The following is a 72,089-nucleotide window of genomic DNA, read 5'->3' on the forward strand; positions in this document are numbered from 1 at the left end:
CAGGCTGTTGAGCAATGCTGAGACTGCTTCAAGTACTCCTTTGATTATTTAAAATTAAATTTAAAAAATTAAAATTAAAAAATTAAGTATTTTTTTTAAATGAAGACAATTAGGGCTTTCTTCATAGATACTGACTTGCTGGCTCGTCTGTGCTAATTACTGTGAGGAGCAGTATTGTCCTCTACATTAAGTCTCCATCATGCCCCAGGCTTTATTTACATATTTTTTTGCATGCTGACTAGCTTATTCTTTATGGTCTCTTCCTCTTTTGCCTTGTAGATAATTGTCCAAGTTGCATTACACACAATCCTTTCTTGGTACCTTAGTGAGTGATACCTCACTCTCTCACTTGGTGCTGAGTGATACTACACTCTCTGAATCAAATATATCCTCTCTTGACTTTGCCATGCCCAGGTCCTCAAGATCTGAATATGTCGTGCTCCACAGCAGAGGTCTTTTACTTAGGTGGATTGTCTGGACTCAACACAGATGATTTTGCCCTCTGTTCATTCAGACTCAAATGCCTAAGGATATAACCAGCTCATTGGTTAAATAACCTCCTACATCATAGCGGTACATGGCTCAAACCACTTCAAGGGATGACAGGGGTACTTATTTGAATGATTTTGCACAGTGATGGAAATATCACAGGATTTGTTATGAATGATATCAAGTGTTTTCCAGTTGGCAAGACAGCTGATAGCACAATTGAGTTTTGTAATACTTCATAGCTCTTTTGTAAAGACTTGTAACAGACTTAATCCAACTAAAAAACAGCCAACTCAAAATGGTCTGGATCCTATAACATCTTCTCAGTAGCTGTCAGTATCTGGCCAATGCTTGGAGATCTAACCTTATAGTTTCTATATAAGTTTCCAGGGAGTCAGATCTGGTTTACAGCAGCAGGTTTAAGAGATGAAGAGCATTTCTTCCCCGGCTGTACAGATAACTCCACAAGATAAAGGAAGACCCTCAAGCAGCTATTACAGCTGTCCAGTTCAGTAACTGAATTCTGAATCACATCACTCATCTGCTTCTGATCCCAGACATGGTACTACCCAGAAATAAATGTAGCCTGCCATTTTATTTATTATAGATTCTGCAGGCTTAACAGAAAATAAAAGGTTTCTTCTCCAACAGGTACATCTGCTCTGTGTTTTATCTTCATTTGCCACTCTCTTTAAAGACACAGTAAACAGAAAAGCAGTTGACAGAAGTTGAAAATTACTTTGCTGGTATTCATGGCCCCGTGTTAAACTATTATAGTTAAAAATCTGTCCCTTTTTCCCCAATTCCACTGTTTAGAGGTGAAGGCCAACCATAATAATTTCACTGACTTTGAAGACCACAATTTGGCTTCATGTATCTGATCATCAGTTATTAGCTTCTGCATAAACTCTTTTCTGATGCATTATATTGCACTAGAGATGAACCAGAGGTCACAGTAGTAGTTTTGTGAAGATAAACAGTCAATTTAGGTGTGGCAGAAAGTGTTGCTAATGGTTAGAAGACAGCTGTGCAAATTGCAAAATCCAGCTTGATTTTTGTGGACCGACTGTCCTCTCAAGTCTTATGATGGTCTTTTACTGTGATTCTCATGATCTGTGTTAAGGAGACAGCAGAGTTATACCTACAAGTCTTCCTTTAGAGGAGACAACCATTCACTAGCATACGCAGAAAGACAGGATGACTTAATTCTCAGGGATTTTCTTTTTTTTACTCCCTTGAACTTTTTAGCTCTTAGAACCACAGAAAGACCACAGAAAGAATTATGGCATTAGAAACTAAGGAAAGAGCAAGCAAGATAAACATAAGGAGCACATGGGACTGATCTGTAGGCTAGACATGGTCAAAAGAAGAAACTGCCTACAGAAGACAAAGGAGAGGAGGGAGAAAGAAGGAGAGAAGCAGGGGGAAGGGGGAGAGAGAGATGCTGTAGTTTGAGAAGAAGCTCTGAGATGCAAAAAGAGGATTCTGGTTGCTCTGGAGGACTCGTTAAAATGTTATAAACTGATGAGGAAGCTGAGAAATATATGCAGGACATTATTATTTTTTCCAGTTCTATAAATCTTTTATGCTTGCTACACTGAAAAATAATTGGATTTAGAACCCCTTGCAATTCTGATTGCTTGTCTGCTTTCTCCATAACACATCTGAAGATACAAATGTAACCTCCAAGCACCCAAATGGATTAGAGAGATGGGAAAAAGTGAGAAATGAGAAAAATGGTAATTTTATCTTGAAGATCTAAGAAATCTTAGTCTATAAAATGCCAGTTCCATGCAAAAGTGATAGCCAGAGAGGAGTTGTACCAGAATGACCCAAGTAAGAGATTGCATGGTTGCCTTTTCCAAACACAAGAAGTTCAAGCATGCATGTCCAGCATGATGGCACTCAAGCACAGTTATTTGTCACTGTCAGCTGGAGAGATCTCTCCCAGGACTGTATGACAGAATCCTCTGCATTAGGAACAATGTTGTCAGCAGGACAAGGAAGGTGATCCTTCCTCTCTGCTTAGCACTGGTGAGGCCACATCTGGACTATTGCATCCAGCTCTGGGCTTCCCAGTACAAAAAAGATACACACTTACTGTAGCAAGTCCAGAAAAAGGTAGCAAAGATGATTATGGGACTGGAGGAAAAGCTGAGAGAGCTGGGACTGTTTAGCCTAAAGAAGAGAAGCCTCAGGGGAGATCTTATCAAATGTATAAATACCTGATCAGAGGGATGAAGAGAGAGCCAGACTGTTCTCAGTATTGCCCAGGGACAGGACAAGAGGCAATGGGCACATATTGAAACACATAAAATTCCATCTGAACACCAGGAAACACTTTTTTATTGTGAGGGTAACCAAGCACTGGCACAGGTTGCCTAGAAAGGTTGTAGAGTCTTCATCCATGAGATATTCAAAATCCAGCTGGACTTGGTCCTGGGCAATTTGTTCCAGCTAGTCCACTTCAGCATGAGGACAGTACAAGAAGATCTCAAGAAGTCCCTCCCAACCCCACTGACTCTGTGGTTCTGTGACCTTGTGGCCTGTACATATTATTTGCTACAGACGAGGTATAAAACTTAATTCCCAGCCGTGTGAAGACTCTGTAGGACAACGGCATTTGCCCAAAGCATCCTTGCAGCACTGACTGCCTAGAAGCATTCAGGTATGCAAACCTAGCATGATCAGCTGGGAGGACCAATGCATCCAGTGCTTGCCAGAATAGAAAGGTACATCTTGGGATGCTTGTTCTCAGCCGTGCTGTCCTTCAGTGCTTGGGGCTCAATCTAAGTGATTTACTGCCCAGTGATAACTATTGTCCAGAAGTCAGACACGCAAAAATTAATAAATGCTTTACAAGAATTTACGATTTTATTTATTCCCTGTCATGAATACCTAGCCTTACTACCCAAAACAATCAATTCCACAAGATGAGTATGTTGCTAAATTAGAGCTGTCTCACACATAAAAAATTTGATTCAGAGCCTTCAATATTGAAGACATGAAATGAGTAGGACAGCAGTGTTAATTGTTGTTGTTAATTATGAATTAATTATGAGTGGATAATTAGAACTGAACCCAGCATTGTTTGTATTGGTTTTGTACCGAGCAGTATGACTAAGCTAAGGCCATTGGGATGCCTCTGCTGTCTTACAAACACATTTTGACATCACAGATGTGGAACAACGTGCTTCCCTCAGCCGCTGTATATACGCTGCTCCCACTGGAAAGGATGATGATTCTGTCTATGCCTCGCCGAATGGCAAGAGCCCACCCCTGTACGGAGGCCAGTGCAGGGATAATGGAAAAAGAAAGAAGTGTGATAACATGTCATGGTACAGTCCTCATCACCAGAGGGAAAGAAAGAGAGCACACAACACTGGATACTTTTCTCAAAAAGAAAATACTGTGGCAACGATTTCCCTCACACCTGTGCATGGATTTCCCAGACCAGAGTTACTCCTCCTTTGGACTATTCCAAATCTGTAGCTATTCAACAGAGTAATAATGACAGTGACTTGCTGCTAAAACGCTAATGTAGTTTATGAGGCAGATCAGCACCATTCTCCTCATTTAACAAGGTGGAAATATGGGCAGAGGAACTTCCCCAAGGTTCTCCAATACGCCGAGTGGGAGAGACAGAAATTGAAGGTGCTCTGTCTGAATCCCAGCATCGTGCTCTCTCTACTGCACCTCAAGCAGGATCCCCCCACATTTAAGAGAGATGTGCAAGTAGGAAACTCAAGAAACTGAAAATAGTTATTAAAAAAAAAATAGTAGTAGCAGCAGGAGAAGAAACTCATCTCTTCTACAAAGTCGATAACCAAACTATTATTTCAGGTAAGGGAGACAGTAGATGGCAGTGTCCCCCAATACTTCCTAGGGAGACACAGCTCTTAGACTCAACATCGCTGCTACAGAACACAGATCCACACCCCAGCCGGTGACAGATGCTAGACAGGACAGACTTCACTCCCCACTGCAATTTAAAAACAGGGAGTGTCTGGAAGAGTAGTGCTATGCAGCCTCCTAGCTCATTTCTCCTTAGGACAGCCCTGTAGCTCACTTTTCCTGTCTTGCAAGTTAACCTACTACAAATGACATCTGACAGATGACAGTAGAAGATGATGACCATTTCTGGACTGAAGGAAACAGTGGTCAGTCAGCTCATCAAATATGTTCAAACAAATAACAAATTATGACAGCTTCCATTTTCTAAAACCCTGACATCTGGCCTTCAGACACAAGGTATTAAAAAGCCAGGAAAAAAGGTCCTAAGGCAGAACAGAGATCTGGCTTCAAATTATGTGCTTCTACCGGCTTCCTGTGTCACAGTGAACAAGTCACTATGTCTCTCTGCGTTCTGGTTCCTGCTGCAATGCGGAAATCTCTGCTTTGGGATATATACTAACATAAAAAGGATTCTGCTTTCCCAATCAATGAAAGAATTCAGAATAACTCCAGTGACTCAAAGAATCAGATTTCTGTGGCAGGTATCTAAATATCCGCTGGAGTCTTCTCACAGGAAATTGTCAAGATTATTCCATTAACATTTGTAAGACCACTGCCATATAAAAGCCCTCAGAGAAACCTAGAAGAGAGATAAAGAAAATAAATACAGAAAGAAGCAGAATTTTGTAATGGTTTTCTCAACAACAGATCAAAACTGGGATTTGTTGTGGGGCAGATACCTTTCAGATTTCTCTGAAAGAAGAGCATAACAAATGGACTCAATGGAAAGGTCAAGAATTAAAACGTCTACTCTTCCAGGATATTCTATTCCTTTGTAAAAATCAACATATCTCTGTCAACCACAACATTGGGATATACAAGCTGGTCATCTGACCTCTTCTCTGAGCTTTGATATTATCTTGGACTCTGGAGACCATTATTAGAGTACTTTGCAGCTAAAAAACTGCTGCAGAGCACAGTGATGTGAACTTTTAACACCTACAATGAGACTACAGCAGGGAATAGACCTTGCAACTGGCCTTGGGTGCAGGGATAAATAATGGCAAACTAAGCCAACCTGACAGGACATGTCACCAGCATTTAAAATTAGTCTTAATGAGTCATCCAGACATGTGCTAGAAGAGGACACCCCAAACCATCCATATTCTTAGCCTTCTTCCTCTAAAGCTCCAGAGTGATACAAAACCTTTAATTACAACACACCAGTGATCTGGTTTTCATATACAAAAAGAGGTACAAAATGATAATTTTCAATATACTCAGAACATATTGTGATGCATCCCATGATAGTGAAGGACAGTACATACAAGTCTGAACCGGGATAAGGGGAGGCAGGAACGGATTTATAGATCAATTTTGATCACTAGGTAGTTGTAAAGCTCTTTCTGTTTCCAGCATGTTGAGGGAAAATTGCCCTGCAGAGTCACAACAGCAGGAGGTGAGGAATTTTAAGACTTCCCCAGGTAGGGTGGGGAAAGATCCTCTGCAGAAACTGCCAAACTGCCGCATTTGCAGCTAAAGCAGGTTGGAGGGCCACCTCACAAGCTGCATCTTGCAGTTTCGTTTTCAACGGCCCAGTCAGTGGTGCTATCGTCCTTGCGGGGAGAGGGGAGAGAAAAGAAAGTAAGGGCCAGGCAGCTGCACCTGAAGCTCCCTCGCAAGCTGATTTTAGAGTTCCTGCATGGTCTGAATTGATTCTTCAGCTCTTTCAAAGAGCCAGGAAGACAGACTTCCCTTTGTGCTCACAAACATTGGTCTCTATGATCCTCGCCAAATGTATTCACTCGGTCATATATGGGCATCTCACATTTTGTGGAATGAAAGGTTTGCCTGGTTTGTGTGTCCAGAGCTAGAAGTTTCGTGGACTAAGCAACCACTTAGTAAGAATTACTGAAGGACATAAAAAGAAGAGATTGTTCAACTATTCAGGAAGAAAAAGAAGTATACTTGTACATTAAACCTTAATTTTAGGAGTCTGCATGGTACACAGGTACACTTTGCCACAGACTGAAAAAGGTCTGAATGGCAGAAGGAAGCTGTGACATCAGAGAAACTTGAAAAAGGTGCTTATTTACTAAATTACCTTTGCTTAATGCTTCTACATCTTTAAAGGCATCATATTATAGCTATCTTACCTCTCAAGACACTCTTCTTTCTTACAATCCCAGTACTATCTACGAAGCCAAGAAGGCCTTTACATGCTTTGTTTAGTAAAAAGCTCTCCAGGCCGCTACTGTTTCTTTGCACCACCCAGGCACACTGCAGTACACTGCTCTTCCTGGACCCTGATACCTAGATCCTGAAATGTCCTGAATATAAACTCTGCTGTTGTGGTTTTAGCACCAACTTGTGAAAGAATAAGCTTTTCTCAATGGCATCACCATAAGTATCCCAGGAATGTGCTGGCAGGTGTTCAGTATCGCAGATCTTGCTTAACTCATCAGGGTGAATTGCCAAGTAATGGCTTGTGCTGAGGTTCAAAAGTTGTTTCTGTTGGCATTTTCAGCTATGCCACTGGTGACACTAAAGACAGGAAAATGATTCAAAGTGAGATACCTGACAGGTTTTGGCCAGGAATTTGAATAGAGTCCTCAGTTTTCTTCAAAAAAGCAAGCCTCAAGGTTCATCTTGATGTTAGAGAAGCCAAACAGTGACTTTGAAGACTTTGTGAAATTGATAGGCAGTCTCCTTGAACACAAGACATAGGGTGAAGCTTTGAATCAACCACTGCTACAAATCCTTGCCTTCTAGATCTGTCCATGTTTTCTTTTTCTCTCTGAGCTATCAGAAGAACACCTTGTCACCGTCCACTCTTCTAACCAGTCTGTCCTTCCAAGTCACCCTTCAGCCAGTGTCAAGCCCTGGCAGAGTAAGAGCAGCACATACAATGTGACCACACAAGGCTCGACCGTGCCCTCAAGCTTTGGTGTTTGCCGCCAGCATACCTTGCCATCAGACTCAGTGTCACATTTTGTCCTAGTCTGTGTGCAGGCATGCTTGTGTTTCATGTCACATATAATAAAGAATATTTTTAAGAAGGTTTGTCCTATTCTGTCACAGTTGGCATATACATACAGGTAATAGAAGCTCTTACCACCTGCTTTCACAAAAGTCTGTATTGAACAGGGCTATGCCAATAATTGATTTTTTTAGTTCAGCAATCTAAGGAAAAACAAACAGAAAGAAAGAAGTTATACTCATATTAACCAGGATATACATTTTTTCTTCCTCTTTCCCCTGCCTCCTTCAACAACAATAAAAAATATCTACCACACTTCTTTCCCAAAAATGACAATGCCCTAAAAGAACAGACCTCTACAGGTTTTGTATTTTTCAGCCATCCTTTGAGGAACCACTACATTTTTTGTTTTTCTACATGATGTTCCAGAAGTTCCTGAAAGTGCAAACCACAATTTCAAAGCAACATTTCTCAAAATCCGTGAACAAAAAAATTAATGAATTAGATGATCTAATACTATGGCATCTTTCAGCTCATCTTTTGGTTCTAATGGCATCCAATGTTTGTTCAGCTCTTTTACCAGTCTTTTAAGAATCTAGTTCAAATACATGTTGAGAAAAATAGCTTGGACTTTTTTCCATCCTTTTTTTCTATTTTCCAAACAAAACTTCAGGATTTACCTTAATTGTTTTGCTTTACACATTCAGCCCTAATTAGCAAAAACTGAGCTGTTTTAATAAGGAAACAGTGGTTATTATCTGTAGCATGTAAGGTTCCAAAGGCACTCCCAAAAAAACAGTTTCACTTTCTATATGTTATGGTAAAGCTACTGGAAAAGGCTGCCATCCTACCTGAGGAGTACACAGCCTTCACAGGCAGGAGAGAATAGGACTAGAGAAGGAGAACAGAATGAGAGGGATAGTTAGAAGATTTTCTGCTAGCTGCTATTATGAGTGTATTCCACTAAGAGCGAAATGCATATGAACACATTTCTAATGTATTTTTACCGGACAACCCCCTGCCTGCAGTAGCAGCGTCCATTACTTCAACAACAGCTGTGGCACTGTGTGATGCAAAAGGACTTAGAGACCTCACTGTCATCCCTAGCTGACCCCTGAGTAGCAACACTTTACAGACTACCCCTTGCAAAAGCATGTACCCCACTACACAAGCCACAGCAGTACAAACCCTGACAGGAGTAGTCTCCTGCAAGATTTTGCTAGCCATTTAGAAATCTCAAGAAATGTAAGTGTTCTATTCCAGGGAACCTATTAAAACCATGTTAAGATAAAGTTACAGAGAGGATCGTCATGGTATAAAATACCCACCCCATTCCCATCTTTAAGATGACCAGCTTCTTTCAATCCTGCTAATGCCCAGGCTCTGGGTGTTTCAGATCATTAATTTTAACTTGATGGTTAGCCTATTAATCTATGTTAAATGAAATAAAAGCTAAAGCTCAAAAAAAAAAAAATTTGCGATGAAGTTAATCTTTTCATTTTTTCCTTTTTGTTTGATAACCAGTATATTCTGTTGAATAACCGGTGTATTTCCTAATATAGCTGCAAGGAGTTTCACAATAGCATTCATTCATTTAAAAAAAAGAGAGTCAAAGCTCTTCTGTCTTACATCATTTTCAATGAATACTTTAGAGCGAAATGGCAATCATGAGACCTCCAGCCTACACAAGGAGGAAGTGGTTTTGCAGGCTTGCCAGATTAAAGAGTGACATCACATTATCTTCGTCAATGCTGATTCCAGTTCTTCGATAATCAGGCAAACATGGAAAGTGCTGTTCTCGTATCACATGGTCAGACATCACTTTCCATTCATTACTGGAGTTAGCAGTGCTTACCTCAGCAGAAGCCCTGCATCCTCTACTGTAGGAAACTTGCAAAATCTGACAAAATGTGACAGAAAGAGCAACCATATCTATTCTCGGGCTGATCTATATTCAAGATGCACATTCCAAAGCCACTTGCTCTTTGTTTATGTCACAAATCAGAGAAAACCGAAACCCTGTCCTTGCACAGAAGAGTGTTATGTGCCATCACTTTCAATCCTAAACCGACCAGCAACAACTTTTGCAATTTTGCAACCAAGAATTCAAGCAGTGCACCATGAATTCTTTGGTGACTTGTTTATTCAGCAGAGTGCCAGTAACTCCCAGACTCTTGCTCTCCTTTAAGGTTCCCGCACTGAAACTTTGCTGAAATGAGAGATAGCTTGGGTCCATAGCAGACATTTCAGAGAGCTTTCCAAGGTGACAAATTACACAATGTATCATTTCTGTTAACAGAAATTTGGTCTTAACCTGCAGCCTTTTGAAGTGAAGAGACAAGAATGTCTTTCTATATACAGCTATATATAGGTCTACACAGAACAGCTGATATGTGCTCCCAATCTGCCTGGACAGGAAATTTTCTGACTGTCTCATATAGTCTCAAAATTAAGTTCATTGCTGTCCCTTAGCTGAGACTTTATGCTTCTTCTCCGCATAGGACACTGCGTAGAGATGCATAATGTTTATTAAACACCTCTCAGTGCATTTTCCACATAACTCCAAAAACCGTGCCAGATCTTTTACAGAATAGTTGTGGTCCGTGCCCTAGGGATACTGTGCAGTCCAAGGCACCCCTATCTCAGACTTCTTCCACCTCTCACATCAGTAAGTGTTCCACAGCAGAAACACACAGAGCACCAGCACCACTGATGCTGGCACAAGGCTTTCTACAGAAACCCAGGGTATTCATGCAGAACACAGTACTAGATGGCAGCCAAGGTGAAGACGAGGCAGCAGGCTTCTCTTTCCAGTTCCCTTGTGGACTTTTTCTTTGCTTCCACACTTCGATCTGGAAGGCTGGAAACAGAATTCCTCCACTGTGCATCTGGACTGAGAGAAGAGGACAGGACTGGAGATAGTTAAGGGAAGGTCTTCAGCTGAAACCGGGCCTTCAGAGAGCATTAGGCTATGATGCCATTCCATCAACCCAGAACTAAGGACTCACATTTTCTGCAGATTTGTGTTTGCCTGATTTTGGCATCCAATTAGGTATAAGATTCAGATGAAGCTTTTCATATGGTCAAGGCTTTTATAAGGTTCCTCTCTTTGACTTTTTGGTGTCCAGAAGGAGATCAGCTCACCAAAGTCAGCCCCTCAGTAAGGGCACAGGTAAGCTTGTTCTGTTTTAGGCAGCTTCATGGCTTCTGTACGAAGCACATCTCTTTAAGACCTCAACCTTTCGGTTGCACAAGAAGCTACTGGCAGAGGAAAGGGGATGGAGAAAGGGGGCAAGCACACTGTACAACTGCATAACCAGAATTTCCTTAGGAAACTAAACTAAAGCACCAGTAAAGTAGAAGCCCTGCAGAGCTTCATATAGAGGGTATGAACGTGCCTACACTGAGCGCAGAGCATACACACAGCTTTATATAAGCAGCACCACCACATGTTGCAGTGCTGTCCAACTAACACCTCAGCAGAGCATGACTCCCAGCTATGACCCACTGGCTATAGGACACATGAGAAATGACAGGACTCCGGGATGGTTAATCTTCTCAACCTCCTGAGTGTCATACCAAAATCTTTAAGTGACCAAGTCGTTCAAAATATACAATGAAAAGCCATGGGAATGGGGGGGCTATATGATCAGTCAGAGGTGGCAACTGATCCCCAGAGGTCTCAGTCATATTCTGTTATGGGCTGAGGCTGGCCTGGGTAAGCAGCTATATCTCAAGCAACTCACCCAATGCCATCTCAGCAGCATCTGCTGTTCTGCTTCCTCCTACAGCAGTGCACTCATGTGAGCACATCCCATGCCAACACCAGGTTGCTGTTGGCCTGATGAGAGCCCACCATGCTCGCTCATTTGAATTGGTCAAAAGACACCTGCAATTGCTCATCCATGCACTGGTTCCAGGCCTGAAACATTGCCACTTTGTATCAAAAGTTTCCCTGATTACTAGAAGACTGGCAAAACAAGCAAACAAACCCTAAAGTGTTCAGTATTACTTTTAAAATGGAAGGATTAAAAACCTCATTTGGCTCAGCTAATCTGAACTCAGTTTATCCTCACTGTTTAATCTTTGGCAACTCTGGGTAAGCTTAGAGGTGAAAGACACCAAATCTTATCAGAGTAGAAGCAAGTTGTTCCCTGAAGTAAACCAAGTTCCCTTTTTCATTTGCACAGCTACGTCATAGGTGGTAGAGAAGGAAATCTCCCAAGCCTGTCAGGCCCAAAAGTGGTATCACACGACAACGCCCACAAGGTTAAATAAGCACTACTCTGATAAACCCCAGTGAAACAAAGGAAAGAATTACTGCTCCCTTTTTGAACTGGAAGTCCCAATCAAGATTATAATCCCCAGACACTATGCCCCAAAAATAAAAATGAAAAAAAAAAAAAGACCCACAAGTATACATTGAAAAAAATCAGCCAAAGAAGTCTGTCATCAATATTATTATGCACACACTCATATAGTTCATCTGAACTGAAGCACTCTACAAATGAGTGCATTCCCCAGGAGTTTTCATCATAAGAATGAAATTTCTCAGCTCTCAAGAGGCAACAAACAGTAAATCATTTAGATCATGAAACCTGGAGAGCAAGCAGCAAGTTCAGAAGAGTGTGTCTTGTAGCAGAAATTCACTTCCTCAAAATAGTGGCATTTGCACTGAATTTATAAAAATCCATTTTAGCCACTTCTCTTAATCTAAAGTCTTGGGTTCATGATAGATGAAAATGCTCTGACCACAGACATTTCCTAACTGAAAAGGAATCGGGAAGTGATGCCAGCTTCTTCTGTCATTCAAAGGTTTTGGCTAATAAGCGTCATTTTAGATCCATCTGAAAAAATTTCACTTGTAATCATGGGATGTTTACTTATTGCTGTTGTTAATATTACTAATTTGGAATCTAAAGGTCCAACAGGAGCACTAGGCCATCGTACTACACACTATGCATACTACTGTATTAGGTAGATTCTTTTCTAGAAAATTCAGATTTAACCAGCTATTCAGGAAGGTTATTGGTTGGGGAAAGAATGGGCTGTGGACTTGAAGGAGAGGTGATAAGATTATGCACTTATATTAGCCAGTTTTGCACAGCCTAGGCCTGAGAGCAAGTCACCGTGTGAGAGAATGATCCGTAGTCTATGCCCTGTGATGGCACATTATGGGCAGGGTAGATGCCAGGTATATGCTCTTTCTGTATTACCGATCTTATAGATGAAAAGTGTGTCGTCTCTATCTGGTCTCTCCTAAAATCCCAAAGTCTAAAAGGCATGTAAATTGCCAGGCAGCTTTATTTAAGCATGAAGAGAAAAAACACATCGCAAAGTAAAACAAAAATACCACAGAGGAAAAGTCTATCTTATTTTCTTACAGGTGCGTGAGTGTTACTCTAGATAGGCACCTTTTGGAATAGTTACAGCACACAATGGCAAATGGTTTCTTGAGGGTGCCTTTTCTTTGTCCCAGCTCATCTCCTTCTCCCTGACCCTGCCAGTGTCAGAGCCTTTAGGTAGCAGGCATTGTTTATCATCCCCCTGCCTTGCCTCTCTAATGCCATTCAGTTATATTTTTCAGGTTGCTTTGATCTTCTCCCATGTGACTTTTCCCTCCAGGGTATTTCCACTGTGCTTTCTCAGAGGAGGAGATGACAGTCTCATGAAGCATAAGCTGCATGTTCCCCAAAGCCAGGAAACTCTTCACCGTTTCGCATGAATGGACCTGGGCCTTCTTTCTCCTTTATTGTTTGGAGAGAATTAGAGGGTTCCTTTGAAGGTGTAGCCACACAATAGCTGTCTTCCGAGCCTTTGCATGATCTTATTTCCAAATAAAACTCTTTTCACTCACCCACATCTCTGAGCACCAGCTGTTCTTCCATTTAGAACAAAACTCTGCAACTGCATGTTAATTATCCTAGCCAGGGGACAGAAGGGTCAGGTGGATCTGCCTTTGCACTTACCAGCTTCGTATATTTCCTATACATCCATCACATTTTTATTCTGGTCCTCCTCGATGTCTTGCTATGGATGAGAGTTGAATGAAACCTAGTGCATTTTTAGAAATTACTCTGGACCCTTATTCTGAAGGCTTATTTCTGAAGGCTGAAAGATCTGGGGTTGTTCAGCCTGGAGAAGAGAAGGCTGCAGGGAGACCTGATTGCAGCCTTTCAATACTTAAAGGGGGCTTATAAGAAAGATGGGGACAGACATTTTAGCAGGGCCAGTAGCAATAGGACAAGGAGCAATGGTTTTAAACTAAAAGAGGGTAGATTCAGACTAGATATAAGGAGGAAATTTTTTACAATGAGGGTGGTGAAACACTGGAACAGGTTGCCCAGAGAGGTGGTGGATGCTCCATCCTTGGAAACATTCAAGGTCAGGTTGAACGGCACTCTGAGGAACCTGATCTAGTTGAAGATGTCCCTGCCAATTGCAGGGGGGATGGACTAGATGACTTTTAAAGGTCCCTTCCATCCCAAAGCATCCCATGATTCTATGATTCTGCTGTCCTTGCTATAGGAGTAATTCCTTGGTATGCTCAAGGACTGTTACCCTGTTCAGTACAAGTGAAGTTAAAGTTATCAAGTGTTTTAAGGATGTAATCTTGCACCACAAGGCACAGGAGAGGCATTAACTACACTGATCCAGTGCAGTTCTTCTAAGTACTGACTTCACAGAAATCCAGTTAACTCTGTGGACACTTGACCATTCCAACCACAAACACACTTTGCATCAGTTTAGTTTAGCTAAAAGTAGTTTTCCAGGGTAGAGCCAAAATACCTATTGCTCCCCACAGTAGCACATTTTGTTCAAGTTTAGGATGGCTACTGTTGAGCAATGAGACAGCACTTGACTCCTAGTTGTGTTCTCTTACAGAGATACCCAGATTAAATCACAATGAGAGTGGTCTGAAAAATTGTTTACACTTCCCCCTTCCCTCAAAAGTCAACAAATACCCTTTGTCAAAAACAAAAGTAGGCGTCATAGAAACTGATGTGTTTCAGGTCTGGGATGGAACTTTAGAGGGAGAAAAACTCTTCGGGCTACTTCCAGTAACAGAAGAAAACAGTTTCCATGTAATCCAAGAAAAGAAACAAAGGGGTGGGGAGGGGAGGGAGCTAACAATAAACTGCTTCCAAATGGATACAAAATAAAATACCAGCACATATTAGAGATGACTGCTCATGATCAGAGTTATTTTGCAACAAGGCTCTTCTCAAATCATCAAAATGTTCATCCTTCAGCCTCTCTTACTATTCTCTTGTGTCATAAGAAAAGCCTCCACAGCATCACAACTGAAAAAAATACACCTCATTCCATCTGAAAACAGCCTGACCTTAGTGGGGAAACAGATAGAAATTGCTGGACCAACAAATGTGAACTCTGATTTGCGCATCAGTCATTTTTCCTGTGGTGATCCAAGAACATCTGGGTACACAAAGTTTCTCTTTAGAAAGACATGTTGCCTTTACTTTGTACTTTACTCACAGCCCTTTCTGTTGTAGAAAAGTAGGTTTCAGCATATGCCAAATAGCTGATGCAGTTTTAGAAACAGAGCTTGAAGAAAGTAATGTATGTATAAGTCATTCGAGGAACATCTTAATCAGCTTGCAAAGGCTTCCAATATTTCCAAACAGTAAGGCTGATTACAAAAAAACTGAGTCACCTCAATGTTCTAATTACCTAATGAAATGATGTTACAGATTTTTTCCACGATCTCTAAATTGTTCCATAGTCTGTCATTCTCTACCACCTTACCTAAAACTGAACTTCAGAAATACCAGGCTATAGTTAAAACTCAGTAGCCTCTTCCTCTGGCTCCAATATGCTCGTAGTGATTTTGTCAAACAGCAGTATCCAGTTCATAGATCAAAAAAATCATAACCATGGTTTTAAGACCTAAAGAGATGGTAAACTGTATTAGGGGATGAATTCTAAGAGGAGAGAAAAGATTACTATTCTTTGTAAGGTTTCTCTGAAAAACAGACTAATTCACTTGCACACATGTGTATGCCCAGTTTGGGTAACTGATGCTATACTGCAGACTGCACATGAGAGTGAAGGTAAATTGGTACAACTTTATCAAATCTGACTATCTAAGAATCACGAATAAAGGCCACAAAGCTCCTGGTGTATTTAGAACAATAATGAAGATTTTCTAAAATATTATCGCCTTTGTCTACTAGTTTTTATGGTGATCCTATGCTCACTAACAGAACGTGTTTATGCTTTTCTCCAAAAATAGCTATTTTCTTAAAAAATAGGTAAATAAATAAAGGGGAAGGTATGGAATCTGAACTAATCTGTAGGATCCATGAGCAGGAGCTTCCCAGTCAGACAGCTGACAAAGTTGCTAATATAATTTAATTACAAAGAAAGCCAGATCTAAAACATGTGGCAGGAAAAGCAGCTAAGGACAGACTAAATCACCTGCAAGTGTTTGCGTGCTGAACTGAATGCATCCATCAGTGGCCAGATTTTCAGAGCATCCAGATGTTCTTTGACTTTTTTAGATTTGTGGGCACTTGACACCTCTGAAAAGCAGGCCAGCGAAAAATGAAACTATCTCAGACTGTACAGCTAGCATACCAAACAGAAATGTACCTGCCTAGCCAGACCCAGCCTGAGGCAAAGGCAGGGAATTTGGTTGTCTGGGAATGACAGGCTGCCAGGGGCAGCCAAGCGCTTATCCAGGAATGATCTAGACAACCTGGTTTTCTGGACATACCTTTGGGTTAAAGTTAAAACCAAACCAGTAAAAATCCAGTCTAATGTGCTCAAAAAAAAAAGTATGACCTACATGTTTGGAGTGCATGGAAGCAATAAGGAGAAGACTCCAGTCCAGATGGATTCACTAAGGCCCAGCCCCACAACCTCCTCCAGAAAAGATGAGTACCAGCTGTATGAGCCAACCATAGCACCTGCACAGACAGTTTTCACCTCTTGCCCTCATTGTCTGCCACTGCTGCAGAGGAAAAATCAATTTTTTGTGGTGCAATGATTACACTAAGCTATATGGTCTTGATTTTTGAGCTGGCTCAATTCATCTTTGAACCTTCTCCCCTTTGCAGCTTAGTATGTAGGCTTACCCTACGAGACAAAAAAAGAGCCTCACGGTGGCTATATTGGATTGGGAATAAGGTTAGAGTTTGCCTTCGGCTTCCAAAACCAGAAAGCTCTGTCAACATAGACTAATATGAGGCACTGTTAAGTATGGAAAATAAAAGCTATCTAGCCAATAGACTGTCCTGTCCAAGTGGGAGGGATGTCAGAGTAAGATGTCATGATTTGTCACTGCCTGCCTATAACCTTCACTGCAGCGATTTCTCTTCTAACTTGCTATTTGCACTCCCTCCCCTCTTCTAGGTTACCTAAACAACTCAGCAGAATACAGAGGCAATGTTACACTGCTCAGGAAGTTCTATCTTTCTTCCCAGTAAGCACATACTGCTGAGGAATCACCACTCCAAACACAGCTCCAGATTTCACGAGAACAAGATTTCTCACAAAGATTTCTAGTACTTCACTGCTTCAGTGGATCAGAAATACCCTAGAAAAAGCATTTCTTATGGCAGGGCAATACTTCCACTTCTGGCCAAAACCAGAAGGTGGACAGATGACCAGAAATTAAGGAAAAAGGATTAAAAAGCTGAACCTCCAGAAAGGTCACTTTTCCAGAGAGAAATGAAGGCTCTTATTGGATCTTTCATCTATTAGCTGTGGTCAACAAATAGAAAATTCTCAGAAAAACTCCCTCCTGAAGTCCTCTTAGCTCACTGTTCTGCCACAAAGAGACACATGCCCCTAAATTTCACCTGGCAGAATACATGTCACTGCTCTGACAACATAAGGGATAAACAAGACTTCTGCAACCATAAGCATCCATCAGGACCACATAGCTGCAGGAAAACAAAACACAACTAAGAATAGTAAACAGAGCCTGACGAGAGCACTCTGTTTTTAATCACAAAAGTATTTAGCAATGGGAACAGGTTTAATCCCCTCCCTTCCCTTGTATAAGGGTAGCAATGTCACTTGCTCTTAATACTGGAGCTATGGTTGGAGGCAGGTAGAGCACTCGAGCAGGACTCTGCTCCTTCCACGTTCCAGAAAAAGAGTCTCAGCCCATGCCAGGTCTATCATTTGCACAAAATCAGGAAAGTGGATGCAGAATGCTCATTGCCATGACATGCCGACCTCTGCTCACAGCAACACCAAGGCAGCAACCCCAGAGCACAGCCAATAGATTAGTAGTTTGCAGTGACTTTCCTTCAGGCACAAGCGTAACTTCCTTGCTGGGTTAAAAATATTCCCATAAAAAAAGCAAAGGGAAACATTCGGATTGCAATAGGAGCAGAAATATAGGAAATACTTGTACATTAAGCACAACTCATTAAGAAATAAAGATCAAAGATTCCAGCTAGAGTCAACTGCTTTCCAAAATAATCTTGGTAGCTGCCATGGAAACCACAGTAACCAATGGCCAGAGGCTCATCTCTTCTGCATGACATGGAAGTCCACAAATAAAGGGTGGGCGAAAAGGGTGCAAATGAAAGGAAGTCCCTCTAAACCAGTAGGATTTGGGCACCAGGCTGCCTGCTTCCCTCACAAATCAGAAAGTCTGTTGTGAAATGGGAGCTGATAGCTGCTATCAGAAGTAGGGTGCAGCTGTTTCGCGCAGCCCAGTTCCTTGATGTGCCAGGCGATGCTCATCTGAAAATTCATACAGGAACTGCTAACACTTACAGCAAGACAAATTCCATCCTCAGTTCTACATTTCTGAGAGGGAAACATAGACAGTGCTAAACAGCCTATCCATACGTTAATTGCACATACAGTAAATTATGAAAGAGTGTAGAACTACGTATTTGGCCAAACAAGCTGTGATGGGACTATGGGACATAAAAAGAAGAGCTGAAAATTACCATGGGATGTTGTCAAACCAGCTTCTGTAACCGGAACGAAGAGCTGAAGATGCCCATGTTTGGTGCCCAGAGTTCATGGCTGGAAAAAAACCTACTCTTCTGGCAGCGACTGACAAGAAAATGCAGCACTTAGACGCATGACTAACCTTCATGTTGTGCAGAGTTCAACTTCTTTCCTACCCAGAAGTCAGCAGACAGGATAAGAAAGAGGAGGGAAGCAAAAAATGAGGGGAGTTGCCAGCTCCTCTGGAGCACCATCCAGCTTCTGAGCAATATTATTTCCACTTGCCCTACAGGCCAGCCTTGTGTTCTGATGCAAGAAGACCTGGTTCTTAGCTCAGCGATGTTCTACCTTGCACAGGGAACAACCTGCAGAAAAAGAGGAAGCACGCTCTCCATCTCTGTCCTCTGCTCCACAGTCCACAGAAGAGCATCTTCAATGATTTCTAGTTCCTTAAATGTGAAACTCCATCACTGAAGGCACCCCCAGACAAAGCAAAATAAGATTTGTGACAGAAGAAAGTCACTGATATTTGGATGTGTATGGAAGAGAGAGAGAGAGAGTGATGGAAGACAAGTGACAGGGCAATTGGGCAGAGCTCTGTGGTTGTATGATGTCCCATTATTTTCAGGGTTTAATGTTCCTAGACTGTTTATTCAGTTAAGGCTCCTTCCATAGCTGAGTTTTTTTGAGTTTTCAGTGACTGAAGTCACTAGGTCTGTTTAATGCCACACTTGCTCAATTGCTGATCAGTTCCTTTCCTTGCTTGTGTATTCTGGGAGGTCATACCAGATACACCAAAATGGGGTCATTATGCCATATGCTTATTTACTATGTGTACGTTAGACCTTTTGTGTGCTATTTTTCACTTGTTATCCATCATTATATGTATTTATCTTCGAGTACCATATGGAGCAGTAGGAAGGGGTATATATATGGAGTCAACAGATGGTGAGACTCTGTGTGATTAATATGTTCTCATAACTTTTTATTGTCTCTTTTTCTTATATGTTCTACTTTCAAAGTGTCATTACTTTTGTCGGCCCTGTTCTCATTTCTTTATTCCTGTATGCTGTTAAACCAATATAAAAACATTCAATGTCTGGTTTTGAGATTTGTCTTTACAGTGTGCCAGGTGTTACCTTTATCGAAGTAATTCATACGTTTTTCAGGCCAAAAGGTCTCATGTGCTCTGACCTCTTTGTCTAACACCAGACACAAAATTTCACCCTGCAGCTTCTTGAGTTAAAGTTGCTCCCAACTACTGTATGAACACTGTCAACATTTTATTGTCTGTATTTCACATGGCAGTCATTCCACAAAATGCTAAAAAATCCTTTCGAAGATGAAACAATAATTCATGCTATTAAATTGTAACTTAAATGCAGACAGAAGGGCGCACGTTGTGTTAGAACTAGTTTACCATGCACTGGAGGGACTGTGGAAACCTCGCTGAGATGTCCACATGTGCACTGGGGCGCATGACAGCGAAGCCATTGTGCAGGTGCTCTGGCCTGACCCCACATCTCACACCTCCCAGGCGCTGAACAGCTTTACCCTCTTTCACTTTGACTGTCTTTGCTCAGTAGTTCAATGGTTTCACTTTCCAGCAGTGACACAGGAGGCACAAGCATGTTTCCCCACCTAATTCATTGTTTCCAGGAAGTCTTTTACATCTTCCTTATCTGAATGGGAGGGCACGTTATCAAAGGTCTCAGTTTAGCTGTACTGCCTTTCCTGGCAGGTATATTTCTTCCATTACATGGAATTCATCTGTCCAGCACTACAATTCTGGCACTTGCTAAAATCACTCAGAGCAACTGGTCCTAATGCCTGCTGATTTTTATTGCCAGGTTGAAATGTTGCTGGAACCCGTGACTGCCTTCTCTCCCCTTAGTCCTCATGCATTCTGAAAACAAGGAAAATGTAACTGCTTACTGAATTCTTCAGGGAAGGACTTTTACAGCAGCATGATTAGTTCAGGAAATCTACATGGCAATGTGTGCAAGCAAAAACTTTCATCTTGATCAGTAAGTATACAAAGCTTCATGTCTTTATGTACCAGAGACCAAGATTAAATGAAATGTAAACTGCAACTTTCATAAACTGCTGCTGCAGATGAGACCATACTGAAAAATCTAAGCACAGGATGGTGAGACCAACATATTTCCAGATTGTATGGGAGAGGGGCTGTAAACTCTATGCTCCCATTCTATGATTTCCCTGAAATCCCTGAAAACTAGGAGGTTCTTATTTTACAGCTTTCTCTATGTGCACCATACCTGACATGATATTGTTTAATAGTAAGCCACCAATTAGTAACAAAGGAGTAAGCAGCTTGCAATGATATATAGGTTGCAGTGTATCATCAACAGTCTGTTATTCCCTAATCCAGCAAATTGCTATCAAAGTCAAGGGGGATTTGAGGATATTAATAGGGTAGATTAGTGTAAAAACAATTTTAATTTTTATTTTAATGTGAGGTTCTAAGTATTACTATTATTTCATGAAAATGATACTGTGCCTATTTGTAACAAGACAGATCACAGATAGCAGTGGTGACCCAAAAGCTATTTTGAAAATGAAAGTAATTTCAAAAGTCACACAGTACAGACATATCAATTACACCCTCCTCAGATCATATAAGGGAGAAACATACGGTTTTCTGAATTGGCTGTTTTACTCAGATAGGGTCAACACAGGCAGCAATCTTAGATGAATATCAATGATTGTCAAGATTGTCAATGAGCGTCAAGAGCTAGACTCTAGGAGATAACGAGAATTTATGGAAATACACTGTTTGGAGGGAAGCAATCATCTGAGGCATCAGCAATTATTCATAGATCATTGGCTGTTGGGGCTTTTATTTTGGAATGGTCTTGAAACTCTGTGTTATCCTAATGTTGATCATGAATTCTTGCTATGTTTGACCAGGGAAGGAGGATGTGTGGAACAACACAGGACCTAGCTAGCTACATGTGCACGTGTAACCCTGTGTGTTGCATAGAGGTTGATGTTACATAGCACTAGTAAGCTGGAACTCAAATGCTTGGTGAATCAGATTCAGTCAGGCTTTGAGTGATAACCAAACACCCACGAGCTGAATGACACAAAGGGAAAAAAGAGACCAAAGATATGTCATCAGAGTTGGTTCTCCCCATCTGTAATAACTTGATGACAAACAGTTGCTATTTCATCATCTTTCTACTAGACAAGGCCCTACTAAAATAAGAGGTAAATTCCACAGTAGATTTGTAAATATGGAGGACTGCGAGAGAGGACCATGAAATTTGAGCATATCACTTACCTATTAGCTGGCTTATTACTATTCCCTCCCAGTAAGTACAAAAAAAAACCCAAAAACAAACACAAACCAAAAACCAACAAACAAGCGAAAATTAAGAACTGAGTGAGATTCAAGCTTTTAAACCCCTTGTTTGATTCAATTGGTTTAAGAAGAAGGAAACATGCTTTGTAGAAATCCAGGAGATAGGTTACTGTCTTCTCTGACATCCCAGAAATATTAACATTTTGTCTACAGGGAACATTCTTGTTGAATCAGATAAACTAAAGAGAAGAAAGCACTCATTTTCAAGAGCCCTGAATACTCTAACTGCTGAGGATTTCCCAGCCAGAATCTTCTGTACGTTCCCAGTCAAGAAGGATTTGGCAATAGATCCAGATATGTTGTGAATGCCTTTCAACTTCTGGAGGCTCAGGTTATGTAAGCACAGCATGTTTATATTGAAGGAGTGGTAGTTAATCTCCGAAGAAGAGGTGAGGAGAAGAGAAAGATTGCATATATGGTATAAATGTGTGTTAATGCTGTGCTGAAAATATGCTGTGATGATAACAGATGTTACAGCTGTTACTTTTCATGAACATAATGTATGGGCAACAGCAGGAGTGTGAGCTAGTATGGCAGTACACTGGATTAAACTTCCTCAAAAATAAACTGCTTTAACACAGTTGTTTTTAAAGTATTCCAGAATGCATGCTTTCATTGCTTATGTGCTCGCTATAAATATTTTCACTACGAATAATTACACGGTATCTTTTTGTTAAATAACAGCTGGTTACCTATACCAAAGACCTGAATTCAGCATTTGAATACTGTGCCTTGAATTTTAGTCTGTCAGGTATCCTAAAATATGCTTCAGTTGACGCATTTCTTTCTTGTGCTGTAGCAAACATCTAAATGGAAATACTAAGAGAAACATTGACTGTACATACTTTGTGCTAGTATTCTACATATATTAAATAACTTTAAGAGCAGAATGTGTTGTACTGATCAATGTGCTCCAATTTTGAAGTCTTCTTTACTGTCTATAAATGGCACACTACATTTTCTGGGACCACATTTTCGAGATTGTTTTCTAGAAAGAGCTTTGGCTATTCAGCTACATAGTAGCAGGTACTGAGAAAATCACTTGAATTTCTTTTAGTTGCTGATTTTTCATTTTAAAAAAAAAAAACAAAAAACAAACCCACAGTCTGAGATCAGAAGTATTCTCTTCTGCGTTGCCCATCAGTTTGATCAGGAACATGGTGCTGACAGAAAGTGAAGACGGCGCAGTTTGAGTGGGCTAGCAGAAAGACAAAAGAAAACACAGGTTTTTCTGATGCAGAAATCAAACTTTATTTTGCACCAGCTATATGTTGAGAAAGAAAGAGGTACATACACTATGTTTTACATATTAATGAGACCTCCCCACTGATCTTTAATCAAACCCCAGCTGAGCCGTTCTCTAAATTTTTCCTTGATATCTGGGTTTTACTACCATGTACTAGCCTTCAAACTTGCAAATAAAGTATTTTTCCCTCCATATATGCCCAGTTTGATTATTCTCCACATTGATTAGTCCTTTGAGTTTCTTGGTGTTCGGGGGGTTTAAATAGCATTTTCTAAACAGTTATTCATAAACTTATCCAAATACTTACCAATTTATTTCTGTTTCATGAATGCTTTATTTTTGCAGAGAAGCACAAATCTTTCTCATTGCTGACAGCTGACAAGAAAGCATTCCTGTCAATCTGTTCTGTGCTCAAGACCAGGTAGGAAATTTCAGTTTCCACTTCAGTATCATACACATACTAGAATACAGACTAATTTGGTCTTTCCTTAGACTCAGCAGTGAGAAATGAGCACTTCTAAGTACACTCTTGCTTACACAGACATAACACAAAAACAAAGAAGCCCTCTTAGAGATCACATGGTCCAGACCAGGTTGCTTATGATCAGCTTATGACTCTAAATAGCATTTCATGTCTTGACTCTGGCCTTCTTCTGGAGAAAGGAATGAGTCTTGTGGTTTCAGCTACAGGAATGTTTTGGTTTGCAGCTTGTCCTGTCAAGGAAGGTCACCACCCTGCCTAGAGAAGGTACTTGAAGCCACAGGGTGAGGAGATCCACTTGCTGCCTCTCCTCAGTCTCACAAGCACTCCTGCCGTTTCCCATTCAGACATACCTTGAGCAGATTCTCCTCACCCTGAGCAGCATTTTGCTCCATGGAATGTGTCCCAGTGGATTTGGGACCCAATTCATGTCCCACTGAGTTTCATGGGAGCTAGGCAGGAATAGCGCACAGCCCACCATCAGTAAGTGGGACAGACACTTATGAAGATGCCTCCTGAACAGGTAATGAATGATGACAATGCATATTTGAAATAAAACCAAAATGGTTGCACAGTATAAGCAGGTTCAAATGAAAAGACAGACACTGAATTGCAGAGTATATCTTGATTCCATTTGGAAAGACAGAAGTGTAGTGTTAAATGAGAAAATGAAAACATTTCCTCCTGTTATCTTTGTTTTGTACTGGCATGTGAACAGAGCCTTGCATTTTCCAGACACTACTAGAAAACACATTCATAATGATACTCAAATATAGCTATTACCATATTTAAATATTTCTTCACTGTTTATTACTTACACAGTCAGCTATAGCTGTTTCCAATTCAAGATGATTACGACATGCATACGAAAGAGCTGAAGGGGAGGAGGGAACAACTTTTGTTCCTAAACAGCTTACCTCTTCAAAAAAGAATAATGTTTACTGAGATAAATGAAGAGAGGGTGGTTGTTTTAGATCACTATGACTAATGTTAAGAAACAGCTGGTAAGGAATATTAGGTAATCACATACACAGGCTGCACATTGGGAACATTACGCTAACATACCTACTATAATTTTATTCCTTTCCCCACGCATTTATTCAAAGCTGCAGCTGTGATACTGGCTTTTGAACATTAGAAACTATCAGGAAAAGCAGCATGAATCATCATCTTTTGCTTGTGTTATTTAACATAGTCACTCAAGTGCAGTACTTCTAAGAGAACAATAATAGAAGGAAAATGATAGTTTATTTCAGAGATTTGTGAAGAGTCCCCTTCCCTTCCCTTCCCTTCCCTTCCCTTCCCTTCCCTTCCCTTCCCTTCCCTTCCCTTCCCTTCCCTTCCCTTCCCTTCCCTTCCCTTCCCTTCCCTTCCCTTCCCTTCCCTTCCCTTCCCTTCCCTTCCCTTCCCTTCCCTTCCCTTCCCTTCCCTTCCCTTCCCTTCCCTTCCCTTCCCTTCCCTTCCCTTCCCCCTTCCCTTCCCTCCCCTTCCCCTTCCCCTTCCCATTCCCCCTTCTGCCTTCCCCCTTCCCCTTTCCCCTTTCCCCTTTCCCCTTTCCCCTTTCCTCCTTTCCTTTCCTGAAAAACAGCCAGTTCAGCTAAAATGACATTCTATCAGTAGCCTTTCAAGCCTCCCGCATCCATATCTCATTTCTCTAGCTATGACTTTTCTTCCGGATCACAGGTCTGTTAATGCAGACTTACTGAGATGCTGATGAGGCAGATATCCTCAGAACAGCCCTGTGCCCTTGCCACAATAAGTAAGAGGTAGGAAAGAAAGCCGTAAGGAATAAACGCGCAGTGCCTAACATCAAACAGATATTTTAACAGATGCTGTAGCATGCTAAGAAAACCAGTGCCAACTGACATACAATAACTACGAGCTGGTGGAAATGGGCCTACCTTACATTTTCAAAGGAAGACACTGAACAGACAGAGCTCGGCATAGCCAAATAGGAAAGTGCCAGAGATCCGGTCAATGTCCTCCCTCCAACCTGAAACCTCCCCGAGTCTGGGAAGGATCAGCGCGCTCACTCACCTCACATCTCTAGTTTTCAACTTCTAGATCCTCTCTTTGGCATCCAAAAGATGCAATCAATTTTTGTCCCCACAGGATTTAAGGCTGGTGCCTCAGGGTTGAAGTACATTATCTCCCAGAACTTATACCTGGAAGCACAAGCTCTCCAGTATACCATTTAGCTCTCTACAAGTACTTCGTAGAGCTAAGTAAACCAAAAACAAAAATCGCACTTCTGGACAACATTCATTAAGATTCCACCACTACTTACTTCCTGCCACAATAAATAGATGGATCTATACAAAAATAAGGCCTTCTTCCTTTACGCCACCCTATCAGAGCCTTCCTTTGAGCTCAGTTCAGATCTTTTGGACCTAGACAGGGAATTTCCGATCAGGTCACACCCTTCTCCTGAAACATGGGGTACTCCCAAACCAGCCTATTTTTTCTAACCCAACCTCCCCATTAGAGCGGCTTACCTGTCCGCAGTCTTGTCTCTTCCCAAGGACTTTCTGTGTTTCTCCATTTATAAGTGACTTTTTTTCTCTCTCTGATAATTTTCTTTTAACCCATACATTCTGTTCAAAGACAAGACAGCCAGAATGGTTTCTTCTAATCTTCAGACAATCCTTGATTCAAATGTTTTCTATTTCAATCCCTAACCATTGAAATTTAGGAGCTAACTAATGCCCTTGATCTGAAGAGATGTGACAGCATCTCACTTACAAAAATGGATGCACATGGGCAAAAAAGTATTTATGATACAACAGCAAGCATAGCCAGAACTAAAAAATAACTTCATAATATCAATGAAGTTCAGGCACAAGTTTCTCAGATTATGCAGGTCAGTGGGGTAGGGATGTTTAAGAATACTCTGTATCTATCTTAGGAAAATCATACTCTAAAGAGTGCCAGTGGTATAGGAGAAGGCAGAGGTGGTCTCCAGCTGGCCACCCCTCACTACCAGGCCATCCCTTCATTCTACCTCCTGTGAGATGAGTGGCAGACAAACTCTGGAAGATTTATTTAGCAGAGTTGAAAATATTGCTGTAGCTTGTTGCACACCTCTTTTCTGCACCTCCCTGCCAGCGATTACTACCTTGATAGTGCAGGCAGTGGTAGAGGACGTGGGTCTGCCTGTCAGTCCACTACCTAACACAGTTGTATAAAATGCTTCAAAGGTGGGTCTTATGCTGAAATACTGGATAGTGACCTGGGGCAGCCAAGGAACTGATGTGAATCCTGCTTTGCTACCTTTGCGGCAGAGGCAATAACCCCTGGAAAATGACACAGGTGGGGACCAGCCATCCCTTTAGACCTCCACAGTTAAATCCATTGGATCTAGCCCCTGAAGGCCAAGCCTGCAGCACCAGATATTCTCTGGCACGGCTCCCATCTCTTGACCAGTGCATTCCTCTCAGATGGCAACGTGTAAACCAGCTTGTAGCTCCCCCTACTACCCCTCAAAACCTGCTCCTGCACAGAATCACTATGGAACCTTATGCATCCCCTGATCTCCAAAAGAGAAAATGTTTCGTCTCAAAGAAGCAGTCTGCGGGGACATCGTTTGAGAGCTCATAGAGGATAAGCACAATGTTCCTGAGTTCACTGCTCCTCGGAGTTGCCTCCCACCATCCTACAAACCATTACAGTCTGTCACAACAATGATAGAACAAGATAGGAGGAGGCAGAATTCCTCCCCACAACTGTCAGGTTTTTTTTAACTTAATGAAATTGTGAGAAGTTCTATCATTGATTTTAAAATGTTGCAGAGAGGGAAAAGTATGAACTTGGTTAAAATTGAACACAAATCAAAAGTCATGTTAAACATTTAAAAAAATTTAATTTCAACAAATTTTTACCAGAAGTGGTGTAATTTTGGATGGTGAAAATTTATAATTTTTCCATGCATCTTGGTATATCAGCTAGCATATCCAATGTGGGTGCGGGCAAGTAGTTTGGAGCTACCTTCCAAGTCTTGAAAACATTTCTGCTGGCCAACAAGGTTGTAAATACCTGGCTGTAAATAGCACTTACTAGCCTCTCAGCCTGCATGATCAGTAGGGCCCGCAGGTGAGTGCAGACAGGGCTGACTGGCAACTGCAAACTAGGTCATTTGGAGGGGAAAAAAATCATTCTGCTCCACCACAGAGGAGAAACGCTAATTTTCAAGTGATCCATCTCAAACTCTAAAATCCTGCTATGCTGTCTAGTTTTGAGCAAACCAGAGCAGACATATCTCTGGCAATATTAACTCTTTGAGATCCCAATGGCAGTTTCTCCCTCACTTTGTCTCACTGCCACCACAATCTCCAGCTTTCTTCCCAAAAGGTTAGCTGGGTCTACCAGGACAGAGTGTTGCCACGTGACAAATAGGAGTCCCACCCAGCTGCACCCCCTCTTTACCATCATTTCCAGACAGGTGAAGAATACCTTGTTAGCAGGTAGATTTTCAGAGGGCAAGTTAACGTACAGCTGATAGCTACACAGCATACACAGAGTTTGCCATGAGATTAAAAAAGAAAAGGCCTCACTATTGGAAAATACCATCTGGACAGGTGCATATGTTATCTGGAGGTATCACGTGCATGCTTATGGACACTGACTACACTTATACACACTTTCCCATCCAAAAGACACAGTCATTCACATAACAAAAATCAAAACAATGCATGAGAGGAAATCTCTTACACTTGTGGGTGATAATCTAGAGCCTCCCAAAATAAAGGGCTGCCCTTCTATTACTTGTCCCCCATCAGACCAGCTCTGTTTGCTGGGACCACTGCCTCTCAAGCCTTGCAGCTTGTTGGCAGACAACACAGGGATTGCTAAACTTGCCCGGGTTGCAGATTACGAAAGGTTTTATTTGCGTCCACTCTACCCATTCTTGCTATGGCTTCTGAGATCCCTCTTAACGCTAAACTAGGTTAAAGAAAAAAGCAACAGATTCATTCTAGCAAAGCAAAGCTGATTCTTCTACTCATCTTTTTCTTTTCATTTATGTAGTTAAGTGAACAACAGCTATAAAATCATATTGCAAGTCTCACCCCTGTCATACACCAGAAGTATTTCCAGGGGTCTTCTGATGAACAAGTACTTTCCAGATATGCCACATTATGAACCTTCTGAGTTTTAGGGGAATTATGTTGAGGCAAACTGAGGAACAGATAGTGATGAGAGGTCCTTCCCACCACTTCATACAGTTTCTGAAGTTCATTCCACCAACGCCGTGAAGAAGCAGACTCAAAAGCCTCTAGCGGGTTTGATTGCACCAGGTTTCCACTAGCACCTTTTGCTTTTGGCAGGAGGTCATCAGGAGGATGCCAATGCCCTCAGGCCTGGGACAGGCATGGTCACAGTGATACCGGAATGCTTGGTTTGGCTCAGGTGTTCCCTGGCTGGCTAAGGAAAGCATGCTGCTCTCTCTGGTCCTCCTCACTAGGGAATCAGGTTTGATGCATGCACTATGGTCAGAACAAGAAGTTTGGTTTATTGTCCTAGTTTAGTGCACAGTGATAAAGCACAAGACTGCCCAACAGGTATCCCCAGACAGCACTAATCGCAACTTGCTACCCCTTATATTCCCTTTCCGCCTTCTCACTCTCTTCTGTTTCACCATCCTCATTCTCTCCCAAATAAACACCAACCACCTCTGTTTACTGTTTTTTCCCAGGTCTCAGTGTTGTTACGTAAATACCTTGATACTCTAATCCAGGCGATTCCGCCATTCCTGATGGTATGCGCTGCAGCTTTTGCCAGCTTCTTACTTTATTGTATCATGTTCAGGAATTTCTGTTTTGATACCCAGTAATTTCTCTTCTGTTAGCCTAAGTTCAGGCCAGGACCTAGTCAGTGATCTAGTCATTTGCCTGCAGCTCTCATAGTTGTCATACTCAGGACCAGCCATAATACGTGTCTTACTGTTGTGGGTTGAATTCAGTATGGACAGAGGTAGAAGGAACACATCTATATGAGTTAATTTCATGTACTTTAACACACAGTCATGCATATATTAATGTTGGCGTTATGCTATCACCAATTTGTTACTATAGAATATCTTATGTAAAAATGAGCCTTGAGTTTTCATTCTCTTCTCTCTATTCTTATTTATTTATTTATTCATTTGGTTATATACTTCAGAATGTCTTTTCTCCCTCACACTTCTCCCCTCAAATCTTTGGAGCTTCTCACCAAGACAGAAAAACCTCATTTCTCTCCCTGGAGCAGTACCAGTTTTACAAAAACCAACAGAATCTTAAATTTGCACAAATCCCATCGATAAGAATAGACTTAAATAGCATTGTCTTCTATTTTTTTTGGTTCCTTCATAGCAAAAAACAATCCTACAAAATACTCTTTAGAAATACAATTGCATTGTGCACTGTTTCTGTCCACTTCCATCTCTGTCTAAATTCATCTTAATAGAAGTCACTCGGCCCTGCTTTGCTTTAAAATTGAATAGTTAGAATCCATGACCAATTGCTATGGAAAGGCCCAGCAGAAAGGAAATGGATGGGTTAGAAGCAAGGAACTTTTTTTTCTATAACAAACTCATGGTACTTTCTATAGTAACATCACAAGCACAAACCTTATTGTTATGACGAGCTTCCTGGCTCGTCTAGGTGAAACTTCTCCCCAGGATAGCATTATCCCTTGTTTGAAACAACAGGGAAACTGAAACACAGAAAGATAAAGTGATTTTCCAGGAAACACCAGTAGATCATTGGCAGAGTCAGGAAGAGAGTACTGGTCCCCTATCTCCCTGCCTGATGCGCTCACTAGCCAGCAGTGGTCAACTTAAGATACACAGCCTATGCGCTTACGTGCAGCCTCCCATCATAGTCCCATTCCCTTGACCTGGTATCTCCTTGTTTATAGGATTACTGTCCTTGGAAGTCTGGTACCTTGGAAGGTCTGAAACAAATTCAGCCTTCTAGCAGAACTTACAGCACAAGGTCTTGAGTGGCAGTCAAGCAGAGCACCTTATGTGAAGCTAATATGGTCACCAACAAAGCACTTGATTTAGCTGGTCATCAATTGCACATATTTGTGGGTTTCTGTTGTGTGGGAAGCCTACGTTCAAAGTTGGTCATGTGTCTTTCTTCCTCTCATATGCTTTTGTGTGAATTCCTTATCTGTAACAAGTACTGCAATTCAAAATACATACTTATCATGGCCTACTGCTTTACTAGCTCATGAATACTAATGGGGAAAAAAAACCAAAACCAAAAAACAAATAAACAAAAGATAAGTCTCTCAGCCAGCCAGAGGTGCACCTGTGAAGGATTTTTGTGCAATTAGCTCAATGGCTGTCATTACAGATGGTGCAGACTTACACCATTCTTTGGGGACGTTCAGAGATTGTTCTTCCTACAGGACAGGAGTCTGGCTGGCTGGCATTCCCCTGATCACAGCAGCTGGTATAGCGCCAAGTATTTATTTAAGCATTGAGTGCAGAGGTCCTCGTACCAGACTTCTTCCTTTATTCCAGTACAAAACAGCCTGGCAAAATCCACCTGTACCATTCCCAGTACCTAAGGCCTCCCATCACTGCTGCTAATATTTGATGAAAACTTTGTGGGTGTTCATATAGTACTTACCTACAAGAATCTGGCATGGTCTCAAGAAAGGGGACAAAATAACAAATCATACAGTTTTAACAATACCATGACACCTCCAGAGATACTAAAATCTTCTGGTAAAGAGGTAAAGAAAGTAAGAAAATAAAAAGGAAGAAACCAGCTAGAGGACCCCATTCTGACACAGCTTCCAACTAAACCACAGACATATGAGTCTATACAAAATAAATCTCAAACTCAAAATAAATACCTTGAGCCTGTGACAGCTTTGTGAAACTGTGCTTTCCTGCCCTTTTGTTAAGACTAATGTTAAGATTAAAGAGTGAGTTGGAGATTTCCAAATTGAAGAAAAGAAGTATGAACGTGTTGAGCTAAGCTGACACCATGGAGGGGCTACTGCAGAAATTTTTCTTGCCGTGCTAAATAGCCAGTGATCTTCTGGAATTGCCTCCAGGGACATTCAAGTGCCAGACAGGGCACTTGCAACCTTAAATCACACCAGTCCAACTTGTAACAGAGATACATAATCCTTAGTGCCCAGAAGCAGGTCTTTTTGGTGCTTCAGCTAACTAAGATGGCTTTTTGTAAAACATAATAGCAAGAAATAATACAGTAAGGTTCAGGCTAATGTCCAGTTTACTGAGAAGGTATTAAACACAGTTTTCACGGGAAGGTGAATTTGACCTCAGCCTGCAATTCATTAGATCCCAGCTCTCACCTTCACTCTTTTGCCATGAGGGACTAGAAGAACAGCAGACATAATTCCCTAGAGCAACACAACCCTGATATGTAGAGCTTGAATGACAGTTTCCCCAAGTAGGGCTGAAAAACGTCTTTCAGGCTAAAGCCTTCCCTTTCCTTTCAAGATGATTTTTATCTTTAATGTACAGTTTCCCTGTACAGCAAAAAACAGACTACATGTAATGGATGATAGCCCATTATTTGTACAATCAGCCAACATCAGCTATTTGAAAAAAAGGGACGGTGCTATTTTTGGGGTGTATCAATAGGGTTATTACAGGAAAACAACCAACATCATTACTGCAGTCTAGACAGCAGTGACTAGGCCTTAATTGGAATAAAGAAGTTGGATTTGAGTACCACAGCTCTAAAAGCTGATTATGAAAAAAAACCACACCCCAAAAATAAACCAAAGAACAATCAATTAGAAAATATAACCTATAAAGTTTATTAAAGGAGCTAGATATATTCAGTTGCTCTCCCCACCCACCCAAATGAAGCCTCTGCATATCGTTACTTGTCAGTATAAGGAAGACAAGACCTGAACAAATAAATGCAATATGTTTATGAGCAGAACCTTTATAAAGAGCAAAAATGTAATATTAACAAGCTTCAGGGCTGAAAGCTGTGCAAGTTGAAACTACTATCACCTAAAATGGATACCTATTTATTAGGTGCAGCTTAAAAAGATCAGTTTTGTTGTGATTAAAGGACGGACTAGCAGTACAGTTACCAGAAATCCATATGGGATGCCATATTCTTGACAACACAGCTTTTAATTGCCTCGGAAGTTGGCTCATCATCTTTCATGGGTGAAAACATAATAGAAAAGGGAAATACTATTTCTCATCCAATTTTCTCCTGTTCAGCATTCCTGTTGCCCTCACTGTTATACTATCCTATTCAATTTATTGAAATAAAACTGATAATGAATACCTTTTTAAACATTTCAGTTCTTAAGGTGTTTTTTAAAATCGATTTGTATGTCTTTTCACATGTTCAACTGAAATTAACGTTAATTTGTAGCTTGGGTTTAACAGAACCAATATTTAACAAATTTCCATACCATCTGTTTTCAAAAGAAAAATATTCTTCAGAGTGTGCACTCGAGCTAGCAGAGGGCATGTTAAAATCAATGAATTTACAGAAATAGAGAGAATGAGAGCTTAAGGATAGAGCCATGGACAATTTCCTTACACAAGGCTTGTGCAGCAGGTGTACTACTGACGCCCTCGACCTCCACAAAATTCCACAGGCAAAGGTTCCACATCCAGACTTGGAAGTTCAGCCTGTCACAAACATCCATGATTTCCTAAAAGGCCAATGCTTTTTCCAGAGAAAGCAACTGGCTCAGTTTAAATTTAGTTTTGTTTGTTGCGGCTTTAGTACAAATTCAGGTATTCAAAAGGTGAATGAAATGCTTGGTGTTTTTTCTGCTTTGATGTGAAGTATTTTTAAGAATTGGACTGTGATGCATGAATCAGTTGTCAATTCTTTTTCTTAGCTTACCTTTCACAGAAAGCATTATATTATTAGCTCCGGCATAAAGAAGAGCAGGTTGTTATGATTTTTAAGTGTGTCATAAAAAAAACCTTTTAAGTAGTTATTTAGTCATTGAAAGCATCACTCCCATCCTCATCATCCTTAAAGAAATTAGAAATTGCAATTAGGCAATCTTCACCTAATGTAGAAAACTAACTTCTAATAGTGAGGAAACTTTTCAAGATCCCTTCAACTGCACAGTTAAGATAACACAGTCATCTTAAGTTAACAGCGGAGATAATATTTTTGTGGAGATATGATTCAGTAGTTCCAAATATTCAAGGCTGATAAAATGAAATATCTCCCATAACTCTGGAACTCTTTTGGCAATTGAAGAAAAGAGACTATAAACATGATTGCACATTTTTTAAAAACTGAGTAATTATTTATGTACAGCGTACTTTGCTGTGTTAGGGAATAAGAGAGCCAGGAACCTACTAGTGTTTCTGGAAAGTCAGTGTTAGCTTTATCAGTATAAATGATTATATGTTTTCAAAAGACCAATCATTTGAACGCACTGTACTTTTCCCATTTGCAAACATTCTTAATACAGTTTCATTGCTTCTTTTTTAATTAATTGAGAGACAAAGGCTTGTTCCCCTTCCAGAGTTGTGATAATGAACAGCTATCAGAAACATTGATATTTTCACAATTTGAGATGGTGGCCAGAAAGAAAATATATGCCCTTTCCAACTTAATTATTTATTTTTTTCCTCAACTGAAAGAGGAATTATTATTAGCACGTACATAAAATTCTAGTTCTACCAAGAAGCGTTACTTTAGTTGAGGATAAACCTTAGAAGAGAGCATGTTTTAAATCTTTTGTCACATACGAATGGCTCTGGATAATATTTCTTCAGGATGAGTTCCACACTGAAAACAAGGTTTAATCAACAGTATATGTTTTAGCATCACTCTATGAATGTTTGAGTCATGTGACAAACTAATGAAATAAGGAATCTCCTTTAAAACATGGAAAGGTTGGTCATCTTCCCCAAAAGGGGAACTATTTTCAGAAAGTTTGACATCTGGTCAACATCCAGCCTGCGTATCTCATACAAGACAAAAAAAAGCAGATTTTGTATTCCATTATTAAGCCTCAGACTTAAGCCTGCACTGTGGCGAGGCAGTCTACATGTGGTTAGAAAAATGCAAAGTTAGAAGCAGTTTCTGAAAAAAATGAAAATCACTTTTTCAGGTGAACCAAGGACTAAACTTCAAATTGGATAGGAACTGTGAGGCGGATTTGCTCAAAGCTTGTAAAATGAACTTCCCTTGCTCCTAAAAAATGGAAGGACTTTTCAAGTGAAAAGCCAGATTCTATTAAAATATAATAATAAAATAAAAAACAAGAAGAGATAACTTTTTGTAATAGATATAAATCAAGTGATTATGTAAGACAAATGAAATTTTAAAATGGTTTGCAATGGAAGGTCCTCTGCTTATTTTATCCTTCTGAAGTACATCCTTTCTTTTAGGCTTTCTGGCAACCTAACAGCTTGTTGTCTTGAGGCTGCAGCTCAACTTTATGCAGTGCCCTCCTGATCCTGAGAAATCACTCAGGCCTAGTTGTGTGTTTGCTCCCTGCTCTCCTTAGCCATCTCCTAGCCCCTCAGCTAGCTTTCAGTCTCAGACAGACATTCCTCCTCTGCCTGACCAGCATGTATCAAAACTTTTTTCTCCTCCTACATGCTCAGATGATCCCAAGGAGTGATTTGCCCCTTCCTCCAGAGGTCTCTGCTTGACTCTATCACTCTCTTTTTATAAAGAAGCAAAACATCATAGCAGCAGAGTAAAAATCAAGCACCATCCATCACTGAGCTTCAGTCTAACTTCCACTTGTACCTCACATACATAAAATTGATAGTTTTCAAGCATAAAACTCATCTTTCTTTTAATCTGTGCTCATCCTGTCACAGACCCATCGCCAAGACAGTGAACAAAACAGCTTATATGAGGCTTTTCAAACCTTTGCGTTCAAGGAAATACACAAAGAAAACAGACCTAAGCAGAGCCACCAACCACCCATATGGATTAGGCACTGCTTAACCAACGGTATAATGTCACTGAAGCAGCTGTTTGAATACATGAGGCAGAAAACTCAAAAAGAGTTCAACATTGGGGTGTTTCTTAAGAGAAGGGAGATTCTGATATGGAGAAGAGGCACCTTCACATTGCAAATACACACTTGAATATTCAAAGTAGGACTATGAGAAGTGTTCAGCATTGATTTCCATCTGCTTCCACTGAAGTCTAATCATCTGAGAATATTTCACCACCATAATAAGGATTTCATCCTCAGGACCCTGTGAACTTTTTACAGATAAAGAGTAACACCTGATGGCAGAGATTTCCCTGTCCCCTGGAAACCCTATGCTAGTTCTGTTACACAAGTGATATATTCTAAGCTTATCAGCAATTATAAATGGATAACAGCTCTCTCTTCACTAAATAACTGGAATGTGGCCAGCACAAATGTCTCACAAGGTTTTGACTCTGTATCTCAACCTAACTGGCACTTTTCCAGGAAGTCACCATTCTTCAGAAATACGGCAGCAGCCCTTAGAGCCTTGCGGCATCTGGAAAGGGACTTTTGAAAATAAAAATGCACATCACTTAAAATGTTCACGTCCACGGAGGGCATGTAAACATGCCACGCACAGGTCTGTGCCTGCCTTTTAGCTGTTCATACACAGGTGTGCAAGAGAGGAAGGGGGAGAATGGCTAACTGCAATCTACTTAATATATACTCCTACATTGTGGTATTTTACCAAATTTCTGCTACTAGAACATTATAGGTAAATGAGGGGACTTTAACTACCCCGATACCTGCTGGAAGGGCAATGCAGCAGGGCACAAGCAACTCAGGAGGTTTCTGGAGTGCATTAGTGATAAATTCCTGACACAGGTGAATGAGGAGACGACAAGGTCTCTGCTGGACCTTATATTTACAAACAAGGAAGAACCGGTCAGGGATGTGAAGATCAGAGGCAGCCTTGGCTGCAGTGACCATGAGATGTGGAGTTCAGGATGCTGAAAGGAGGGAAAAACCTAAAAAGCAGGATCACAATCCTGGACTGTGGGAGAGCAGACTTTGGCCTGTTCAGGTGTCTGCTTGGAAGAATCCCAATGGGTAACCATTCTGGAGAGAAGAGGGGTCCAGTAGAGGTGGTTGATTTTCAAGGATCACCTCCTCCGAGTTCAAGAATAGTCCATCCCAGTGAGCAGGAAATCAAGCGAAAGTGGCCGGAGGCCTGTATGGATGAACAAGGAGCTCTAACTAAAACACAAAAATGAAGCATACAAGAGGTGGAAGCAGAGTAAGGCAACCCATGTCTGAACACAAAGAGATGGGATAAAGAAGGCTGAAGGCCATCTGGATCTGAATCTGGTGAACGACATGAAAGGCAATGAGAAGGGCTTCTACAAGTATATGAGCAGCAAAAGGAAGGGAAAATGTGGGCCTGCTGCTGAATGGAGCAGGGTACCTCATGACATATGACAGGGAAAAGTCCAAGACACTCAATGCCTTCTTTGCCTTGGTCTTTACTGGTAAGATTTGCCCTGAGGAATCCCAGCCCCCTGATACCAGTGGGAAAGTCTAGAGCAATGAAGATTTCTCCTCCATCAGGGAGGATCAAGTTAGGGAACATTTAAAGCAATTGGACATACACAAGTCCATGGGTCCTGATGGAATGCATCCACAAGGACTGAGGAAGCTCATCAACGTCATTGCAAGGCCCCTCTCAATAATCTTTGAAAGGTCATGGGGATCAGGTAAGGTTCCTCAGAACTGGAAGAAAGCAAATGTCACTGCTGTCTTCAAGAAGAGCAAAAAGGAGAATCCAGGGAACTATGGTTTGTCAGCCTGACTTCAATCCCTGGGAAGGTGATGGAGCAAATCCTGCTGGGAACCAATTCCAAACATGAATGACAAGAAGGTGACTGGGGAAAGTCAGCACAGATTTAGAAAGGGGAACTTATGCCTGACTAACCTGATAGTCTTCCATAATAGGGTAACTGGCTTGGTGTGAGGGAAGAGCAGTGGATGTTGTTCATCTTGCCTGGAGCAAGGATTTTGACACCATCTCACATAACATCCTCATAGACAAACTGATGAAGTAGGGACTAGATAGATGGATAGTGAGGTGGATTGAAAACTGTCTGAAATATTGGGCTCAAAGGGTTGTCATCTGCTGACCTGTATGAAGTCCAGCTGGATGCCAGTCACCAGCAGTGTACCCCACAGGTCGATACTGGGTCCAATACTGTTTAGCATCTTCATTCATGACCTAGGTGGTGGGACAGAGTGCACCCTCAGCATGTTTGCAGTTGATATAAAACTGGTAGGAATGGGTGATAGGTCCAGGGTGTGTGCTGTCATTCAGAGGAACCTTAACAGGCTGGAGAAATGGGCCAAGAGAAATGTTAGGAAATACAACCAAGTGAAACGCAAGAAGTCCTGCACCTATCAGCACATGCTGTGGGCTGACTGACTAGAAAGAAGATTTGCAAAAAAGGACCTGGAGGTCCTGGTTGACAAGTGGAAAATGAGCCAGCAAGTCACTCTTGCAGGAAAGGCAGCCAGCAGCACCCTGCTGCACTAGGAAGAGCATCTCCAGCAGGTTGATGAAGGTGATTATTCTACACAGTTCAGGTCTGATGAGACCACATCTGGAGTACTGTGTAAGACGGGCATGGAGATACTGGAGCAAGTCCAGTATACTGTGCTATGAAGATGATTAAGGGTTTGGAGTGTCTGACATAGAAGTTAGGCTGGGAGAGCAGGGATTGGTTTTGCCTGGAGAAGAAAAGGCTGGGAGTAGGAGGCATGTGTAATCAATGTGTATCAATACCCGATGGGAGGCAATAAAGTAGACAGAGCCAAACTCTTATCCATGATGCCCAGTGAAACGACAAGGGGAAACGGGCACAGATCAAAATTCAGGAAATTCAGTTTAAACAGAAGAAAAAGCTTTTTTACTGTAAGGGTGATAGAACACTGGAACAGGTTGCCCAGGCCACCTGGGGAGTCTCAGTCCTTGGAAATATTCAAAACCTGACTGGACACAGTCGTGAGCAACCTGCTCTGGATGGTGCTGCTTTGAGCAGGGTGGTTGAACCAGACATTCTCCAGAGGCCCCTTCCAACATCAACTATTCTGTGACTCTGTGAAAAGTGTCTCTTCTGTTATCAGGCTGCATCTCCTGCCAGCCAGGCAGTTTCAGAGCAATACCTCAAGACAATCAGCAACAAACATCCTCATGTCCAGCCCCTTACATTCCCTCCTGTTAGCTGAGACAGGCAGAACCCATACCTCTGACTGCCCACTGGCACAGTACAGCAAGTATGAGAGGAAGGAGCTTTGCAAGAGAGAACCTCCTGAAATAGGGCTTTAGTCCCCAGTTCCAGGCTATTTGCCTTATCTGTTACCTTGTGTATGTCACTTGGTTCTGAAGATTTCCAAATGCCTACAAATGAGTATATTTTGATTTTCCATGGCTGACATCATATTTTTCATTCCACGCCATGGCAGACCAATGACAAGACAAGGCAATACAAACATGTTGATTAGAAAGAAGGAAGCATGTTACTACATAACTAGGTCTAACATGTCTAGTCCTTTAAATAACATATCTAGTCCTTTAAATATACCACAGAACTTTTATTATTTCCCTAAGTTCAATATAAGTTTCTCAACATCACTGGGAGGAAGGAAGCACCAAAAACCAGATGTTAATACCATGAGATATAACTAAACATTCAAGTTTTGCATTCCAAGCAGAGATGCAATCTTAATTTTGCAGACAAAGGAAGAAAGTTGTGGAGTTTTTCCACAGATCCAATCTCAGCTTTCTTTATAAAGTTGAAAAATAAATTGAGAATAAAAAAAAATACATTGCTAAGAGGAAAGAAAAAATAAGAGGAGTGTTGTTTCATCCTTCTCCTACCTTTAGCCTCATCTTCAGCTGCAGAAGCATTTGATCGCACAGAAAATACAGCGATCCTATTCTGCCACAAACATTGTCAGCAACCAACAGGAGAGAAAAACAGTGGAAAACTTTGATAATTGTCTTCTATCTATGGGATAAATCAGTGTTCCCAAACCTCTCTGGAGCACTGAACCACTCCTGGAATCTTGTGGACCATCCATGTGCGACTTGTCACATGCTGGGGATGTCAGCGGTCATATGAGGACACACAGCAAGAGAGAAGAATTGCAGCAGAAGATACCGATGGTAGACTACAACATCTACCATACAGCACTTGTTGGTTCATAAACATCGTATTTCCACACAGTTCTGCAGATCTGCTCCAGAAAACTTATCATGGCCTTCCAAACCACCAGGATATTAGAGATCAAGTATGTAACATCTCCAGATAAGCTAGATGTTAAGTTTATCCCCTTATTTGCATATGTAACCTAAGATGTGATCGGATTCTGCACCTTGCCCACACTAAGAGGCTTCTGTAGAGACTAAAAAAGGTGTATGTTTGTCACCAGCCTCATCTCCACCATATTTCAAATATCTCCTAAATTAAAGTAAAGGCTCTAGAGTTTAGCCAGCAAAAGCATTATGCAACTATATTTTAATGGATGGAACAACATTCTTGTAAACGGCTTGGGTTCATAATAGCTGAACTTAAAAAGAAGTAATCATTTTAGCTGGAGACAGTCATCCAGCACAGAAGATTTGGACCCAAGCAGCTGTTTGTTACAGCCAAACAGCCTTTTGGAAAGACAGTCCTTATGATGAAACATATCCAAGAATGCCAGTTATGGGTGACACCACCTATAGTCTTTTATTTTGTTTATGCCAGTCAAGTTTAAACACCAAATTTTATCCGTAACATTTCATAAGTAATATCAGATAGTGGACCTGTAAATGCGCTGTATATAATGCCTATGTGATATGATAGTGAGAACCAGGACTCATACCTGAGTTTCATTCCAAATTTAGCCACAGATACCTGCATCAGCAATTACTTAACTTACTTATGTGTCATTTTCTCTGGAAAAACAGGCTGGACTGCATGACGTCTTCATCATTCATTCATTCCTCCCATTGAGAGTGGAGGAGGCTTTTTATTTTTCCAGGGCTATTCAGATGTAAGAGGTCCATAACAGAAATGACAAAAAGAATATCTCACAGAGGTATTCAAAATTGTAATATATAGTGAAGTATTTTGAAAACTATGGATGTAAGGCATTGCAACAATCCAAACATATAATAAGAATTATCTGTACATAATAAAAACATCAGTCTAGTGTGATACAATTCTTACATTATTTTCAGTTGCTGATGACTTTCCTAAATTAATGCTTCACTTCTGGTATGTTGAGACCCCATAATTATTTCCATAGCTCCAGCATAACTGAGAGAACAGGTGCTTTCTAATGCTTGCTACGAAGCAAGAAAGAATTTAAGGGTGCAAAATGGTGCAGCTGTGCTGCTGAAATCAGAATACTACAGAGTGGAATATTTCCTATAATTTCAGTCACTAGGTAACCTTTCTGTCCCATACTGATTTGCTTTAATTAAAGCATCTGTTCAGTTTCTAGACCTTTCTAGTAAAATTATTAAATACCACCTTGAGCCCCCACCCAAAAGCCTAGGGAATTATATTATGCTGTATGAAGCATAATTTATGCCCAAAACTGAGGAAACATCCACACTTACATGCAGCAAGTCACTCAAAAGGTTTATAAACAAGCAGAACTTCAGTGGCTTTGGAGAAGACGACAACCAACCGAAGCTGAGTTACAGTAATCAAACCTACCATCAGCTAGCCTCCTCCCTTTCTTAGGGTATTCCAGCAAATGTCCCGACCCATTCCCCTTCCCATAGGTGTAAGTGGCTGCTGAAGTAACTGCTATTACCCTCCTCCCCTGGGGATGGCCATCCACATTAAACTTCTCAGATAACTTCAGCAGATGGTTGATCTGTTGTTGCAAAGGGAGGAGCAGTTTCCCAAGGCTTTCTTTTCTGGTTACCCCAGCTCTGCCCAGAGCAGAGCTCCTGCTCATGGCTTTTGTACTCAATGACAACATCTAGCTAGTCTACTCCATGACTAGTCTATTGCTGGTACATACAAGTCTGCCAGGCACCACGAGTAGCTTCCATACCCACTAGCTAATTTAGTGACCTATCAGCTCCATCATGCCAACGTGCCCTGGTCATTCCTTCCTTCCTCCTTCGCAGACAGTCATTACTCCAAATGAACTCCAATGAGTCCTGACAATAGGGAAACATTTCCAGATTCCTGCCTGACCTATGGCTTCATCGCTCCAGTACTACAGATTGCAAAGCAGGCTGGGTAGTCCTCAGCAAGCACAAATATTCACGTTACATTTTCTCTCATTTTAAAATTTAGTAATAGTTTTCAAAGTGGGATGTCAGCTGTCTCAAAGTTTACATGTAAATGATACCTGGACCATCTAATCAAATCGTCTCACACTTCAGCAGATATCAACAGAGTTCTTACTCCCCCAAAATGGCTTGCTATATGTGGGATGCTCAGGAAAGGCTGCCCTTCTCTGGGGTCAGCAGTCTTTGTTTAAGGCTTAAAGTCACTTGGCCAACAACTATATAAAATGATAGTTTTGGGCCCAGTTATTACTTTCTGTCGGAAGGACTTCAATATTCAGAACTTCAGGAATCACGTATGTTCATTCTGACTGAATTCAGAGGAGCCCCTAACTTGATCTAGGGGATCAAGTCCCTCTGAATGAGAGGTTGCCAAAACTAAGGCTCACTGCTTGCTAGAGAGGCTCCAGTTAATACTTGACAGAGAGGATTTCTCCCCACAAGTGCAGCTAGTGTCTTACAGTCCCACAACCAGGTTTCAGTAGCTTCATAGGCAAGAGCTTCAAAGTTTGTGCAAAGTGGATAGTAGTAAAGTAGTAGTAAAGAGCCATGGTCTGATAATCCAGTATGTTCTGATACATTTGCCATTCCCTGCAGCAGAGAACAATATAATACTGTTAAACTCACTGAGAATTAACTTTAGTGCTAGGCAAATTTTAACTGGATAATTCCTTCGTTGTATCTACGTAAGAGTTCAAATGTAGCTTATAACACAAATGTTATTTTCTCATCCTTCTTTTTGATAGGCTAGGGATAAGGATTTTATGCCAGAACTGTTAGATTTTCAGTACTACCTTACCATACTGCTCTAGCCACAAACTGAAACAGAAGAGTAGCGAAACACGAGCTGCGGTCTGGTCCCAGAGGGTTCTGCTGTGGCAATGTCTCAGCCATTTCTATCCATGTCCTTGCAGGTCCACTCTCCCTCCCATCTTCACTGAATAGCGACCTGAAAGTGCTGGCAGAATTCAGAAGATACTGCAGATTGAAGACCCAGTGCACGCTGAGGAGAGCCAGTTGCATGCATCTTCTAGGTGTGCCACAATTAGTCCTACGGCCCAGCTGTTCCAGTGCTTTGCCAAGATGGAGCTAAACCATAACAAGGTGGAAAACTTGTGAAGCTGAGAACAAAAATCTTCAAGGCTGAGATACCTGTACTGGTGGTTTGACTCCAAGATGATCTCCATAGTTTTTATCTTCAAATAGAGATGCCACTAAAATTATCATTTTTATATAATATGACATTGCCATGGTTCTTTCTTATAAGCATACCTTCCAGGTTTGGCTGCTGCAAGACAGCTTTGCCATTTTTAACTGATGCCTGAAATTGATTCAGCAAGTTCGAAGCACATCAGTCCAGCTCTCTCAGCCACACCAGTCACTCAGCACCCATTACCCTGACTCTGTCAGGTTACATCAGAATGAAATTACTCTGCTCTTCCTTTCAGAGCCCTCCATGGGCTACCTAAAAGGCTCTCACCTAAAGGAAAATTATTTGCCACTGAAACTTTCTCAGACAATGAAATTCACAGCTTCAGTAGCAACCTAAAGTATGCCGGCAAGCCAAAGAACAGGTCTAGATTGACCTTTGAAGGGCGCCTTGAGGCACCTTGAGAAATCTCTGTTCCTCCAGAGGAACTGCAAGGGGGATACCAGACATGCATCCAAGAACGCCCAGGGGCTTAGAGTGGCATAAGGCAGCCTGCTGGTACACCAGGCACAACCAGAGTGGCCAGCTGTAAGTTGCCTGCAAGACAGCATTATGTTCAGAGGGCAACAGACTCTGGTGTGCAGCACCCTTGTGCCCACCTACCAAAGGCCATGCAGGACAGTGCTTCACCAGTGACTGTCTTTAGAGACATTCCTCTAGTAGAAATGCCAAATGAGCATGAGTGCCTGCAGCTTTAAGTTTGAAGGCAAAGCTTTCTTTCTGGCATGTCCTTTGTCATACTGAAGCAAAATATTATTTTTTAAAAACATGAATGTTCTGTACCTGTAATAGAATTAATCTACATTGCCTGTAGACCTGGAATAACTCACAATCCTATGGGGTAGACGTATAAAAAACCTTATATTTTAGTTATCCCTTGTGCTTCACAGTAAATCAGTATAATCTGCCTTTTATTAGGTTACCGGATGCTGTGGCAAGAAAAAAAACCAAGACATTTGGCTTTTAAGCACTTTGAAGTGAGTACTTTGAAGCCTCAGTAAGTGATAATCAAGAAAAATGGCACTAACATCTTATGATAAATTTTCTCTATATATTTAAGTAGGATTACTTATGAAGCCTCAGAAATTAAAATGATTATATATAGCCTTACTTAAGACTTGAGTTTAATAAAGCATACGATATTGGTTTTCAAAATCTTCTCTTTTTGAACAAAGGTAGCTATAGCAGTGCCAGTCCAATGAGCTCTTCTGTGAGTGGTAGAACTAATGCAAAATGGTTCCCTTCATCCCACAAACCTACTCGACACCACCACTTCTCATCATGCCACCCCAACCAGACAAGAGAGCGCATGCAATGTGGATGGTCCAAAGTTAGACTTAGCCCACTGCTGCCTAGTAAAATATATAGTGTTTGCTTTCTGCCTGCCCTTTCCTCAGCAGTATACTAATTTAAGACTCTTTCTTCCATGCATCCCCTAATTTTTCACATGACTTGAAGGAACATAAAGTAAACTAGAACTCTTATAGGTAACTCAGATTTGGTTGAATTTCACCAAGGGATTCAAAAGATATTAGTGCCGAACAGGCAGATGGACAGACAATGCCACAGCATAAGCCTCTCCCAAAAATCTTGAAATCAAGTTAAAACATAACTTAACTTCTCTTAATTAGTCTATTCAACTAGAATTACTACGTGAGGTTTCAATGTTATAAAAGTAATTATAATTTTCACCATGGAGTGATTCCAAAATTTCTTGTTGGATATTAAAAAAATCAAAAAGTATTCAGAAAGCTCATGAAACCTCAATCCTCTTGAGAATTATAAGAATTTTGCTGTCAACTTCAGAGTCTTTTTTGCTTGTAAAATCCCATTATTCAGCAAGAACAGTATCATTTCTCTATAACATTTCTCCCTCTTTGGGTAAAAGAGCCATCTTTCTGAGTATCATTACTATACTATGGAACCCAGGTACTCTTCTCTAAATATTTCCAAAATGTCAGCTAATAATCATCAGGTGCTTTAACATTTCTTGAAATGTAAAAAAGTGAGGGAATGGGCATAAGAAGGCAATGAAACCATGAATTCTAAGTAATATATAATTTAGTCACTTGACATTTAGGGAACCTTAAGTTTGCAGGCAGCAAAGACATTTGCTATAACCTCTTAGCCACCAATATCATCTTTCCTATGTAATCAAGTTGCTCAGGACCATCCAAAGGTCTACATAAGTCAATGAGCTGACCTGGGAGCAGACTGGGAACTGCACTGTTCATAGCAGCAGAAGCAATTGTTTTGCAAGCACACATTTTTGCAAACATTGCCCAAGCTTTTTTCACACCACGTGGGAGACTTTTTTTTAATTCTTCTGTCCGTCAAGCTTGCAGGTCATAGACAAATATTACCTGTTCAGCAGCAGTTTTGTATCTATGAAAAACTGTTCTTGAAGATTACATATAAACAAAGTATGTATATAAAAGCCAGCCTAATTGGATGCCCAATGCTCGCAGTCAATTGCTTGGTTTTTTAACATCTGTCATTTAACAATGATGTGTTTCTTTTCCATTTTTTAGGACTGGCCCCAGAGCCAAGAGTTATGACAAATACCTATCAAAAGTACTGATCAAAAGAAGTCCAACTGTAACTTTCCAGACAACTGATCTTTCTATTGAAATATGTCAGGGGAAAGCTTCTTATAAAATGTTTAGAGTAGCAGACAAAAGTAACACTTAAAAGTTACCACAGTGGAACTAATGCAATGCAGACTTTCCCTTGGGGAATATGTCAATATATCTCATTTAGGAATTTATCTTGGTTTTACATACTGTCTCATGATTTTCTTGTTTGTAAACTGTAAAATAAATACATTTCTGTCTTCAAGATAAACCACAATTCTGAATCTTTACATTCAAAATGTGGCAATTTAATCATACCTTGTACCAAGCCCAATTGTAAACATCTGTAATACCTGCTTTTTGACTAGAAACTTCTATTTCAGGTATTGCATGACAAAATTTTCACAAAGGAAGCACCTCAGTTCAGCATTCATCAGACAACTGTGCTTGCTCACAAAGAGTTTTTTGATGCAGCAATTTTAATTAGAACACCAGCTATTAAATTCCACAACCCAAGCTCCAAGCTCTCTCTGGATTATCAAATACATTCAAAAACTTCCTACTGCAAGTCAGGCCAGCCAAAAAATTCAAGCAATCAATCTGAACAGAACCTGAATACATCTCAGCACTGGGCATTTTTAGAGACTGGTAAGTGGCCAACATCGACCTCTTTTCTGAAGAAGTCTCTCTCAGCTCAGGAGAAAGAGAGGTGAAAGCACATGCAAGTAACTGTAGGCAGGAGAATGCTTTTCTAGACAGACCTTTTCTCGGCCTGGCAGCAAGAAAAGCATTAGCTGCAACATCATCAGCCTGCTGACTTTCAGCAGACTGGAGGAGGGTTAAAAGAAAAGAGATTTGCTTAATGCAAGGACTCCTCCACCAGGACGGGATAAAAATGGAAGTGTTTCTGTGCAAGTATTTTCTGAATATTCATCAACTTGAATTGGAATGGTAGGATGGTATTAAACAAGGTATTAATAAAAGAACAAATACAATTCACTGAAAAATAAGACTTCTTGAGCACAGAGATACTGTTTGAAATGTTTGGATGTCAGACTAGCTGAATACTGCTTTCACCCTGAGCCTCACAAACCATGAAGGAGGAAACAAAACAACCCTAGAAAATTTAAAGAGGAAATGGAGAAATGAAGAAGGATATTCACCATTCTGTAGAAGACTATCCCAAAAGTTTTTTTGTGGCCAAGTCCTATTTAAGAACTCAAAACTGTCAGTGAAAAATTGGTTCTACATAAGTGACAGACCACTTGTTAACACTGCCCAGCAATGTCTTTGATCCATAAATCAAATCCTTTACCTGTTTCACTATGGGCAATTCCCATATTTGACAACTGCAACATCCTCTAGGAGACTCTGAAGAAAGCAGAAGTCCACCAAGACAGCCATCCGTTTCTGTTCTTCAGAATGATTTACTGTAGACGAAGAAAAGAAGGGCAAGAATCAGGAAGTCATGTAAAAAGTTCTAGGGAAGGTAGATTGATTTTGCACCTCTCATAATATTTTAACATAATGAATGTGCTTCTGTCATGTGGAAATTACAATATTCAAAACTATAAGTATTTGAGAAAATGTTTAAATAGGAAACTCCTTCTAAAGACTACTCTCTTCCGGAAAAGCATGTATCCCTTCACCATACAACTGTGTCTGCAATTTCAATAATGTCCAGTAGACTTTACTGAAAGAAATTTAGCTTTCATAAAGGCTGGGCAAAACAAATTTGAAAATGCACCAAAAACTAATTTGCAGTTCTGGGAGTCAGTCTCCAACAACTGTATTTTATCCACCTTCAAAGGCAAGTTTTTGAACTAAGGAAAAGGCAAGACAGGAGCAGCTGTAAGTATACGTTGAAAGTGCTTACTTATGACAAAGAATGGCAGTTATGAATCAAAAATGCTTAGAACTTCTTTTTGTTACAATTCACTATAATTAATATATTATGTGACTCTGAGATAATCAGTGAAGTTGTTTATTCTTCCCTCCTGCACAGAATGAATGCTTGGAGAGAAATTACAATAGATTTTAACTTGTTCGTAATTCCTCTTTAGGATCCATCTATAAGAAAGCAGAGGCTGCAATTTTTGAGTGTCAAGTTAAATGCCATAGTAGAGTAGTGTCCTTCATATTTCAAGCCAGAATATCAATATGCCCGGGGGCTGACAGAAATAAATATCTGCACATGTTAAGAATGACGCTTCAAGTTTTTCCCATTATCCCAACGTACGTGGCTGATAGGAGGCTGAGAATGATACCCCAAAAACCAGCGAGAGCAGCATTTCACCTGCATATATGAACTATCTGGATTTGGCAGGAGAAAATGTGATGTTTTCTATGCCAAAATGTCATCTAGCCACCTTGGCTAGACATTCTTGTGGAGGCTCAGGAGCAAGGGAAAGAGTAGCAACACTCTGTGCTGCTTTCTGCCAAGTAAAATGGAGAGGTAGGGCAATCAGTAGTAATCATGATAAGTGTTTTATTGGCTAATATGATAGTATTTTCCTCTACAAAGCAAACCAGAAAGGCCCATTCATCCTGAAAAATTTTTAATAACAACTACTTGTAATTGATTTTAAATAGGCCTGACCAGACATAAAGGTTTATTGTATATGTTATCTTAAACTAACCAATAATTCATAAACTTTGTTTAGTTTCATGGTTGGAATTATCCCATTAAAATTGAACTCTCTTTCTTGCGTCTGAAATAGACCTGGACTTGTGCAACAAAACCAAAGCAGTACTTCTGCCATCTGATACTTTATCTCTGGCAAATTATTTTTCAGGAGGTTTCTTTTATGTTGAAGCTGTATATTTATTTGTGGAAATGCCACTCTGCTTCTGAGTTTTAATGATGTGAAAAGAGCACAACCCAGGCAATTTTTTCGCAGGTTATCATAGAATTCGATGGGAAACAGAAAATTACCTAGTGACTCTTATTTCTGGGCAGATTTGGGACTCTCCTCTGTGAAATAAAACTTCAAGTATATTTATCCATGGGAAAATGCCACTGAAGTTTAATGTATGTACCTATCCCACTACGCTTAATCACTAGCAGAAAGCATTAGCACATAAATCCAACTTCAATAAGTTTGGCTGGAGATCCTGTGAAAATCTGAGATGATGATGATAATAGTAATAATGACAACAAAAACAACAACAATACAATCATCTACCACCATACTAATGACACTAAAACCATCACCTAGTTACTCCCGTGTTGATATTATGAATCTTTTCAGCAAATATCCTTTTATGCCTTATTCATTCTACCAGTAAGTTATAAAAAATGGATAATATTACCTGGTTCTTAAAATTGGTAAAGACATGTAAACTAGTCCTAAGATGAAATAAGGATTTGAGATTTTAAATCCAGTCTAACCAGACTAAAACTCCTGTCCTAATTATCATTGCTCCTTACCAAATGCCTTTAACTGACTCTGTCCCAGACTTTGCTAACACTTACATGTCAATAACATTACCCATTACAGACCTCCTATCAAAATGAATAGGAATGATCAAATAAATTACATCACTTCACAATTTTTTTCTTAGACTGTGGTCTCAGTCAGGTAGTATCAACTATTCTTTTCATAAGCAATCTAGTGTTTGCTTACCTGCCTCACCTATACTTCCGGGATGCCTATGTTTTGGAATAATCTCTCTTTTCTTCATTTAGCAAGACAAAGACCAAAAACTGATTTCAAAAATTCCTGGTTACATAAAACTCAAGGTTGTATATAACTCTTTCTCTCCCTTTGCAATCACTATTTGAACACCTATTATATCAGTGATCTCAAATAGAGCAACACACATCAATTAACCTTTTTTTTTTATTTCACAGCGGGCTGAATGACTTCAACATGCTGCAACCCCCAGCTGTGTAGACTAGCATGAAACAGAATTAAGCTGAAATGTAAAGCTCAAAGCATAAAGTCTTGCCTAGCTACCCTCTTAGCCTCTTTGGTAGGAATTAATTGGCCTACTAGTCACCCCTTACCTGTTATGTATTGATTTCCAGTTAAAATGCCATATTATTGAAAGAGCGTAGTTGCTATGTTCCTGTCAGAGACGACTAGCTGTTCAGCTTATAATTTCATTCTTGGTTTCCTAAACTCACAATTATTCCCAGATGCAATCAGGTCAGTGTCAAACACCTTCCTGAATCATACAGTGAAATAATGGCCAAATCTTGCTTGACTTTATTGCAAACACATTATTGGTTATTTGGGTTAAGTTTTGATGCTGCGAGTGCCAAAACCAAAATGAATAGTAAGTATCCCAAGTGCAATCATGACAAAATTAAAATAATTTTGTGGCTAGCATCATTTGGTTACAGGATCAAAGCAAAAATATTGCTGGATGCCAAAAGATCAAGTTCTTTTGTTGTAGCAGAACCATGAGCAATGAAAAATTAAATAAATGCATTAGTGAAGCTATTTAGTATGGCCAAAATCTACTTTGCTAAAAACAATTTGCAGAAATCCCCAGTGTTCACAAATACTTCTTAATGAAAAGTTCACAAAATAGAGAAAGGGTCTTTTCTGTTTATTTTTACAAACCTCATTGAATACAAATTTTCCTCAGTTTTCCTGGCATCCTTCTATGGCTACAATCTGGAAGGAATAATCTTTATCAGAGACTTCCTTAAATTATTTCACTTTAAATCATAACACAGAACACTTATGATAGTCTATAGTAGTTACAGGTTTTGCTGCTTTGTCCAACTACTCTGTGATAGACCAGTCCTCAACATCTGATTTCTGAATGCTTTCAAATCACCTGGTAATTTTTGTCACTCTGCCTGGAACCTTAAAATTCTTTCATTGAGAGAAAAGCTTATCATCTTAAAGCAAAGTTTTAAGGTTCTTGTCTCGCATTTGATAACACGTGCTATTATACAATAATCCACTGTGAGATGAAGGAAATCCCTACCACTTCAGGGAATCACTCTGTAACCGGAACTGGACCAGGTTTTATTTACAAATTTGTACATTCTGCTACTATGGTGTCTGCTATTTTTGCAAAAATACTGAAAAAAACAACTACACAATTTATATAGACCAGCAGCTTGATCGTTGCACTGCTTGGTACTCACCTACCGCCTCGTTTTGCCCTTCCCTGTTCCTCTTGCCGCCCGGCTCTTTCCAGCAGTTTGGACGCAGCTCTACAGGCACTCAGGGAAGGAAGGCAAGAGGGCATGAAGCACTTAGCAGGCACTGGTTTATGGGCAAGGGGGAGCAGTGCTGTAAAACTGATGTATAAGTACATGCAAAGTCACGCACAGACTCAGCATATAATTGCCACAGCATGGCAGAATGAGAAACAAAAGGTCTGGTGGGAGGACAGAGAATAACAAAATGTATCTCATGTCATAACATTGTCCTACTTGCAATCCTCACAAATCCTCTTGATAAGAAGAGGAAAGATTTTTTTTAAAGTGGCAAAGATGTATTAAGCAGATTGAGAGCAGAGCATTACTTAGGTATATTAAGAAAGAAAGAACGTACAGAAAGCAGTTAGATGCTGCCAGTCCAACGTGACAGCTACACGCTCTTATTGTATCAGAGAGATCTGCACATCATGCGTGACACCAGCTGGCCTCACCTCAAGCCACCCTTGCAGGCTCCTTGCCAACAGAGACCAGTGCTGGTTTTGTAGACAACCTCAGGATGACCCCTAAAATCAACACCATAAAAATCACTATATTTTTATATAGATAGAGTAGTTTGTATCATAGAGTTCATCAGTGTGTTATGGGTGACATCATCTTCCACTGCTTGGCCCGCAAACCATAGCAGATAGATACTGAAGCAATTAACCTTCATTTCGTTAAATGAATTGGCAGCAACAAATTCAACAAACCAAGGGTGTTAGAATTAGACATAAAAGCAATGAGAAGAAGTCCAACTTCTGTCTTTTACCAAAGTGACGAATTTCACTTCTTTCCATCCCTCTTTCCCTAAACTAACATCTGAAGAATAATTTTTAGCATCTAGCACTCAAAGCCTGGGAAGTCCAGAATTAAGACTGCTCAATCAATCCCCATCCACAAGGAAAACAATTTGGTTTAAATTATACATTCACATCCTGGTTTTTCCGATATCCCCCTTGCCTGACACAGCTCACAGAAAGAATGGTACCTACACACAGACCAGGGCACTTAATATTCTCGATTCTGTCCTGCCTCAGTTTCTACAAGGCTTCAAGCACTACAGCAGGCTGGCAGGGGGACTTCAAGCTGAGAGCAGATGTACAGTTTAGGAAGCAAAAATTCAGTCAGGTGAACTCACTTCCATTCCTGACTCTTTCACAGATTTCACAGAAATCTCCAGATTCCCCTCCCTGCCCCCAAGAAAGAAATATTTTGCAGTCCTCATTTTTGGTATGTCTTGCTTGAGGTGCTAACTTTCAGGGGTGTGATCTGACCACTCAGTTCTGTAGCAAGTTCACTGGGAAGTGTGCACTCCCAGGCATGTCCATGGCCAGCTCTGAAGACCAGAGCAGTGCTCAGTCTCCACGCTGACAGACATTGTCCTAATGTCAGCAAAAGTTTGTTATGTCATCTCATAAAAAGTTCCTTCTCACATAGTTTCCTTGCCTGTAAAACAAAGATGCTACAGCTAGAGGATAAGGAAGAGATGTGGAAGATTTTTGTCACTCAGTGTTATCCATCCTTGCATTTAGTAAGACAGAATTCTACGTAAAAGAAAAAAAAGAGTATTATCATAAATTAAAGACACATCATACAAGTGAAGGAGGTCTCAAAATTAATATTCCCCAAGCAACTAGAACTCTGTTTTTCCTTTGAGATCTTCACTTTGCCACACTAATATTATTTTAACAGATTAGCTGTGCATACTCATAGATGAAGGGCAAGCATTAGAAACTGCTAAACTTATTAGGTAAAGAATTTATAACCAAACAAATAGCAGAAGTTTAGAGAAAGCCAGAGACTGTTCTACTGCTGAAGAAAGAAAACCATACTGTTCCAGCAACCACTAGCAGAACACATCTAACTTCTTTCCCGTACAAAAATAACAGGGTGAGTAATTTTGGAAGTCAGAAGAAACGAACCGTAAAAGAGTTACAGAATGCAAAAGGGATCACACTACATGTGGGAAGGTGGCTAGAAATCAAGTGCTCGCTGTTTTTTCAAACACAAGAAGCAGGAGCCATTAACAAAAGCTAGTAGGAGACAGGTTCAAAGAAATAAAAGGAGATGATTCTTCACATAACAGGTGGAATTTGTCCAAATGCTTTTCTGCTATCAGCACCTAATTACCAGAAAAATGTAGACAAATTGGCTTAAGTTCAAAGAAAAGCTACAAAAATAATTAGGGGAGACTAAACTAAAAGAAGAGATGAGAAGAGAAATACATGTATAGTGCTGGCTAAATGACAGCTAAGTTATGATTATATCTACAACAAATATTTAAAATGTGCAAACTCTACACTGGTTCATCAGCAGAATCATTTAGAGAGATACAAGAGAGTATTACACAAATATCAAGGAAAAATTAAGTGATGAACATTGAAGTTCAATAGTAGGGAAAAATTTAATCGGTCTCTGAAATTTAATTAATTGGCATAGTAGTAGATTAGATAAACACTAGAATCTACATTAATTTGGGAATGATCCTGCACTGCAGCAGGCAAAACTAGGGAATATAATAAGAAAAGGTTTCTACAAGGTTTTTTGATTGGTGATTTTGGAAAAAAAATTTCCAACCAAGTTGATAATTTTTTTCAGGAAATCATCATTTTATAAAAAATTTTCATTCTCTTGTTGGCATTTCAGATTGCATCGTTTTAAGAATTGTTTTTTAATTTTGGTAAAGTATATCAAGGGTTGTATATATAAAGTATATAGAAAATTGTACAGAGAAAGTAATTGTTTCAGTCCTTCCAAAAGTTATCCAGAAAAATAATTATTCCCCCATCTCAACCCTAACACGTTAAAATTCTAATTATTGCTGTCATTTACAGTTACAACTTTATTTTTAGCTCTTCTCCCTCCAGATGTGCTCTTTCCCCATCCCATGCCTTTTTTTAGGCACTCACCTTTCCGTTGTTGCCCGTTGCCTCCCAGCAGCGGCTGAGGGGTTTTTTTTTGTCCCTTCTACCACAACCCACTGCAGCACTGCTTCACACAGGCACTCTGCAAAGGAGAAGCGGCTGCAGTCAGAGAGGCCTCCTTGCCTCTCCCTGCTCAGTATTCTCAGCCAGCAGGAGACAATGAAACAGCCCTTCAGAGACAGGACCTCACCCACAGTGCTCTTATTTGGCATTTCTCCATGTTCATCTGTCCAAACCACTGAGACTGTGCCATCTCAGTGTCAGGCCTTAAGTCTGCAGCTTAATTATGGTTTTTGAAGGCAGATGGGGGAGTGGAGAAGTCTCCATGCCTTCAAAATCCAACTACAAGTTGAAAAGGGAGTCCTTCACAAGAAGGCAAGAAGAAGGTAAAGAGACCTAGGGAAGCTCCTTTGCCAGTCACATCCCAGCTTCCTCAAGACTTAAAAAAAGCTCCTTCAAAGAAACATTCAGCAGCTGTGTCCCCACACACTCTGACCTAAATAGCACCCGGGGTAATCTGAATGGTATAAAAATGCAGAGAACTCAAAAGAACATCACAAGCATTGCTATTCAGTGCTACCACAGGTTTTGACAATCTAATGAAATAAAAGGGATGCTTAAGAATTATCTGTTAGGAAAAAATGCCTTAATAGACTGCAAACAAAGAAGACAAAAAATGAAAGAGAAATCCTGGGGCAAGAAATCTAGCAGCCTCTTTCCCTTACTGCAGATGGGAGCAGCAAGATCTGGGCCAGACGTTCACATCTGCCACTGAACTGTGTCACTGCTGATTGCCTGTCACCTTCGTCTCGTCCTCCTTCATCTCTGTGACACATCAGCCATTCAGTTTTACTGTCCGTGTGTCCATACTGTCCCCAGTGCAACACACTTTCTCATCCCTTCACATTTTCCTAGTTTTCCTCTTTTTTCCTCTCCCATAGCAAAACTCAACAATCCTCTTTTCCACACCGCTATCATGAAATCTTCCTTGACAAAATGTTAAAATTAAAGGTTTTTAATGTTAATAAAGTGCTACACACCAAAAAGCTGTCAGATCAACAGGTCACTGTGATAATTTTGCATAGATGTCATCATCTTCTCCTCCTTCCCCTCATTTGGAGGCTTTCCATTTTAGGCTTCAAGCTTGAGAGAACGGCATCTTCCCATGTGTTTGTACCAGGCACAGCAATCCAAGCTGGACAGCAAGAGCAACAGCAAGAAGAAAACACGCTGGAGCAAGACGTGGTTAAAAGTGGAAGTACTTATTGTAATCCATGAGCTAAACATAGACAAATTAAGTAAGGAATGACGTGACTTCCAATTTTTAAACCTGAGGAGATTCCACAGGAAACCTTATCTTAAGTTTACAAAGAAGCTTTCTCCTGTTGTATATCACAAGAATCATTATGGTTATGTATTTCTGAAACATGATAAGGGGCCTTTGCAGACTATACAGTCATTTAATTAATACACAAAGTACCACCTTTTTCCAGCTTGAGAACCAAAATTGTTTGATAAGAGCATAATGGCAATAGTTTGTCCATGGGTCTGGGTTTAATACCAGTATTATCTGCATAGACTGTCTAATGTGTTTAGCTTCTATGAAGAATTTGTTAACAGTAAATCAACATTGTCGTTATTTAATAACATGGCTGCATTCTATCCTGCTGGGTGGAAATAGTCAATTCTGACTTTCAAACATCTTAATTTCAGAGGTCATTTTATTGGATGGGCAGCATTAGATAAAAAGCACCCAAATCAGAGCGAACATAAAAGTCTAACATGATTTCATTTGGCAAGAGAAATACAAACTGACATTTCTTTTGTCATGCAAATGCACGCTGAACACACAGGGTGAGAGAGAGCTGTGTTGCATCATATTTACCGTATACACACGGATTCCTATTACAGGCCTCAGAGGCAGAACCACACTGTGGAAGAGTGGTCTCCTGAAAGGTGGGTGAGAGCTTCCCTGCGGAGGCATCCCAGTGGTGCCGGGAAAAAGGTGGCGAACAGGCAGCAGGGATCAGCCAGTGTTACAGGACAGAAGAAAGGCCATAGCCAGGCTGAGGCATGCCCCTTCTCGGGCAGGAGACACCCTCTGTCACTGCAGTCTGGCTGGGTCCCTAGCCCACGGCACTTCTGAAACACAGCGTGCTTAAGCTGCTGTAATTTGTCCCATTAACGTATCGGAGAAAGCGCTAATCCCCCCCCCCAAAATGCAAATAAGATGGTCCTGCATCCAAAACGCCCTGCTTGTGTGCTCAAATCAGCATTTGACGCACGCGACGCTGGGTATTTGGTTGTGCGCACAACCACTCTTCACCACCTCACAAGCAGAATGAGGGGCTGGGAAAATGCAGATCTTCTCTAGATACCCTGGGTCGGCAGCAGAGGGGCTATTTCTTTCACCTGCCTTTTACCACAGACATAAAATGACTAGCATGTCTCTAGCAAAACCTCTCTAGGAGCGGTCTAGATCTAGCTAGTGCTTCACTCGTCACTTCTAGGGAAAGGACCTTGTTGCCACCTCCGCCTGCCAAGAGAAGGTGGAGAGGACGCTACTGCTTCAGAGGGGGAACGTGGTTTCCTGGGAGCTGCTGGAGCACAGATAGCTTCAGCGTCAATCACAAGAGCTCAGCGCTCAGTTCTGACCCCAGTCAATCAGGGGTAACTTCTGCATTTCAATCTCACCACGCTCCCAGGCTTAAAGGCATTATGCAGCTTTGCTGGATAGGGCTCAGATGCTCAGCCCTTTGCAGGATCAAATCCACAGTGACTTAAAATTGAAATCAGGGTTACCAATAAGTAAATGGAAATAGTGTTGTTTCCCAGAACACAGCAGATCTTTCACAATATACTGGGGTGCATGTTTTTCGTCTCCACTGAGCTATGAACAATAGGCAACTCTCTCCTTTTATTAAAAACTTTGAGGGATTATTATTTTAGTTAAGCCTTTAAGAATTCATACCTATCTGGAAAGGGCAGCTTGTGTAATGAACTTCCTGTTTTCATCATAGCTGGATACTGCTTTTTGCTGTTGCCTGTTATTACCCAGTTAATATGAACTGCCTGGAGTTTATTTTTAGCTCACTTGAGCCTATTGTAAAGCCTGTTCAAGAACTTAACTTTCCAACCAGAAAATGTAATTACTGCATCTGAGTTTAGGAATACATCCTTAAGTCCTTTTGAACAGCCAAGACATAAAGTGAAAATAGATAATGAATAGTGGTTGAATACAAGTAATCTGTTCAACTCAAAAATTACCTTTTATTTTCAAATTATACCCTTAATTTCTAAAATAAGTATTTATTTGATAAAGAAGTCATACTCCATTCAATTAATTACCAATTAAAACAGGGGAGATGAATAAATATTTGCCAAAATGAGCAGGGGAGTATTTTTATTTGAGGAAAAATATGTAATTATCTAAATGTCTTGAGATCATAGAATCAAAAACTTTGAAGTCTTCTGTGTAAGACACAATTCATTTCATGTATATCAAATTACATTTAGCACAAGTGAAAAGTACTTAAGACTGAAATGAGACTGAATGTAAACTCTGGAAAGGACACTTTTTACAACAGTCTTTCAACCTCTTATAGAAAAGAAAATAACAATAATAATAATAATAAAATCACATGGAATCACAGGATAATTCAAGTCAGAGGGGATCTCAAGAGGTCATCCAGTCCAATGTCCTGCTTAAAGCGGGATGAGCCTTGAGGTTACTCAGGGCTTCATTCAATCTGGCCTCAAAATCCTCCAAGGATGGAGAGCGCACGACCTCCTCTGGATAATCTGTTCCAGTATCCGAGTCTCCTCACGGTCAAAAGGTTTCTCCTCACTCTCAGTGTGAACCTCTCTTGTTTCAGCTTCTGCTTGTTGCTTCTTGGTCTCTCACACTGCACCACTGAGAAGTGCCAGGCTCCATCTTCTCAGTGACCTTGTCACAGGTAGGAGAATGCTGCTATTAGGGCCCCCCAACACAGTCTTCTCCTGAGGCTGAACAAGCCCTGCTCCCTCAGCCTCACTCCACTGTGCAAGTGCTCCAGACCCCTGACTGTGGCCCTCACACCAGTTTACCATTGTCTTTCTTGTTTTCAAGGGGCCAAAACTGAACACAGTATCCAAATGCGGTCTAACAGCTGCTGAGTAAATGGGAATAATCGCTTCCCTCCACCTACTGAGTGCACTCCCAGGAGGCTGTTGGCCTCCCTTGTGGCCAGGACACATTGCTGGATCCTGCCCGACCTGATGTCCACGAGCCCTCCAGATCCCTTCCACAGAGCTGTTCATTCTGTCCCCAGCCCGTGCTCCTCCGCGGGGTCCCTCCTGCCCAGGTGCAGGGTTTGGCATTCATCCTTGCCGAATTTCTATTAACTTCATTACGACAGATAATTCCATGAATGGTTCTTAAACAGGAGCTTAACATTTTCCTGCTTTCTGTTTTGCCCTACTATTGCAGACTCATTTTAGTACAATTTAGCTTAAAGAGGTGGATTACATAATTCAGGATACATTTAAAATCTGATTAGATTAAAAAGAGAGATAAAGAAGTCTGTCCTGTTTTTCATGCGGAATTTCTTTTTCACTGTCTTCCACTTGCCATATGTATTTTTACATTTGCTGCTGTAACTACTTTGGCTTTGACAGAACCATAAGAATTTACAGGAGCTGTATACTAAAAAAAATCAACTTTTTGTCTCTTGAGCTAGTCTGATAAACCAGAAGCCACAGTACTTTCTATGAGTATACATTTTCAACAATTTCAATATTAAGCCTTAGCTATGACAATCCTTAAATTATTTACTTTAAGCCAATTTGATATTAATAGTAATAAGTACTCTGCAGGAAAAGCGAACATTAGTTGGAAATAGGTATGTTGAAAAGGATTTATAGGTAAGTGAGGAATGCAAGTTTGACAAGTTAATAGTAGCTTCATTAAGTTTCAATTAATTGCATATATCAGTGAATCTTAAGGAATTATTTTTTGGTTGTAAAAATGATTTATTTCTGGCCAACTGCTGCTTGTGAAATTTCACAGAGAATACTGCAGTTTTCAAAAAAAGATGCTATAAGTTACAAAACTGAACACATAGTATAAGCCCTAGGAGGATACGTTTCTCTGTCCTTTCAAGGAGACTGTGAGCAATCCCAAGTGGCCACATTAATACTTAGTTTAAACTTTTTAAAAGGAAATGCAAAAGCTTCAGGATTGAAGTTTCAAAGCTAGCTATTACAGGCTGTTGAACAAAGGAAACTTATTTTCAAGGCTTTGATTTTTTTGCTACATGTCACTGGCATTGTGATTTTTTTAACTGGTTATTGCCTTTTACTTTAAAAAATCACCCTGGAGATAAAAAAAAAACCAAAACTCAAGAAACATTGTCATTACAAATCTTTCAAGACAACTTTCAGTGAAAGCTACTTGTGCTTAGTTTGCCGTTTGAGTATCTAGTCAATATTAGGTCTGCTTCCCTTCCTCATTCTGTTTATACCTCCCTCGAAAACAATCTGACATCAAAGACCTCATCATCAGGAATTACACAGCAGGTATTTAGTTGAATCAGAACATCATAGTCCCCACATACAATAGAATGCATTTGTGGTGGGTTGACCTTGGCCGGCTGCCGGATGCCCACCCAGCCGCTCTCTTACTCCCCTTCCTCCACAGGCCAGCAGGAGAAAATAATATGAAAAAGCTCAAGGGTCGAGATAAGGACAGGGAGATCACTCACCAATTACTGTCACAGGCAAAACAGACTCAACTTGGGGAAAATTAATTTAATTTATTGCCAATTAAGAATAGAATAGGATGTTGAGAAACAAAGACCAAAGTAAAAACACCTGCTCCTCACCCCTTGCTTCTTCCCAGGCTCACCTTCACTCCTTCATCCCTGACTCCTCTACCTCCTCCTCCCTGAGTGGTGCAGGGGATGGGGAATGGGGGCTGCGGTGAATCCATAACAGCTCCCCTCTGCCGCTCCTTCCTCCTCATGCTGTTTCCTGCCCCAGCCTGGATCCTCTTCATGGGCTGCAGTCTTTCATGAACTGTTCCAGTTTGGGCCCTTTGCCTGGGCTGCAGTTCCTTCAGGATAAGACTGCTGCAGAATGGGGTCCTCCACGGGCTGCAGTGTGGATATCTGCTCCGTGGTCTTCTCCAGGGGCTGCAGAGGAGTCTCTGCTGGGGCACCTGGAGCACCTCCTCCCCTCCTGCTGCCGTCCCCTTGGGTTTCTCACGCTTTTTTTTCCTCATGCCTCGCTGCTGGGCAGCGTTTTGCCCTTTCTTACACAGGCTTTCCCCGAGGCACAACCATCTTGGCTGAAGGGCTCTGCGGTGCCCTGTGGTGGGACCACTGGAGCCGGCTGGAGCCGGCTGTGTCCGGCACGGGGCAACCCCGGCCTCTCCTCACAGAGGCCACCCTGCAGCCCCCCTGCCAGCACCTGGGCATCTGCACCCAGTACAGCATCACTCAGACTGAACCAAACTCTTCGGTCACCATGCGCCCCACATTGTCTAGGGTGACCAATTCATCCTGACCATTCAACATGGCAGGGACATTCAAAGGGGTCTCTTTTTCCATTTTGGACTAGCCTAGCCCACCTCTAGGTGGAAATCTAGAACCACAAAGACATTATTGGTTTTGACATGCCTGTCCTCACCTGTTATAGCCAGAAACATTAGACACTCTGTAGTCCTTCCACTATCTCAGGTCCAAATATCGATTCCCACACACTAGCAGACACTTGCTCACTCCTGGGATTATTCTCTTGTAAGGACAAGTTAGGCACATGGAAATTATATGGTTGAAGCTAGAATTTGTCTATGTGCTGGCGCTAGCAAGTCTTTTTTAAAAGTCCTGCCACGGGATATTTAATGTCAAGAAGTAATACAAACTTTAAGTTCCTGCCTCACTGCTTATATTTTTATCGTGGATATTAATATTTAGGCCTGGATTGGTCTCAGTTAAATCAGTGTAAATCCAGAGAATCTACATTGGCTTTATTAGTGCTACTTCAGATTCACAAAAGTATACATAGGTATAATAGTTTTGTACAGTAACCATAATACTGATTTCATGTCCTTTAAGCCATAGCACACTGCAGGTCCATTCAAATTCTTACCAAACAAAAACATTTAAGAAAATCCTACTGAAATAAAATATTCGAAAAATACAAGCAGCAGTTTAACTGCAAGCAACTGACACAAGGAAAAGTGCATTTTGCATCGTTAGCACTCTGTCTGTTGCAATTAATGAAATTAAAATGAGGAGCGAGGAAACATTTTATCTTAACCTTCTAAAGGAGTTTATTTCAGTGAGATCTTTTAGGGCAGAGGATAACCTGTCATGAGAGGTTATATCACTGAAGCACTGTATTTACAGGATGAGGAGACAAGAAACTAAAGAGAACTGTGTGGAGGCCTATGCAAGTTCTCCTACAGCAGTGCAGAGGGAATCCCGAGTCATTAAAAATTAATTTTCCTTTGATTTTCCGATGTGTAATCTGTTATGCCCAAATATGACACCACGTTTCATTAGCCAAAGAAAAAGCATCCCACTCTGGAACCGAATACAATAATTGAACAGCTTTAGATGTTCAGTAAATTGACAACTATGCACCACAATTCTGGTACGTCAAACCCCAAACTCCATAAAATTGCAATATTTATCTCCAAAACCATAACTGTCTAAACATTTACATCAAGTTTCTTCCATAAAACACACATTGAAAGTTTAGAAATGTTGACTGAATCATTTCCTGTGACTCAGTGATTTGCTATTGCATCTGTGCAGAACACCAGGAGAGCTGTTTTTAGCTTGACAATTTTACAATTCAATGGAATGTTAATGGCCTCTTAAATTTCATATAAAACAGCTTCTTATCACGTTCTTAATCTCTTATCAGGTGTTATCTAGAGTAAAAAAAAAACTCGTGGCCAGATTATAACCATGGAGAGAAGAAGTAAGAAAATTCTCCCATGCAACCGATCTCAGATTAAAGATTAGCAACAACTGTGTGCCAGCTATTTCCTGTGATTGATCAGATATCTAGAGAATCATTACTCTGTTCCCCCATCATATGTTACCCAGCATACATGATGAGAAGGGGCTGTGTGCTGCTGGACTTAAAAGTTGTGAACCTACTCCTAGTATCAGCCAAAAGTAGTTTATCATGCCCTGGAGTCACCCTTAGAGCAGTTCATAGATGGCTGTTGCAGCCATCTCTTCAAAGGGACTACTTCACGCTGAAATCTAACCAATCTAAAGCTGGTTCGAAATGGGGCAAATCCCACATCTGTCCCTAAATCCCTTGCGATATTTTCTGTGGCTTTACAGTGTGGATCTTCTACTTTTTTAACAGGTTTCACATTCCCTACTAACACATGCAATAATCACAGAAATAAAAAAAATCAGTGCGTGTCAATATAAAACTCTTATGAAAAGAGTGAAACTGAATACCCACGCTGTGCTGGCACATGGACAGAGTAAACAAGCTGGAAAGAGAGAAAGAGCAAGAGATCCTTTTCCTCACCCTCCCTTTCCAACCCTTCTACTTACTTGAAATTCAAGTTTAAAATAAGTTTTAAAAGTAGGTTAAAATGTATCATCAGCTTGATTTCTTTTCATTTACACATCTCCATTAACACCTTTATAAAGATACTCAGCTTTTAGAACGCATTGTTTGTTTGGTTTAGAAGAAGCTCTTAGCATGCGATTGCTTAAAGCAGATAGGATAGAGCAAACTGCATGCCTTTTGTTGAGCCTGCATTTTAGAGCAAATATCTTTGAAGCGCAGCCTACTGAGAAGAACAGCTTTTCACAGGAAACAGAAGAAACTACTGTGCGCTTGAGACAAATGGGATTTTCCCCAGGCAAGAAAGATGTAATAAACATCTCAATACAAAATTAGTTAAGAAATATGAAAGGTTGTGGGTTGATCTTTGCTTTTACAAAGACAAAGGAAGAAAATGTCTACGCTGAAGGACCTACAAATTCCTCTAGAGCAGATTTCAGATATAAATAAAAAACTTTAAATGAATGCTCTGATATGATATATGCCTGCAAACCAGCCAATATGACAAGAATGTGTAATTAACGGCAGAAATGTGGATCCTGTTCATTTCCTGTCACACCACACTGACAGATGAAAGCAGTATAACTGCGGTAACAGGCCACATGCCCAATCCCCCCTTTTCCTCATGCTCCTCATTTTCCATGTGCACCTTATAACAGCATTTCCCATTTTTTCTCTCTGGTTACTGTTCTGCGTGACCCCATCTTCGTCCCCCTCTTCCCTGGTACCAGGGTCTTTGAGTCTGCAGGTCACACCTTCACTGCCCTCAAGCCACAGTGCTCTAGTCCCTTCCCTGCCAGGGGGTCTATCTGCCTCCAGTCCCTTCTCAATGCCAGCCATTTCAGCGTCCACTGAAAATTTTCATTTACCATTAATTATAAGTAACAACAATTTAAAGACAAAAACCCCAGAGTCTAGTCCCCTCCAAAGAGCAAGCATAGTTACCAGTTGGCATGCAGGGGGGAAAGGAGATCCTGAAACAGCTGCATCAAAGTTGTATGCAAAAGGCTACCAAGGGCCAGTGGTGAGGGTACGTGGCCAAAGGTCTAAGATAGCTGCAAAGATCTGTGATCCTTCAAGATTTTTTTTCAATCTCTGTCTTCTCACTCAGTGCCAGCATAGACAGAACCACTCCCTGACAGATGTTCTGAAGTCTAAGTGCAGGATCCCTGAATTGCTAATGCCTGTACCACTAAAAAGGGGTCTATTCTTAGTGGATTTTGTTATCAGTTAAGGAGTACAACTTTTAAAAGAACAGAGTACATAGGAAGTGTAGTGCTCCAGAATTTAAAACCTAGGTTTTCCCAAGGTTCTATTACAGAGAGAAGGACCTTCAGCGATGAAGAAAAGTCTACAGTCTTGGGTGAAAAGGACAGGGTTTTGTTTTGGTCAACAGTGTTGAAGTTATCAGTCATTCAAGTCAATTTGTTCAGTGAGAACAAGAAACCGGACTTATGAAATTATATGACTTTGCTTTTCCTAGTGGGCTCCGAACCACATAGAATTCTCTCTGGCCTTAATTAATTTGTCTGAATTTAGGAGAATGCTCCTATATTTAGCTGTTTGTGTATAATCCTCATGGGACTGAGGCTAAAATTGTTGTCTGATATTTGACCTGCCTTTCCCTATTAGTCATTGCTTCTAAAGACCATTGTATTTATGGCCCATCTCTTCTCGCTCTAATCTGAATATCCACAAAAATAACTGCATGCAGTAACACAGTGAAGTTTACTTCACATTTTAAATCTGAGTCCCATATGGCTGATAATCAGCATTTTGTTGCTGTTTGACTTCTACTTATCTATTTTTTCTTTAGCTGAAGATTTTTATTAGAGATTAAATCATTCATGTGAAAAAAAAAAAGAATTACAGAAGACAGGGAATATACCTCATGAAACAAGAGAAGACCAACATCTAGGTCACAAAATTCAGCAAAGTTCAGAATAGTTCAGGCATGTGAAGAGCTAAAAATGCAGTTTACCTATCAGTTCCTCATGTGAGCAAAAAATGAAAAAAAAAAGGCATTTACAAAAATTAGTAAGGGAAACTCTTCAACTTTAATTGGAAAAAATGTTTTAAGTGGTATAAAGCCGCAGCATAAGTTTGATGGGTAGATAAACTCAACAAATGGTTCCCTGCAGCTGAAAGTATGAGGTCTGTCTTCCCCTTTCTTTTTCTCCTGCTTCTCTCTTTCTATGCCCCAGCTCCTATCTTCCTCCTCCCCTGCTCAAAGCCGCATAATCCACTGTCATGTTTTATGGCTGTAGCATCAGTCTCTTCTATGACCTGATTTGATTGACTGAAATTTCAGAAAACGACCCGCAACACAAATGGCATAAATGGTGCCATTTAAGTGAACTAAATCAGTTCCTGGAGAGATACAAGTGTCAGAGAAAACACAAAGTATATGATTGGAAAAGAAAGGGAGAGAAGGGTAGAGGATCTCATCTTTTTGGTAGTGGTGAGCTGGTATGTCTGCTCATTCTGTCCCATTTAACCATCTCCTAAAAAGATACCGCTTGGGAGAATATGTCCGTGTCTTTGTCCCACACATTCCACACCCCGTGTAGACCCACAACTGATCTCAGTGATGCAGTAGCTATCCTGGAATTCCATCAGAAGTAGCTCATTTACTCAGGAATCAGACTTCCTCCTACGGCTTCAGAGCACTCCATTCTGCTTTTCTAAGTGCTTTGGCTTTTACTACCCATGTCTCCATAATTCAGTGGAGCCATTTTTAACAACAAGGACGGAAAACCTTCTGCCTAGGGTTCAGAAGCTCTTTTTCTGGTTTTAGAGTAGCAAGAACCACCTGCACTCAGATGGTCCCAAAACATCATCCTCCAAAGAAGCCTCTGCCCCGTATTCATCCTGGCTTCATGGTAGAGCAGATACACAAAGTTCTGCAGCTCCCTCTCGGCTCAGAAAGGGTTCTACACTCAGCTCCATGTTTGCAAAAGAGATCTGGAAAAAATGTTCTTTGTCTGAACGTTATTGTTCCTTGGGGGTGGCAGAGCATGCCCCTTCTGCAAGAGAGAATAGACTCCAAGGCCCCCCATGGCACACAGCAGCTCCCAGGGATTCTGTGATAGGCCAATACCCCCCATATGCCTCTAAACCATCCACAATCCCCGACAGCCACCATGTCAAATGACAATAGTGCAGAATCCCCAAAAGAGTTTCAGTCTTCTGACAATGAATTGAGAACTTTATTACAATAAGTAGACCAGAATTCCCCTAAAGAAGGCACTCCCAAAGTATGGTCCACCAGGCCAGGCTAAACGCTCTAAGGCTGGCCCGCAAAAGCCTATTAAAACACAGTTTTCAACAGTGTCTCTTTTAAAGGTTTGACGAAACAGCTCAGTGGCAGTACCAGAGAAAGAATGAGGCTAACAGGCATCCATCGGTCAGAAACTTTGGGAACTACTACCTTAAACCGCTTTTCTCCCCATCCTCCTACTCCTGGCAGAGTTTTTCAGCCCCCTTCTGCCAGGCGTCCCTTAACAAATTTAAAGCTACCGCATGCGTGTACCCTCACCAGGGTTCCCCTGCTCCATCGAGGCTCTGGCTCTTCTGAAGAGCAGCAGGTTCCAGAGCCGCACCAATGCTCAGCCTGATGACCAGCCTGCCGACGTGCACATTCCCGCTTAGAGAAAACTTCTGCCTTTTCAGTTCTTTTGGGTATCAAACACCACAGAGGTAGACCTTTTGCTAGGTTTCCAGCATGACTAACCTCAACCTTCACAGCACACCACAGCTCAGTAAAGTTTACATACTTCAGTCAACGGCAGTCACATACGGTCTCTGTCTAGCAATAGTGAGGTCAGCAGGTATTGCCCAACATTTTCCCTACTTAGTTTATGGCATCTAGATTGCCTGATTTCATCTTGCACAAGATTTCTGTGGTTAAGGAAGAGAACGACGGATTTTGACACCTACAAGTCTCCTGTCATTTACACGAGGCCACTTGAAATGAAAGTGGTGGTGTTCCCAGCTGCTGACTATGCAGCACGCCTGACTAGAAGACTGTCCTTTAACCAAAAGGAGCTCACGCCGGCTAACATGGCTACAGACATCCGTCCTGCTCTCCCCTACCAGTCTGCTCCCTTGTGGAGGGAGTGACCGGGATGTTGTATGCTCGAAACCACTCTGTGGTTTCCGCAATGCCTGGAGCATTACAGACCTAAGAAACTGCTCTTAATCATGGCTATTCGTTCCAAGTACCAAAAGAGAAAAGATGCTTTTCTAAGAACCATTCATTGTGGTTTTAAGATGAAAGAATTATTTCTACAAATTCAGATCAGCCGGTAGTTGTGACCCAGGTAAGCCACAGAAACGTAGTGCCATTCAGCAGCTGGTGCTCAAATTTGAGGGTATATCTCAGAGGTGGTACTATTCTAACCTCCGCTCTCAATCTAGCCTTCACTTATGGACCAGCCCAAAGCCTATTCCCATAATGGTCGTATTTCTTCCTCCCACATCGTGCTGTATATTCTACCCATTCCTTGTACTGCAACAAATACGTGCACTCTTTACGTATTTGATTCATTCATTAAATGAAAAAATGTGATTATGGAATTACAAATGCTGCATGAGGTGACTGACAGGTTGTGTAGGATCTACAACTCTTTTCATGTCCATTTTGGGTATTTTTTGAGATGGAGATGCTATAGATTATATTTTTTGTGCAACAGCTAGGGTCAAATTTGCATGCACATTTGATGCTTGTTTCATGGTTTTACCAATTCTACAATACACGTCATGAACATCTTTCGAAAACCTAACTATGTAAAACTCTCTCCTGGATGCGCAGCTGGAGAACATACCACCTTCTAACGTTTCCTTGGTCAATACAACACTTATATCTGACCTTGAACGTGTCTCCAGGTATCTCCAGTTTAGAAACAAAACAAAGCAAAGCTGCTCCTGGAGTTAGTATTAGAATTAGTTTTGCTACTTCTCTGAGAATTATCAGCATAACCCAGATTAGACTTGCTGTCTACTACACTTCCTCACTCATTAGAAATTTTGCCCTGGTACTCAAAATATGATAAGAGACACATTAGAAACTTAGCAATTTGAGAAAGCTGGAGACAAATAATGTATTGAGAAGCTAAATCATTGACTGTGTTGTGAAACATCAAAAAGTCTTAGTTTTTTCTTAACAGAGTTTCACTTTCCTATCCTTTTCCTGTCCTTGGCACTACTATTTTCACCTTTCTGCCTCTTCCTGTACTCCCCAGGACAAAAGACATTTCTTTGCGGACACAGGAAGGAAAACTGTCAGCAAAAAGCAAAAACAGTGTGAAGTACTGGCCCTATATTCTCTGAATTGTCAATACTTTCAAAGAATGTGTTATTGTTGAAAACTACTCCATCAGAGCTCCTGAACACCCTTAGAACAGCCTCTTTCCCTAGCACAGCGCAAGAGTCCTGTAAATACCGCCTTGGGGAATATCAGTCACATTAGTAACGCTCATCAGTGTAGACAACAGTAGACAGCAGAGAAGCACAAGCAGTCGCAATTAGTGTTGTAAAGACCTTAGAGAAATGTGTACCAAATTCATTTTATCCAGATGATACTATCGCTGTAACCAAAAGTGCAGGACAATCTGCAGGTGTAAGCAAGCACAGCACTGTTAATATCAGAGAAACCATGCCATGCGTGTATTTTTCTTCATTTACCAGACCCATCATCACAAATAAAAAACTACACCTGCTGGTAGCTCCTCATCACCTCAAAAGCCCCTTCAGCTTTCACAGAGCATGATAATATAAACCCTATCCACACCTAGCCATACTAATCTCATCATCATAGTATTTGTATTTTTTCCTCACCTGACAAATACATGAAGTACAGTTTCTTCCTCATTTTACTGCTTGATCATACTGTCGTGTTTTAACCCCAGCTGGCAACTAAGCACCACACAGCCGCTCACTCACCCTCCTCGCCCCTGTGGTGGGATGGGGGAGAGAATTGGAAAAAAACAAGTAAAACCTGTGGGTTGAGACAAAGAGAGTTTAATAGGACAGCAGAGGAAGGGAAAAAAAAATAATGATAAAAGAATACACAGAACAAGTGATGCACGACGCAATTGCTCACCACCCGCTGACCGATGCCCAGCCCGTCCCCGAGCAGCGATCACTGCCCCCCAGCCAGCTCCCCCAGTTTATAAGCTGAGCATGAGGTCACACGGCATGGAACAGCCCTTGGGCCAGTCGGGGTCGGCTGTCCTGGCTGTGCCCCCCCAGCTTCTCGTGCACCGGGCAGAGCGTGGGAAGCTGAGAAAGTCCTTGGCTAGTGTAAGCACTACTTAGCAACAACTAAAGCATCAGTGTGTTATCAACATTATTCTCATACTAAATCCAAAATACAGCACTATGCCAGCTAGTAGGAAGAAAATTAACTCTATCCCAGCCGAAACCAGGACAGATGCCTTTATAACCTTTCATATATGGCGGAGGAGTTAATTTAAATGTGATGCACGCAAAGACAACAATAGTCTTCATTGTGCTAATACATTTGATGAGGGAATTTGCTTTGAAACAAGACGTTGTGATTCAAAACAGTCTCTTTATACTTAAATGCTTCTGAAATCCCCTTCTACCCCTGACGAGGTATAATCCTTTCAGCAAGTATTATACAATATATATATATCATGCCATTTTTGCAAGGTACTCTGAAAAGCAAAAAACATATGTATTAATGAATCAAATAGTATACAGAACTAAGAAAAAATGTCTGTAAACTCCAGTCATTCTGAAGGACACCATTCTCCTAGTCGTGAGTCTTGAGGTGCCAGACCACTCCATTTTCCTGATGCTAAACAAGTAGACCTACAACAGCATTTAAGCAGGCATGAAACTTTTCCTTTCAGAATATTCATGTTCCCCGCAGGCTCCTGTACAGATGTTGCAATAAGTCTGCTAGATATTAAAACTAGTTCAAGCTGTAAAATACTTTTCACTTCCCTCTCTGAGTCTCTCTTTGCAAATCGCAGGCAAGAAACAAAACCAATACACAGTCAACAAAGGATTAAGATACCTTTTAAATATTTGTACTCTGCAGCAAAGGTGAAAACAAATATCTGTCCTATTTATTCTACTACACTTATTATGAGCAGTCTACACTATTCAAAAAAAGATATTCTGAATTAACATTTTAAATTACTTGCCTATCTAGAGCAACATTGCTGAGAAACCATATAAATGCTTACCTATATAACTTTTTAAGGCTTGTTTTTTTCTAGCCGCATGACGATTTCAGTAAAGGGTGTGATGTTTTTAGCGAAACTATCAGGTGAATACAGACCTCCTAGCACAGAGATACCAATCTGGATATTAAAATTCATTATACTGGCATAGCTTATAGCTAAAATTCAAAATTGTACTAGTAATAATTGTGTTTGGAGAAGGGGAAGTTGTATTCTTTTTCCCATACCAATATAACTTGAAGCAGTAGCACTCTGAGTAAGAACAAGCTTTTCTGCATACGTGTATCCTCTTTCAGATCCCGTTGTGTAGGATGAAGTTGCTACCACTCCTGGTTGCTCCTCATAACCCATTAGTTGCAGGCCACCGCTTGCAGAGCCCTGCTAACAAAAGAGACTGTATGAGCCCTCCCTCATTCACATTAGTCCAGTCCGCAAGGTTATCAGCTGGTTTAATCAAACCTTCTAGCTGGGCCTGTAGTGAATGAAGTAAGCACACTTATTTCCATTACAAGGTTTACCAGGGCGATAGTTTTCTTTACCTATTAAAGTGTCTTTATCCCAACCCATGAGTTTTCTCACTATTACTCTTCAGCAGCAAGATCAGTAATGAAGACATGATATTTTAACATCCCGAACCAGCCCAGCTATTTGCGAAGTCAGCAGCTGTCACCACAGCCCGAAGAGACTATGACTCAAAAGAAAACAGTGACTGTTGGGATCCAGTATTTAGCCCTGCTCAGCCTGCAAGGGATCCACTCCAGGGTGAACTATTCAGGTCTGAAGATACTGATTGATGACCTCATACCTACATACTGCCTTAAGGATAGGGACTCCCCTGCCATTAACATACAGATACATATAAATCACTATTTGCATCACTGATGGAAATCTGGCTCCTGAATCCAACAGGGGAATGCTGTTACTCTGTCTTCTTACAAGGATCAAAAATCAGAGGGCATCAATGAAATATTTTGGTCCATTATTCTGCAACCACATAATAGTACCTCAGTATGAAAGCAACATCATATACAAACAGATAAGAAATCATTCAGTTGCATCAGTGACGAACCTGAAGGCAAAACTACCACCATCTTTGGTTGTGCTGGTTTTGACTGGGATAGAGTTAATTTTCTTCACAGTAGCTAGGATGGGGCTATGTTCTGGATTTGCGCTGAAAACAGTGTTGATAACGCAGGGATGTTTTCGTTACTGCTGAGCAGTGCTTACACAGAGTCGAGGCCTTTTCTGCTTCTCACCCCACCCCACCAGCGAGAAGGCTCAGGGTGCACAAGAAGCCGGGAAGGGGGACACGGCTGGGACAGCTGACCCCAGCTGACCAAAGGGACATCCCACACCGTATGATGTCATGCTCAGCATAGGAAGCTGGGGGAAGAAGAAGAGGAGGACGTTCGGAGTGATGGCGTTTGTCTTCCTGAGTAACCGCTAGGTGCGATGGAGCCCTGCTTTCCTGGAGATGGCTGAACACCTGCCTGCCCATGGGAAGCAGGGAATGAATTCCTTGTTTTGCTTTGCTTGCGTGCACGGCTTTTGCTTTACCTATTAACCTGTCTTTACCTCAACTCACGAGCTTTCTCACTTTTATTCTTCTGATTCTCTCCCCCATCCCGTCGTGGGGGGGGGGGGGGGGGAGAGGTGAGCGAGCGGCTGTGTGGTGCTTAGTTGCTGATTGGGGTTAAACCACAACATTGATTTACAAGGTTCCTATAAGACTATTTAGTCATACATTTCTTCTCCAGTCAAATGTATGGCCCCATTGTTTGGTTTGAAACACTACTAGCTCATATGATGTCATTTAAATTCTTTGCTGTGTGTCTAGTGTTAGCTAGTGATTTTGTGTTTGCGTAAAGCGTTGGCTTCAGAGGTAGAGAATCTTATTGAGTGACACATAAAAAAATAAGTTGCTCCTATATATCAATTTTATATCTTTGCCATTGTGTTTTAACCCAATGATTCTCCCCCTAGTCACATAATATCATGGCACTCATTACTACTGATGGCAAATCTTAGGTACAGCTTTTTAAAGTATTCTAGAGTATAATGAGGCACTACATTGCAAGGCCTAATATTTTGAGTTAAAAGAGAGATTTTTTACCAAGGCCTGTAGTGACAGGGTAAGGGGCAACACCTTTAAACTGAAACAAGGTAGATTTAGACTGGACGTAAGGAAGGAATTTTTTACGATGAGGGTAGTGAGACAGTGGAACAGGTTGCCCAGAGAAGTTGTGGATGCCCCATCCCAGGAAGTGTTCATGGTCAGGTTGGATGGGGCTTTGAGCAACCCGATCTAGTGAAAGGTGTCCCTGCCCACGCCAGGGGGGCTGGACTAGATGGTCTTTAAAGGTCCCTTCCAATCCAAACCACTCTACGGTTCCGTGATTCCGTGATTCCATGAAAAGCAGAACACTTGTATTCACCTATTCTGGTGACTATGTCCAGAACATGAAGAGCTTCTTGCATAGCTGTGCTGAGAAAGAAGTCAAATATTTTCTTATTTGAAGTGGTAATCCTGATGGTGAATGCACCATTGTAAATGAAACTTTTTCTATAGTACTGGCATAGGTACCGAGTCACTGATGCAAGTCACGCTTCGAATATTTGCCTTGAACCAATAGTCAATGGTACTTAACGAATCTCAGGTCACTCCTTAGCTCAAAATCATCAGCTGGAAAGGTGCACTTAGGAT

At 40.9% G+C, this 72,089-nt stretch overlaps 1 long non-coding RNA gene across 1 annotated transcript; it reads right to left on the reverse strand.

The window, feature by feature from the left end:
• Positions 1-22,871: 22,871 nt before the first annotated feature.
• On the reverse strand, positions 22,872-50,725 carry LOC148057407 (uncharacterized). The gene is made up of 3 exons (XR_015699795.1): positions 50,611-50,725; positions 46,819-46,933; positions 22,872-22,944 (listed from the first exon to the last, which is right to left on the reverse strand). It is a non-coding gene; the product is annotated as an uncharacterized LOC148057407 (long non-coding RNA).
• Between the last annotated feature and the right edge of the window lie 21,364 nt (positions 50,726-72,089).

This window comes from Nipponia nippon, unplaced genomic scaffold (genome assembly GCF_047370975.1).
Source record: "Nipponia nippon isolate SJK-2023a ecotype South Korea unplaced genomic scaffold, ASM4737097v1 scaffold_1, whole genome shotgun sequence".
In the NCBI taxonomy this organism is placed as follows: Eukaryota; Metazoa; Chordata; class Aves; order Pelecaniformes; family Threskiornithidae; genus Nipponia; species Nipponia nippon.